This window comes from Lathyrus oleraceus, chromosome 2, assembly GCF_024323335.1.
Source record: "Lathyrus oleraceus cultivar Zhongwan6 chromosome 2, CAAS_Psat_ZW6_1.0, whole genome shotgun sequence".
NCBI lineage: Eukaryota > Viridiplantae > Streptophyta > Magnoliopsida > Fabales > Fabaceae > Lathyrus > Lathyrus oleraceus.
This window is the reverse complement of record NC_066580.1, coordinates 56113916-56186004: the sequence shown is the minus strand read 5'-3', so window position 1 is coordinate 56186004 and position 72089 is coordinate 56113916. Positions and strand designations below refer to the sequence as shown.

Here is a 72089-nt window from a genome sequence, read left to right as displayed (position 1 = left end):
GGTTTGAAAATCAAAGGCTTAAGGCCTAGGTTTCTAATTTGAAAAGAAATGAAGATGTTTGCACAATAGTTTTCAGGTTTTAGGTTAACATGCATATGGAGGTTTCAGGAACAAAAGGTGGGAGGGTGAGGAAGTAAAACTTCTTAGGTGTTCACCTCTTGAAATCATATGTAGATGATCCAAGTGATTCCTTTGGAATAAGCAACAAGCAAATAACAGATAAACAAAGATGGATACCGGATGCCAACAAATGGAGTTACACCAATCTCACAAAGCAAAGAAACAAAGATACCAGATGCCAATCAATGGACTTATACCAAAATCCTAAAAAAAAACAAACATGGATGTCAGATGCCAATCAATGGACTTACACTAATCTCCAAGAAATGGTCATAGGAAACAACTGCCAATAAATGGACTTATGTTTGACTCCTCACATATAACAAGCAAAACAAATGCAATAAGCAAGAGGAAACAAGTTGCCAATAAATGGTCTTACACTCGACTCCAAGGAAATAGGATGCCAATCAATGGTCTTAATCCCAACTCCTTCCAGATCATAGGAAACAACTGCCAATAAATGGACTTACAATTGACTCCTCAATGGACAAACAAAGATGTCACAAAGATATGAGTAATGATTATGCAATGATACACAATTAATGATGATAAATGCACAAAGGCACACAATTAATGACTTTTCCTGCTTGGCACAAAGATAAACAATCACAAGCATTGCCTCTTAAGGAGGACTTCAGACAGGTGCCTACCAATAACAGTAGGTCTTCCAGACTACATGAAGAAGAGAAATTATACCTAAGTGGTTAAGCAACCAAGCAAAGCAAAGTTCAAACTGAACTTAAAGCAACTTATGTACCTGTGGAAACATCAAACAAATTAGTACAATACTCAGACAACCAAACAACATTCAATAAGCAACAAACAATCCCAATGTACATAAGGTGTAAGCCAAAGGTCAAACTCAAATGAGTTAACATCAACCTACAAAACACACAAATGTTAGTAATCAAAGGCAAACATCAATGCTCAAATGATGAAGCATCATTAACTATGGAACTTGAATGCTCAACCTGAAAACAAAGGTCAAATGTAAACCACAAACCACTAGGTCAAAGCCTAGGGTCAAAGATGGAGAAAAAATTCAAAACAAAAGCTGAAATTTAACATGAATCAACTTCAAACACATCTTGAAACCTTCCAAAAGGTCTCATTTCAATATCATTTACCAAATCCATTTCATGATCAATTGAAGTTGAAGGAAATTTTAAAGCTCAAATGTGATCAACCAGAATGAAAAATCTCAATTAAATCAGAAATGATTCAAATAATTCCAACAAAATTCATGAGCAATCACAACATTCATAACATGCATCATACAAAAAATCAGAACAATTGGAGATCATTTGGCATGGCAAACACATCATTCAAGTTGAACAAGCAAAGGTGTGACAAAAATTGTCACGCCAACTTAACATGATCATAAACCAGAAATGATAAATGATAAAAATACTAAATCAACACCAAAATGTCAAGCAATGTGTCTAGTTTCATCATGCAAATTTTCAGAATCATTGGATCAAAGACTAGCATTTCACAAATGTATAAGCATGGCAAGGTCAAGTAAGCATACATGTTCAAACATTCTAGCACCAAAAAAAATTCAGCCAAGCACAACTTGTAAAATCATGAAAAAAGAAATAGACAGAAAAAGAAACACAATGCAAAAAACCTGGTAATTTTTGGATCAATTTTCAATTAGATATGAACTTTTTAAGATGAGAAAAAATTAAAAACACATATGAAGCCATGGCATGGAATAATGGAGGGAAAGGAGAAAACATGTGAAAAGCATTTGAATAATGTTGGCAGGGAGGATCGAAGCCAGATACAATTTGAATATGCTGGCGCGATAAGGCTGAAACGATGCGTTTCATTAATTGACCTGGCCGGTCAATGCTTGTGTGGCGCGGTCAAACAAACGTGAGCGAATCATTAAGCCCAGCAAGCAAAACGTGGCAATGAAATGGACCAATCACATGCAAACCCTAGGACACGCAGGCATGGCAACAGAAAAGCGTGCTGAAACACTAGAAAGCGTGGCCTAAAGGAATTCGCAGCAAACATATTGAACATCATAGCAAAATCCGCAGGAAGTCTGGAAAAACTGAAGAACACATGAAGGTTGAAGATGAAGATCATGAAGATCTTCATCTGGATTTTCCAGAAAAATTAAACATGTCCAGCAATCATCCAAAAGCATACCAATCGATTCATCATGCAATATACATCAAAGATTCATGATCAATTCACACAAAAACATCAAAACAAGCATGTATCGAAGAAAAGAAAAATCATCAACAAAACTTTAATCACTCACATCTAACTCAAAACAGCACCAAAATTCATGGTTCAAAGCTCAGAATGATCAGCATAAAGAGATCTACAATAACATCATAACAGATTTCAAAATTAGGAGATTCGATTTGTAACCTCTTGAAGAGCAGGTCTGGATTTGGCTTGATTCAAGGCTTGTGATAGCTTCAATATTCCTCTATGATGCTTGTATAGATGATTGGAGGAAAGAGTGAAGCTCAATTGTGCACGAATCCACCAAAATTTGGAATCACCATGGATGCTTCAAGCTTTGTGTATGCTTCAATATGGCATGGATTACTTCAGTTCCACGTGTAAATCTTCTCAATAACACCTCAGGAGCAAGAATCAAGCAAGAAAAAGTGCTTGGATGTGAAGAATTTGGAAGAAATTTTTGAGAGAAAAATTGATGAATTTGGATCTAGATCTGAAAAAATGGTTGCTAATGCTGAAAACAGTTAGGTTTTAGTTTATATATGCAATGCTAATCATGCTCTAATCAGGTTTAGATCAAATGCAAATGAAATTAGCAAGTTATGGAGTGTAAGTTCAAATTGGTTTTTCACCTCTATGCATGAAATGCATGTTTGAACAGTGCATGAATTTTCTTTCATTTTCACTTAAAATCTGATTTTGGAGCCAATGGTGATGGCAAAATGTTCAAACAATGCACCAAATTTAAATTTTAAAATTTCCCTCCAAAAAACCAATGAATTACCAAATGATCATGTGAATATAATTTGTGCAATGCAATGCATGATTTGGAAACTAGAAGTCAAAAGGATAATAATGCAAAAAGAGCCATCCATTTTGGAGCTTTGGTTGAGAAGTTATGCTCATTTGAAGTTCCATGCATACTTTGCCATGATTTGATCATATCTCCTTATCCACACATGAGAAATTCTTGATCTTGGAATTTTTGGAAATGGGAGAGAGATATCTACAACTTTCATGTTCAACAAAATTTCATTTGAAGCTTTCTTGATGATGTAATTTGAAGTTGAAGTTGGTCTAAAACCTTTCCATTTTTGGCAAATTCAAATTATAGGTCACTTTCTATTTTTGGCAATTTTTTACTGGACCTCAAATTCTTCAATGTGAGTGTTTGAAATGTCAAATGAGACTTGTTTGAACATGAATGAAGTATTTCTAATCAATTCCCACCTCCAAATCCACAGTTGACTTGGCAGTTGACTTTCTAGGTCTTTAGATGACCTGAGGATGTTCTGATGAAATTCAAGCCTCTACCACTTGGGATTTTGCATCAAAATGACATCATAGCTCATATGAACTCTTGTGAATGATTGTGGGGTCCAAATATCTCAAGAATGACCACCATCTATGGCTCAATGACTGCCTTTGACTGCCTTGACCTGTGATTGCTTCATCTGCAAGACAAAGGTTAGATGACATATTTTTGTACTTTTGGTTAGTGATTAAAAGAAATGAAATGACATACAAATGCAAAGAATGCTTGGTGATCAAGAAACACTCTCAAAAAGATGATCCTCTCCACAGGGAAGGAAGCAAGGTGTCCAATGATCCTTGAGGCAATGCAATGATACGATATGATGCGATGAGGGGTCTTAGGGACAAAATTGGGGTCTTACAGATCCCGTAGAGTACTACGGATGCGTAGGGGTGCTAATACCTTCCCTTCGCATAACCGACTCCCGAACCCAAGATTTGGTTGCGAGACCAAGTCTTTTCCTTTCCTTTTTCCAGGTTTACTTCGAGCGTTTCCTTTCCCTCCTTTGGAATAAATAACGCACGGTGGCGACTCTTCGGTCATTTCTTTTTCGCTGGTTGTTTTTTTTCGCACTGATTGATTTTTCAGGTTGCGACAGCTGGCGACTCTGCTGGGGAAGGCAATTTCCCTAAGCGAGTCCCTTCTAGCTTTTGTAAGTTGTTTGTTTATGGGGTGTTCATTCTTTTGTACAATTATTTATTTATCTACTTTATCTTATTGCATTGTGTACATATCATTGGTGGATCTGTTGTTTGTTTGTTGGGATGGGACGTGCTATGAGAGATAAGCCCATTACCCAGGCTTGAGCGTACACACAGGTTTTAGAGTGGATGGTCATGAGGCTTGTGTGGCATGTTGCTACGTTAAGTCATTCATGAAGAACCACACCCATACGAGGTTTCTTTTGGATATATTATGTCCCATGGGTGTTCCATAACGACAGATGTTCCTCTAGAAATCGTCGACTCTGGTGACCATTTCCCGAGAACTCAGTCAAGGCCTCTCCTGCGAGACGCGTTTATGTTAGCTCTAGTGGGCGCATTCTCGTTGCTCAATCCGAGGACCCCGAGACTGGGAACTTGCTTTAGGATATCCTGTTGAGGGGAGTCGACGGAGGACCTTTTATCCCGTAATAATGCCAAACCTTCAGTGGTAAACGTATTATTCTCCACTGAAGGGCTGAAGCTGACGAACTTCTGTTCTTAGAACCTACCAGTTAGGGGCGGGTTAAATTTAGGAAACCTTAACCTTCAACCAACCCGGTTTTATGGAGCAGAGCTTTGATCTTTATATATTCCTCAGTGGGTTTCTCTTCAGACAGTGCGACCTGATAGTTGTTCAAGCAGATACAGCAATCTTGATTTCTATGTCACTGCATTGCATCACATCATTTTGCATCATAGCATGTTCATTTTAAAAAAAATAATGCATAAAAAAGGGTTAACTAGCATATGAATCATACGCATCATACACATATCATTCTTGCATCATTATAGGTGGAGAAGGTGGCTTTTGTTGAACAAAAGAAACCAGGTACCTCGATTGCTTCCTATAAACAAGCTATGGAGGTCATTCATTCAGGTAATGCGGAAGGCTGGGGCAAGGTGATTGATGTGCCCGTAAAAGAAGACATGTTTGGCGTTGGTTATCAGCCTTTTCAATCATCAGAGCAGAGTGTCCAGAATCAGAAAGGGCAGTGTACTTTCACTAGTGTTTGATTGATGAATCATGGGGATGTCTTTGCAACGGACAATGAAGATGGTGACAGTGATTGTGATATGGATAATTGGATGCGCCCGTGTGCTCCAGGGGAGAAGATTAACAACTGGACTGCCGAAGAAATAGTCTAAGTTACTCTTTAGACAGAGTAATTTTCTTTTGTTTTTCATTTTGCATGAAATCCCTACGCTCTGCCCAAGGCGTAGTGGTTCATTGTAGGGCCACATCATGTTTTAAAGTTTCAATGATTATCATCAAATAAAGGACGTTTTGCATTCAAATTTGTGTTCCCTGTCTTTCTGTTTTTTACTTTCATTTTCAAAACAATAAAAATGGCAATGTTTTTTCGTTTTTCGTGACTTTCTTGAACTCTTTTCTAAAATAAAGCATGGAACATCGTCGTGCAGAATTGATCTTGCGGATTCCATTGAAAACAGTTTTATTATGGCTCAGTATGATTTCGATAATCCCATTTACCAAGCCGAAGAGGAGAGTGAAGAAGATTGTGAACTCCCCAAAGAATTGGCCAGATTATTGAAACATGAGGAACGGGTCATCCAACCTCATCAAGAAGAGTTTGAAGTCATTAACCTTGGTACTGAGGACGCAAAGAAAGAGATCAAAATAGGGGCTGCTTTAGAGGAAAAGGTCAAGAGAGGGCTGATTGAAATGCTGCAAGAATATGTGGACATATTCGCATGGTCGTATCAAGATATGCCTGGTTTGGATATAGATATTGTGGTGCACAGGCTACCTCTCAGAGAAGATTGTCCTTCGGTAAAGCAGAAGCTTCGCAGAACTAGTCCTGATATGGCTGTCATCGTACCCGTCCCGAAGAAGGATGGTAAAGTCAGGATGTGTGTCGATTACCGAGATTTAAACAGAGCCAGCCCGAAAGATGACTTCCCATTACCTCACATTGATGTATTGGTTGATAACACTGCTCAGTCCTCGGTTTTCTCTTTCATGGATGGATTTTCTGGTTATAATCAGATCAAGATAGCGCCAGAAGACATGGGGAAGACGACATTCATTACACCTTGGGGCATGTTCTGTTATAAGGTAATGCCATTTGGGTTGAAGAACGTCGGTGTTACCTACCAAAGAGCTATGACGACTCTCTTTCCTGACATGATGCACAAAGAAATTTAAGTGTACGTGGATGATATGATTGCGAAGTCTCAGACAAAAGAGGAGCACTTGGTAAATTTGCCAAAGTTGTTTGAAAGATTGAGAAAGTTCAAACTGAGGCTGAATCCAAACAAGTGTACATTTGGAGTGAGATCTGGAAAGTTGTTAGGTTTCATTGTCAGTGAGAAAGGGATTGAGGTTGATCCAGCGAAAGTAAAAGCTATTCAAGAAATGCCTGAACCAAGAACGGAAAAGCAGGTTCGTGGGTTTTTAGGGAGGTTGAACTACATTGCGCAGTTCATATCTCACCTAACGGCTACGTGCGAAAGATATTTAAATTGCTAAGAAAAGATCAAGCAATCAGGTGGAACAATGATTGTCGAAAAGCTTTTGATAAGATAAAAGAGTATTTGCAGAAACCTCCAATTCTTATACCTCTAGTTCCTGGGAGGCCTCTAATAATGTACCTTTCAGTAACAGAGAATTCGATGGGGTGTGTATTGGGACAACATGACGAGTCTGGTCGAAAAGAGCATGCAATATACTACCTTAGCAAAAAATTTATCGACTGTGAAACAAGGTATTCACTGCTCGAGAAAATTTGCTGCACATTGGCATGGGCTGCTCGCCGACTAAGACAATATATGTTGAACCATACTACCTTGTTTATTTCTAAGATGGACCCAGTAAAGTATATCTTTGAAAAGCCGGCTCTTACCGGACGAGTGGCTCGTTGGCAGATGATTTTGACAGAGTATGATATCCAGTACACGTCGCAAAAGGCCATCAAGGGTAGTATTTTGTCTGATTACCTTGCCGAGCAACCAATTGATGACTATCAGCCAAAGATGTTTGAATTCCCCAATGAAGATATCATGTACTTAAAGATGAAAGATTGTGAAGAGCCTCTTGTCGAGGAAGGACCGGATCCCGATGACAAGTGGACACTGATGTTTGATGGGGCGGTAAATGTGAATGGAAATGGTGTCAGGGCCGTACTCATTAATCCTAAAGGTGCACACATACCTTTTTCTTCCAGATTGACTTTTGAAGTAACCAACAACAAAGCTGAGTACGAGGCTTGTATCATGGGGATTGAGGAAGCCATCGATCTAACGATCAAAACTATAGACATTTATGGAGATTCTGCTCTAGTGATTAACCAAGTCAATGGAGGCTGGAATACTCATCAGCCGCATTTGACTCCTTATAGAGATTACACCAGAAGGATCCTGACTTTCTTCAAGACAGTAAAGTTGTATCATGTACCCCGAGATGAAAATCAAATGGCTGATGCCTTAGCCACATTGTCTTCCATGATTAAAGTTCATTGGCAGAATCCTGTGCCACACGTTGCTGTGAATCGACTCGAGAGGCATGTGTATGTGTTTGCAGCCGAGTCTGTTATTGATGAGAAGCCGTGGTTTTATGATATTAAGAATTTCCTCAAAAGCCAAGAGTATCCTGAAGGAACGTCAAAGAATGACAAGAAGACACTGAGAAGGCTAGCTGGAAGCTTTTACTTGAACAAGGATAATGTGTTGTACAAGAGGAACTTTGACATGGTTCTACTTAGATGCATGGTTAGACACGAAGCAGACATGTTAATGCAGGAAGTACACGAGGGATCTTTCGATACCCATGCTGGTGGTCATGCAATGGCCAAGAACTTGTTAAGAGCCGGTTATTACTGGATAACCATGGAATCTGATTGTTTCAAATACGCTCGGAAGTGCCACAAATGTCAGATCTATGCAGATAAAGTGCATGTACCACCAAACCCTCTGAATATTATGAATTCTCCTTGGCCATTCGCGATGTGGGGCATCGATATGATTGGAAAGATTGAACCTACTGATTCTAATGGACATCGCTTCATCCTAGTCGTGATTGATTACTTTACCAAGTGGGTGGAAGCAGCTTCCTATGCCAATGTTACCAGACAAGTCGTTGCTCGATTCATTAAGAAAAAAATTATCTGTCGTTATGGGGTTCCTAAGAGAATCATCACTGATAATTGTTCAAATCTCAATAACTAGATGATGAAAGAGCTTTGCAAAGATTTTAAGATCGAACACCACAATTCTTCTCCTTACAGACCAAAGATGAATGGTGTTGTAGAGGCGGCAAACAAGAACATTAAGAAGATTGTGCAGAAGATGGTTGTGACGTACAAGGATTGGCATGAGATGTTGCCTTTCGCTTTGCATGGGTATCGTACCTCAGTGAGTACGTCAACCGGGGCAACTCCGTTTTCACTTGTGTATGGCATGGAGGATGTAAAACTTAACGAGGCTGAGTGGGTTCAAGCCCTTCTCTGAGGGTGATGATGGATGTAAAACTTAACGAGGCTGAGTGGGTTCAAGCCAGGTTCGATGAGTTAAATTTAATTGAGGAAAAGCGATTAGGATCTGTGTGCCATGGACAACTATATCAGAGAAGGATGAAGAAAGCCTTTGATCAGAAAGTGCGTCCTCGAAGCTATCAGATAGGTGACTTAGTTTTGAAGAGGATCCTGCCTCCCGGTACAGATAACAGGGGCAAGTGGACTCCGAATTATGGAGGTCCATATGTTGTTAAAAGGTCTTTTTTGGTGGAGCCTTGATGCTTACAACTATGGATGGTGAAGATTTTCCGTCTCCTGTGAACTCAGATGTAGTCAAAAAATACTTCCCATAAACTGACCCGTTGGACAAAAAAAAGAAAGTCCAGGCAAAAAAAGGGCATCCCGGCGAACCAAAAGAAAAAAAGAAAAAGGTTCGGGAAAAAGTTAGGGATAAAGAATAAAAATAATATGTACACCCGGTAAGTCAAAAACCTGCAAAGGCGGCTTAGGCAAAAATGGGTGTCCCGGTGGATTGAAAACCTGAAAAGGCGGTCCAGGCAAAAGAGGGATTAAAAGAGAAGACTATAGTCTGAGTTATCTGTACTTCGTCGTGTTTCAGTGTCTACCATCTAGAAGGATATGATTGGTCCAATCACTCTTCTCAGAAAGCCAAGAATTTGGGGGAATTTGAAGATCTATGAGTCATAACAGAATTGGGAAATAGTGGAATGCCGTGTTCACATTGCCCATAGGATAGTTTATTTTCTCTTTTGGCGCAATTACCTCTTCCTAGGAATTGCTTCCAGATGTATTTGCCTTTATAGGCCATTTTCAATCTATAAAAGTCGTTATTCAGTCGAATTGCTCTCTTGTTTTTTATTTCTACTATTTTGTTTGCAAAAACTTCCGAATTTTTGATAAACATTGCATCTAAAAAACATGAAGGCTAGACAATGATGTGTGAAAAGATAAAACATCTGAAAATCATTTTGAATGTTGAGTACACTTGAGTATATTTTATCCATACGATCCCCTGGGGCATGTATGTCTTGCCGTTTTGCAGGTTACTATCTTTGATTGATGGCTAAAGCAGATGAGCCAAAGTTTGTTCGAAGGGAGACCCTGTTGTTTCATCACTGCCCAGTCGTGTGAGAAGTTGGGTCTCCTGAGTCGAGTTCAGAATTTGTTTCCCCAGCATGGTCGAGAGGTTGGTGTTTTCCCAACAAGTGACTCCCCAGTTGAGTTGGTTTCTCTACCGTTCCAAGAATGTCAGATCAGTAAGTATCCTCAGCAGAATTTTTGTATGTCCCCACAGAGTTGGAAGATCGAATCAGAAATTGTGTGCTCAGTAAAGTGATCGTTTGCCTTCCATGCAGGAGTTTTCCTCTCTTTGCATCTTGGATGTAGTAATCATCATTTGCATTCGCATTCTCAAATCGCGTAGCATTTCCATTTAGTATGGAGCATTACGCCATAAAAAACTCAAACATATGCATACATGTATCAAACCAGATTGGATCATACCCCCAGAAGAGACGGATCATCTTTCAACATTAGTGTAGCACATCTGCAGCAGTTGCTCTTGGCAACATTCCGAATCGATAATCCCAGTGAGATTTATTTTCTCACCAGTCCGTGAGAGGAAAGCTTGATTCTCTCCCCAGTTTAGTCCCCGGCAAATGTCTGGCCTTATTTTGACATATGTAAATATCATCCTTGCGATACCGATAAGTGTTGTGTTGATCCCCGTAAGTGTCTGTGCTTGTCTTTGGTGTCGGCGAACATCACCTTTCGATGTCGGTAAACGTCGATTTCCAACTGTTGGCCATCAGTAAATGGCATGTCTCTCTTGATGTCTACAACAAAAAAAAATCGTTCTGTCAACACCCGTGTGTGTCCTTTCCCTTTTTGGTGTCGATAAACATCATTATTCGATGTCAGTAAATATCAGCCCCTTGTTAACCATCGGTAAATGGTTTTGTCGTTTAAGATTCCCCAGCAGATTCGCTATCCGTAAATATCGAGTATTTCATTTTCACCATCGGTAAATGGTTTCGTTTCCTAAGTATATTCTTTCCCCAGTGAAATAACCATCTTCGTTCGGTGTCGGTAAACATCGAGTTCCTTCCTAGTCATCGGTAAATGTCTGGTCTTGTAGTGCTTTCTTTGATATTAGTAAATATCAATTCCCCAGTGGAGTCATCGGTAAATGTCTGGTCTTGTTTCCTCCCTAAAACAGATCCATCTTTCCCCAGCGAAGCCGCCATCGGTAAATGGCCTTGCTTTCTTTGATATTGGTAAATATCAATTCCCCGGTGGAGTTATCGGTAAATGTCCGGTCTTGTTTCACTTATAAACATCTTTGTTCGATGTCGGTAAACATCGAGTTCCTTCCCAGTCATCGGTAAATGCTTGGTCTTATCTTTGTTCGATGTCGGTAAACATCAAGTTTCTCCCCAGTGAAGCCGCCATCGATAAATGGCCTCGGTTTCCTTGATATCGGTAAATATCGAATTTTGTTTTGAAGCCGCCATCGGTAAATGGCCTCGCTTTCCTTGATATCGGTAAATATCGAATTTTGTTTGAAGCCGCCATCGGTAAATGGCCTCGCTTTCCTTAATATCGGTAAATATCGAATTTTGTTTGAAGCCGCCATCGGTAAATGGCCTCGCTTTCCTTGATATCGGTAAATATCGAATTTTGTTTGAAGTCGCCATCGGTAAATGGCCCCGCTTTCCTTGATATCGGTAAATATCAAATCTGTTTTGAAGCCGCCATCGGTAAATGGCCCCGCTTTCCTTAATTCATCATCTACAGAGTGAACATTCTTCGTTTCTTTTGGTATTCAATCCCTGTTTACCTTGACAGTCTGATAGCCACTGCTTTCATCCGTTCAGGTTCACAGTTGATTGAATAGGGGCAGCTGTAGCACCTCAAATTTGCCCTCCTCATTCATGCATTCATTTTAGGTCATTTAACATTTCATATTGCATTTCAACATGTTCAGATGGGGTCTATTCATAATTCAAAGCACTAAACTTGAAGGAGCAAAAGTCTGCTCATGAGCTGTCATGCTCGCTAGGCGAGCAGAATGGTTCGCCTAGCGAACCTGAACTATCATGCTCGCTAGGCGAGCAAATCCTTCTCTAAGCGAAGCCCGCGCATTTTGAAAAAATATAACAGAAAGTCACAGACTTGGGCCTCTCTCATTTGAGCCCATAAAGCCACGAAAATCAGGCTATAATTTCTAAAGATTCATTGGAAAGGGGCCAGAATTAAGAAGAAGGAGAATTTGTGAAAACTGAAAACACTCTGAGATTTCCTTGGAACAAACCCTAGAGAAGAGCTAATAGAATTCAGAGCAGCCTTCAGACCCTGAAAAATTTACTCTGACTCACACACTTTTTCACTTCCACCTCGCGCAAACCCTAAGATTGTTCTGCAAACCCAACGGTGCAATTCAATTTCAACCGATCTCTCTAGTCAGGTTTTCCCTATTCCCATTACTTTACGCCTTCAATTTGAAATTCCTTAATGTATGAGGCATTTGAGTTTAGATGTGCATGAATATGTAAAATAATGCCTTGAATGTCTAATCACTTCGTTTCTGAGATGGATACCATAGGGTTTGGGATTATGGAAATCGGACTGTTATCAAGGAAGAATCCAAAACCCGCAGGTACTCGCTAGCACCTCGCTAGGCGAGCATGTAGCGAAGCTTCGCTAGCACCTCGCTAAGCGAAGCAGTAGCGAGCGTGACAATAATTGATTTTTTTTTCGCTTGCTTTTCCAATCTGTTTTGTGTTTACGTCATGTATTGATGTGTGGATCCTTGCCCCCTGGCCTTGGGTTTTGACGTCGTTTTGATGCATTTGTGGGACAAGAGGGTTAGGCCTCCCACCCTTGGTTGCTTTTTGTGAGCTTTCCTTTTTGTGAACTTTAATGGCATGATTCAGGCAGTTGCATTTTGATCCTGGTTTGGTGCAACTCTTGATAACCATATCTTGTTTCTCTAACCTGTTTGTTGAGTTTTTGTGAGGGATCACATGACTCTTGCAGAGATGGCTTGCTTGGTATTCCACTTTATTTGTGGGATACCATTTGGAGGTTTATTCCGATTACCTGTACTGACTCGCTTTCTTTGATGATGCTAGACTGAGAGATCTCCGGGTTTCTTATTTCTTTAATTGTTGTTACTTTGGATCTTTATCCGTACGGTAGACCCCTTGATCCCTTTATTTTTTCCGCATTTTACCACTTTCCTAGCTGGAAGACCTCGATAGGAGGCAATGTTTTTGTGTGTTTATTTTTGTGCCTAAAGACCTCCAAGCAGAGGCACCAGTGCTAAAGACCTCCACGAAGAGGCAATTGACGGATAAAAGGGATTAGTAGTCAATCCACCGTTACTCAATGCGTCGTTCTTTAAGATCACACTACGTGTCGATACTTCAGAACAAAAGCCCAAGATCTTTTGTCCGGTCAGTCAGTGGAGAGGGTTCCACCTTCCTGAACCCCCACGCCTTATCATGAGCTCACCCTGTCCAGGGTTAAGAGCTATGAGGTCTTATCCTCATTACCCTTTTGATCTGCTCATCCTGACGTTCAATGTCAGTGGTTAAGAGCCCGTTTGATTAACCTTCCATGGCTTGTTTGTCGAGGTTGATATGACCCCTTTTGACTAAAGCCCTATGTAGCACCTCAAATTTGCACCTCCTATTTGTACATACATTTCATTTCTAGGTCATTAACATTGCATTGTCATTGCATCTCATGTTACATCTCATCAGTCAAGACTGGTCAGGAGATTCAACTGTGCAAGAGAGAAAGAGTATTTTCTATGAGATGAAAGCCCTATGGTTATTCTAATGAGCTTACATGACCCAAAGATCATTTTGAAGCAGTTTGGCCAAGTGTTGAAGGCTCAGAAGTCCACAGTGCATGATCAAGTCATCTGAGGCTCATAAAAGTCAACTGCAAGGTCAACTGTGGATTTGGAGGTGGGAAGTGATTAGAGATACTTCATTCATGTTCAAATAAATCTCATTTGACATTTCAAACACTCACATTGAAGAATTTGAAGTCAGGTCAAGAATTTCCCAAAATAGAAAGTGACCTACAATTTGAAATTTCCAAAAATGGAAAGGTTTTGTACCAACTTCAACTCAATTTTACATCATCAATAAAGCTTCAAATGAAATTTTGTCCATCATGAAAGTTGAAGATATGTCTCTCCCATTTCCAAAAAGTCCAAGATCATGGATTTATGATGTGTGGTTGAGGAGATATGGTCCAATCATGGCAAAGTGTGCTTAAAGATTCAAATGGACATAACTTTTGAACCAAGGCTCCAATTTTGGTGGTTCTTTTTGCATTTTGTTCCTCATAACATGTGGTTTCCAAAACATCCATTACATGGCATGAATTTCACTTGCATGATCATGTGCTCATTCATGAAGTTTTTGAAGGAAATTTCATAAAATCAATTTGGATGATTATATGCATGAGATACCAATTCCAAAGTGTGCATGGACTTTTTTTAAGTGGTTTTGGGCCTTATTTTGGTACTGTTCACGCATGCACCTCATGCATGAGGTGAAAATCCAATTTGGTGCATACACCTTACAACTTGTTAATTTCAATTAGCTTTGGCTTAAACATGTTTTCAGCATCATTAGCAAGTGATATATAATGTTAATCATAACTGCATTTGCCATTAACAACAGTTTTCAGATCTAGATCTCAAAATTAACCAAATTTTTCTCTCATCAAGAACTTGCAATTTTCTCACATCAAAGCCATTTCTCTTGTTGGAATCATGATCATGAAGTATTTCTGAGCAAGATTGGACGTGGAATTGGAGCAATTCGTGCCATATTTGACCATACATGAAGCTTGAAGGTTCCATGGAATTTGCATGTTGAGCTGGATTCAGGCGTGCTAGAGCATCCAAGTCTTCACTAATCATCATAACAAGGATTGTAGAAGAGATTTGAGCCATTACAAGCCTTGGATAGTGCAGTTCAAAGGTTCTGTTCTTCAAAGAGGTCAGGTTTCGATTTCAATTATTCTTGAATTCATCATGATATTTGTGTAAATCTTTCATTGGTGATCATTCTGATATAAAATTTGAGTGAAATGGCGCATTATTCATGAAGATACATGTATTTGAAAGTTTGATGTCCAATTTTATTTTCTTCGATCTGAGCTTGTTATGATGAATTTGGACTAAATGATTGTTGATCTTTGATCTACATGGAAAATGCTTTGCAATGGTGTAATTGTTTGTGATTTCTGGAATGTTTTGGGATTTTCTGGAAATTCGTTCATGAAGTTCATCGTCTTCATGAGGAAGAAGATGAAGATCATGTCATTTTCCAGATTAGCTACGAACTTGCTATGAGTTTGCTACGAAATTCTGGATTAGCTACGAAATTCTGGAAATCATTTGCCAGGCTTAGGGTTAGACCAAAACGGTGTCGTTTTGGTGGAGCGCGCAAATTCAAATTTGGACCTGGTTCGATACTGAGCGAGCGCATTCTTTCAATTGCCTTGCATTTTTTTCACATATTCTCTCCATTTGGCCATGCTAGTTCATGTTTGATTTCACAATTTTTTCCAAACTTCATAAAATCATAACAAATTGAAAACTCATCCAATTTCATCCCAATTTTTTGCAAAATGCTCCTTATTCTGTCTAGTTTATTATGATCATTAATTGGAAAATTGTGCATGGCTGGATTTTATTTGGTGCTAGGTTATGTGAGCATGTATCCATTTGTGACCTTGCCTTGCTTATCTTGTTGTGAAATGCTTGTTTCTTATCCAATGAGCTTGAAATTTTACATGTGGATTCTAGACATATTGATGGACATTTTGGTGTTGGTTTGACATTTTTCCCATGCTCCATTTCTGTTTTATGCTCATGCTAACATGGTGTGACAATTTGTGTCATACCTTTTGATGCTCTTACTTGTGCAATGTGATTTCCATGCCAAATGATCTCCAATGTTTCTGATCTTTTGTGTGATGGATTTTGTGGATGTCTTGATTGCTCATGAATTTTTCCAGAATTATTTGAATCATTTCTGATTTGATTGAGAATTTTCATTCATGTTGATCATTTGGATGCTTTGAATTGGTCATTAACTTTACTTGCTTGCTACATGCTCTTGATGATTGATTTTGCTTTGGTCCTTTTTAGGACTTGTTCTTGATTGGTTAAACATGATTCATGTTGAGTTTGGAGTTCTGTTTTGGATTTTTGATCCTCTTTTGACCCTAGGCTTTGACCTAGTGGTTTGGACTTACCATTTGGTTTGTGAATTTCAGGTTCAAGTGTACATTTCCATGTTTGGAGTGACTTCTTCATTTAAGCTTGGTTATGCATTGTCATTTGCTAACCTTTGTGTGTTTTGTAGGCTTTGAGGACAATTCATTGGTGTTTTCCTTATGCTTATGGCTTGCTCATTGTTGTCTAATGATGCTTTGTCTGTCTATTTGGTATTGACTGTTGTTTGGTTGTTTGAACAGTTGAACTGATTGGTTTAGATGTTTTCACAGGTACATAAGTTGCTTTGAGTTCATTTGAACTTGCTTTGCTAGCTTGTGGTTTGCATACCACTGAGGTATAATCTCTTGATCTTCATGTAGTCTAGAAGACCTACTGTTATTGGTAGGCACTTGTCTAAAGCCCTCCTTAAGAGGCAATGCTTGTGTTTGCTTAATGTTGTGCCCTGTACATTCAAAGACCTCCTAAGTGAAGAGGCATTGGCAGATACAAGGGATGTGCAATCCATCCCCTGCTATTCAGTTGTGTCATTCATCCTGCTCACACCATTGTGTTGATGCACTTTGAATAAGAACCCAAGATCTTGTTGTGTCAGTCATTTGTGGAGAAGAGTTCCTACATTCTGAACTTTCACACTTTCTATTTTGAGTCAAGCTCTCCCAGACCAGGGATAAGAACTGTGAGGTCTTACCCTCACTTCCCATTTCATCTGCTTCACCCTAACTCTCAATGTTAGGGTTAAGAGCTAAAAACACCCCATTCCAGTTAGCTTGTTTCTAAATCCTAGCCTTGTATGAGCCAATTGTTTGCATATAGTGTGTGTGCTTGCTTTATTGTGCTTGTATTTGTTTGATTGTCTTGTTTAGGCTAGCTTGCTTCCTGTGCAAGTTAGGATAGAAACCTCAACATAGGGATTGTATGCATGACAACTTCTAGGCTCGAGTCGTAGTCTCCCCAGTAGCTGGTTATCTCCCTTTGTCTCTGGTTAGGTTAGAAGTTCTTTCCCTGCTAAGGGGAACTACGTCGCCCTGATCCTCATACCAGATGAGGTACGTAGGCAGGAGATGAGCTGATCTCTCCGGGCAACCTTTTTGTTTTGTTTGTGTGAGTTGTTTGTCCCTTTCTGGTAGGAGTCTAATGTAAGGCCAGCGATTGGCATTCGGTCTCCTGTGTGTGTATGTTTGGAGTCTGACATAAGTCCAGCGATTGGCAGTCGGTTTCCTGTTTTGCTTTATGTGTCTGGAGTTGGATATAAGCCCATTGATTGGCATTCCGTTTCCAGTTGTGTGTCTCGTTTGACGTCTCAGCGTCTCTGTTTAGTGTCTTTGTTTGGCGTGCGTTAGCCGAGCTACGAGTGCTTTGATTCTTTATCTGGTTAGAGAAGATACGTATGCATAGGATGCAACATCCTAGCGAGCACGTTCCACTTCCCCCCTGAACTATGTCGACTCTGATGTTTGTGTCTGACAAACAACGTAGGACGAGGATGTGATATCCTGTCGAGTTACCTTCTTCCGTCTTTCTGTGTTTCCCTCCAGCCTTGTGCAGTGTTTGAGCAGTTTTTAGCAACCTTTCTTCTATTCTTTTGTGCGGGGATCCCGTCGAGTACGACGGATGCGTAGGGGTGCTAATACCTTCCCTTCGCATAACCGACTCCCGATCCCATCTTTCTCTGGTCGCGAGACCATGTCTTTTCCAGGTTTACTTCGAGCGTTTCCTTTCCCTCTTTTGGGATAAATAACGCACGGTGGCGGCTCTGTTGTTTCGTTTTCCCGCCGGTTTTTCGCGTAATGCGACAGCTGGCGAATCTGCTAGGGAATCTATAGAAGTTCACCTCTTGCTGGTCCATCTTCCCTAAGCGAGTCACTCCTAGCGCTCTCTAGGATAGGGTTTGGTTGCTTTACTGTTTTATTTGTGTATGTTTGCATTTATGTTTGCATGCATCATATTTTCATCTGTGCTGGCTGTGTGTTTGTCTCTCTGTGGGGTGGGAGTTACAAGAGGTAAAAGGCCCAATACCCAGGCTATGAGTGAACTCTAGGACACCTAGGAATATAGTGATTCTTGGGAAGCGGGTGGTATTGCGCCACTTAGCGGAACTTGATATCACGAGCAGTTCAGATCCTGATGGGGTATTATCGGTACATACATCTGGTGTGTACATGATGATATTCTATGAAAGGGTTGTTTATCCTACGTTTCTCTTGACCTTACCCTGGCCTAGATGACACCCGTGAGTGGGGAGGGAATGAATCATTATTACAGGTACAGTTGGTGACTATTGATCAGTTGGTGACTATTGATCAGTTGGTGACTATTGATTAGTTGGTGACTATTGATCTGCTGGTGACCCTTGGCTCCTGTTGGTGACTTGGTTCAGAGATATATGGGTTCCAGATGACTTTGGGTCTCAGATGACTTTGTGGTTCCAAATTCAAGCCGAAGCTTTGAACCCGTGCTCCGAGATACACAGCCAACCAGTCGTGTTTGCATCATTTGCATCATAGCATGTTTATTTTCAAAAAATAATGCAATAAAAAAAAACTAATATCCTCATGCATATCATTTCTCAGGTTCATTCAGGAGTCTGTTCACTGTGAGAGATGGCAGCCGTCCCAGAGTTGAAGAGAAAGACTTGCAGCTACAGTTTTCACCGTGAGCCATTGACATCTTTGATAGAGTTGAGCAACATTGTGATTGGCGGTAATCAGAAGGTGTTCGTTGATCAGTATGGGGATTTGTTGACAGTGTTGAGGATGGTGGTAGATCCAGTATCGTTGCAGACTCTTCTACAGTTCTATGATCCAGAGCTCCGTTGTTTCACCTTCCAGGATTATCAGTTAGCTCCCACTCTGGAAGAGTATTCTATCTTCATGAGTGTCGCGATCAGATATCAGGTTCCTTTCTTGGATGTTCCAAAGGAGGTTGATTTCAGAGTCATTTCCAGAGCTTTTCATTTGAGTATCAAGGAAGTGAGTGACAATTGGAAGTCAAGTGGTGATGTTATGGGCTTGCCTTTGAAGTTCCTGGTGAGGATGGCTAAAGAAGAAGCAAAGAAGAGAAATTGGGAAGCTTTTAATGCTCAGTTGGCTATTATGATCTATGGAGTTGTGTTGTTCCCGAGTATGCCTAATTTTGTGGATCTTGCTGCTATCACTATTTTCCTTGGAAGAAACCCGGTTCCTACTTTGTTAGCTGACACTTACTATGCTATACACAACAGGCATGGTAAGGGTGGAGCTATCAAATGCTGTCTCCCTTTATTGCTCAGATGGTTCTTGTCTCTTCTGCCAACTAGTGGACCTTTTGTGGATGCTCAGAGCACTCATAAGTGGACTCAGAGGATTATGTCTCTTACCTCCTATGATATCAGGTGGCAATCTTACCGGATGGATATGCGTAATGTCATCATGAGTTGTGGAGAGTTTCGTAATGTGCCACTCATAGGGACTAAGGGTTGCATCAATTACAACCCGGTTCTTTCTCTTCGCCAGTTGGGGTTTGTGATGAATGGAAGACCACTAGATGCTGAGATAGCTGAGAGTGTGTACTTTGAGAAGCGGAGTGACCCTGCTAGATTGGAGCAAGTAGGAAGAGCTTGGAAGACCATTGGTGTCAAGGATGGAGCTGTGTTAGGGAAGAAGTTTGCAGTTGCTATGCCTGATTACATTGATTGGGTCAAGAGTATAGTTGAGACTTTGTTGTTACCCTATGATAGGAGGGAGTCATTGCAAGAGCAACCACCTTTGATCCTTGCTGAGAATGTGCCTGCTGAGTAGTACAAGCCAGCGTTGATGGAGAATCGTCGGTTGAAAGAGAAGGAACAAGATACCCAGATGGAGCTTTACAAAGCCAAAGCTGATAAGTTGAACTTGGCTCATCAACTCAAAAGCATGCAGGGTGAAGATGCTAGCAGATTGAAGAGCAAGAAGAGGTCCTATGAGGAGATGGAGACCTTGTTGAATGAAGAACACCGTGAGTGCTTGAGGTTGCAGAAAGCTTAGGCTAATTACCAGAAGAAGATACGACACCTGGAAAAGCAGATTAGAGAAAAAGACATCCAATTGAAGAAGGAGGTAGACTTGAGACATGCATCAGAGAGTCAACTTGGAGGAGAAGTTGTGGAGCTCAGAAGACAACTGAAGGAGAAACTCACTCCTCTGCCAGGGTGTTCAGAATGTGACCTGTTGATTGACCAGTGCCAGTATCTGAAGACTCTCATTCTTGGAGGACACCGTTCTTAGCTTGTATTTGTTGTTTATATTGAGAATCACCTCTAGGATTGTTGGATGGGATTCATTGTTGTACTCTGATCATTTGGATCTTTGTCTGAATTATGTGGTATGATCCTTGTTGCTCATGTCTATAGATGAGGTTGTTGATGTTTCACCTTGTGTTCATTATTCTGTGTAGGATGCTTCTTTGCTGTTTGTATTGCAGGTTGCCATTTCTTGAAATATGAACTAGGCTCTTGAATGCCTGAGAAATGAACATATCATGTGCATCATACGCATCATAACATCATACACATATCATTTTGCATTACAGGTGTTCTTGATCGAGACTTCTCACTCTGGTTCCTGTTTTAGGCAGGATTGTTGATCAACGTCCGCACCGCTACGCTACGAGGTTGAATCAATAGAGGAATATGGACCAAGTGCAAGCTGAGTTGGCTGAGATGAGGGCTAACATGGCCCAATTCATGACCATGATGCAAGGGGTCGTTCAAGGGCAAGAGGAGCTGCGTGCCTTAGCCCAGAGACAGGAAGCCGTGATTCCACCTGCTAGTCGTGCTTCACCAGTGGGTGCCCCTGTTAATGATAATGTTGTTGCTGCTGCTCCCGTCAATGATTATGTTGTGGGTGATGAGTTGAGGGGAATCAGAATTAATGGACAGCCTCTTGCTGCAAAGACTGTTAATGCCAGAATGACCCGTGCTCCGGTTCGCCATCCTGCTCCGTTGATTGACAGGCAGGAGGATATGTTTACCTTGCTCAGTGACGAAGATGATGTTGGAAGAATGGAAGAGAGGGACAGAAAAGTTGATGCCCTAGCTGAGAAGATCAGAGCCATGGAGTGTCAGAACTCTTTGGGGTTTGATGTGACGAACATGGGTCTGGTTGATGGACTGCGAATTCCTTATAAGTTCAAGGCGCCATCTTTTGACAAATACAACGGTACCTCTTGTCCTCGCACCCATGTGCAGGCTTATTACAGGAAGATCTCTGCCTATACAGACGATGAAAAGATGTGGATGTACTTTTTCCAGGATAGCTTGTCTGGAGCTTCCTTGGACTGGTACATGAGTTGAAAAGAGAATCCATTCGAAGTTGGAGAGATCTGGGTGAAGCCTTCTTAAGGCAATACAAGCACAATATGGACATGGCTCCAAGCCGGACTCAGTTACAGAGCCTATGTCAGAAATCAGGGGAGAGTTGCAAAGAGTATGCCCAGAGATGGCTGGAATTAGCTGCAAGGGTGCAACCTCCTATGCTGGAGAGGGAGTTGACCGATATGTTTATCGGAACCTTGCAAGGAGTGTTTATGGACCGGATGGGGAGTTGCCCATTCGATAGCTTTTCTGACGTCGTGATTTGTGGGGAGAGGACATAAAGCCTCATTAAAGCTGGAAAGATTCAGGATGCTGGTTCTTCATCCTCAAATAAGCCATTTGCTGGGGCACCTCGCAGGAGAGAGGGTGAGACTAATGCTGTGCAACACAGGAGAAATATGAACAGAGGTCAGTATCGCCAGGTTGCTGCTGTGACCATCCCAGCACCTCAACGTCAACCTCAGCAACAACAAAGAGTTCAACAACCACCACCACCACAACAACAACAACAGCAACGTCCGTTTCAGCCAAGACAGAGAATGCCGGATCTTCGTTTCGACCCGTTGCCTATGACATATGCTGAATTGCTACCCGAACTGCTCAGGTTGGGGTTTGTTGAATTGCGTACGATGGCTCCGTTGACGAAGATACCACCTGGGTACGATGCCAACGTTCGTTGTGACTTTCACTCCGGTGCTCCGGGGCCCCACATAGAAAACTGCCGGGCTTTTCATCGTAAGGTCCAGGATATAATTGACGCTAAAGCAATCAATTTTGCTCCTGTTCCGAATGTTGTGAACAACCCTATGCCTCAGCATGGTGCGTATAGAGTGAACAATGTGGAAGGTGAGGAGGCCTTGGATTTGGTAGTCAATGTTGAAGATGTTCAGACGTCGCTGTATGTTGTGAAAGAGCATCTGTTGAATGGGGGAGTGTACCCGGGTTGTGATAAGGGCTGCTTAGACTATGCTGACTCAGAGAATGGTTGCGACAAGTTGAGGGTTGGTATCCAGGGTCTGATTGACGAGGGTTGTCTGCAGTTTAGTCGGGCCGTGAAAGATCGTGGGGTGGTGTCAACTGTCACCATTTATTTCAAATCGTTCGAGGGACGTTGCCAGAGAACTCTTAATGCACCTACCACTGTGGGTACTTCTGTTACCATATCCGCTCCAGTAACTGTCAGTGCTCCCGCTACTATTGCTGTTTCTGGTAGAAGACCGGTTGAAAATAGTAGAGCAGTGTCGTGGAAGTATGAAAATGCTTATCGCAGCAACCGGAGGGCAGAAAGTCAGGCAAGGCCAGTTAATCAAGCTCCTGTAACCACTGGTGTGCCAATCAAAACTCCAGTGACTGTTGGCCTAGTTGTGGACAACGTGGGAGGTCCAGGAGGTTTCACGAGGAGTGGTCGTCTATTCGCACCGCAGCCTTTGAGGGACAACAATGCTGAGGCTCTCGCCAAAGCAAAGGGTAAGCAGGCTGTGGTTGAAGAAGAACCTGTACAGAAGGAGGCGCCGGAGGGGTCATTTGAGAAGGACGTGGAGGAGTTCATGAAGATTATTAAGAAGAGTGACTACAAGATTGTAGATCAGCTGAATCAGACTCCGTCCAAGATTTCTATTCTTTCTCTGCTGTTGTGCTCTGAGGCACACCGTAATGCCTTGTTGAAGATGTTGAATCTGGCTTACGTTCCTCATGAGATCTCTGTCAACCAGTTGGAGGGTGTGATTGCCAATGTCAGTACCAGGCACGGTTTGGGGTTTACAGATTTGGATCTGACGCCTGAAGGTCGCAACCATAACAAGGCCCTGCATATCACTATGGAGTGTAAGGGTGCAGTGTTGTCACATGTGCTGGTGGACACTGGCTCGTCATTGAACGTGTTGCCCAAGAAGATTCTGAGTAAGATAGATGTTGAAGGGGTTGTCCTCACTCCAAGCGATCTAATTGTTCGTGCTTTTGATGGATCCAAACGGTCTGTTTTTGGTGAAGTCACGTTTCTAGTGAAGATTGGCTCGGAAGTGTTTGATATTATCTTCTATGTGATGGACATCCAGCCAGCATATAGTTGTTTATTGGGGCGTCCCTGGATACATGGGGCTGGGGCAGTTTCGTCAACTCTCCATCAGAAGCTGAAGTATGTTTGGAACGGTCAGATTGTGACTGTGTGCGGCGAGGAGGATATTCTGGTGAGTCATTTATCCTCTTTCAAGTATGTGGAGGTGGATGGTGAGATCCATGAAACTCTATGCCAGGCGTTTGAGACCGTTGCTCTTGAGAGGGTGGCTTTTGCTGAGTAGAAGAAGCCAAGTGCTTCAATTGCATCCTACAAGCAGGCTATGGAGGTTGTCAACTCGGGCAATGCAGAAGGTTGGGGTAAGATGGTGGACCTGCCCGTTAAAGAAGACAAGTTCGGTATTGGTTATCAACCTCTACAGGCAGAGCAGGGTGAGCAGAAAGGGCCGAGTACCTTCACCAGCGCTGGGCTGATGAATCATGGTGACGTCTTTGCAGCCGGTAGTGAAGACGGGGATAGTGACTGTGATCTAGACAACTGGTTGCGCCCGTGTGCTCCAGGGGAGTCAATCAACAACTGGACGGCTGAAGAAATGGTCCAAGTTACTCTTCAAACAGAGTAATTTTCTTTTGTTTTTTCATTTTGCACAAAACCCTACGTTCTGCCCAAGGCGTAGTGGTTCATTGTAGGGCCTCATCATGTTTTACAATGTTATCATTAATAAAGGACGTTTTGTAAACAATTTTGTGATCCCTGTGTTTCTGTTTTTGTTTTTCATTTTCTCAAACAATAAAATGGCAATGTTTTTGTTTTTGTGACTTTCTTGAACTCTTTTTTCTAAAATAAAGCATTAAACATGCATAAGTGATCTTACGGACTCCACTATAAACAGTTCTGTTATGGCTCAGTATGATTTCAATAATCCCATCTACCAAGCTGAAGAGGAGGGTGAGGAAGACTGTGAACTCCTTAAAGAACTAGTCAGATTATTGAAGCAGGAGGAAAGGGTCATCCAACCTCATCAGGAGGAATTGGATATTATTAACCTGGGTACTGAGGATGCCAGAAGAGAGATCAAGATCGGGGCTGCTTTGAAGGAAGATGTCAAGAGAAGGTTGATTGAGATGCTGAGAGAATATGTGGAGATATTCGCCTGGTCGTACCAAGATATGCCTGGGTTGGATACCGATATTGTGGTGAATAGACTACCTCTCAGAGAAGATTGTCCTTCAGTCAAGCAGAAGCTTCGCAGAACTAGTCCTGATATGGCTGTTAAGATCAAGGAAGAGGTTCAGAAGCAGTTGGACGCGGGTTTTCTGTCAGTGACTACTTATCCCCCGTGGGTGGCCAACATCGTTCCCGTGCCGAAGAAGGATGGCAAAGTCAGGATGTGTGTCGATTACCGGGATTTAAATAGAGCGAGTCCGAAAGATGATTTCCCATTACCTCACATTGATGTATTGGTTGATAATACTGCTCAATCCTCGGTTTTCTCTTTCATGGATGGTTTCTCTAGCTATAATCAGATCAAGATGGCGCCAGAGGACATGGAAAAGACGACATTCATTACACCTTGGGGCACGTTCTGCTATAAGGTGATGCCATTTGGGCTGAAGAATGTCGGTGCTACCTATCAGAGGGCTATGACGACTCTCTTTCATGACATGATGCACAAAGAGATTGAAGTGTACGTGGATGATATGATTGCGAAGTCGCAGACAAAAGAGGAGCATCAGGTAATCTTGCAGAAGCTGTTTGAAAGGCTGAGAAAGTTCGGACTGAGGCTGAACCCAAACAAGTGTACGTTTGGGGTGAGATCCGGGAAGCTGTTAGGCTTCATTGTCAGTGAGAAAGGGATTGAGGTTGATCGAGCAAAAGGCAAAGCTATACAAGAAATGCCTGAACCGAAAACTGAAAAGCAGGTTCATGGGTTTTTAGGGAGATTGAACTACATTGCACGGTTTGTATCTCACCTAACTGCCACGTGTGAACCAATATTCAAATTGCTAAGGAAGAATCAAGCAATCAGGTGGAATGATGATTGTCAGAAAGCTTTTGACAAGATGAAAGAGTATTTACAGAAACCTCCAATCCTTATACCTCCAGTTCCTGGGAGACCTCTGATAATGTACCTGTCAGTCACTGAGAACTCGATGGGGTGTGTATTGGGACAGCATGACGAGTCTGGTCGAAAAGAGCATGCCATATACTACCTTAGCAAAAAGTTTACCGACTGTGAAACAAAATATTCGCAGCTCGAGAAAACTTGTTGTGCTTTGGCCTGGGCTGCTCGCCGACTGAGGCAGTATATGTTGAACCATACTACTTTATTGATTTCTAAGATGGATCCAGTGAAATACATCTTTGAGAAGCCGGCTCTCACCGGACGTGTTGCCCGTTGGCAGATGATTCTAACTGAATATGATATCCAGTACACGTCGCAGAAGGCCATCAAAGGTAGTATTCTGTCAGACTATCTTGCCGAGCAATCGATTGATGATTATCAGCCGATGATGTTTGAATTCCCTGATGAAGACATCATGTATCTAAAGATGAAAGATTGTGAAGAGCCTCTTGTCGAGGAAGGACCGGATCCTGATGACAAGTGGACATTGATGTTTGATGGGGCTGTGAATGTGAATGGCAATGGTGTTAGGGTTGTGCTTATTAATCCCAAAGGTGCTCATATACCTTTTTCTGCCAGACTGACTTTTGACGTAACCAACAACGAAGCTGAGTATGAGGCTTGTATCATGGGGATAGAAGAAGCCATTGATCTGAGGATCAAAACTCTGCACATATATGGAGATTCCGCTCTAGTGATTAATCAGGTCAATGGATATTGGAATACCAATCAACCGCATTTGATTCCTTACAGAGATTACACCAGAAGGATACTGACTTTCTTCAAGAAGGTGAAGCTATATCATGTTCCCCGAGATACAATTCAAATGGCTGATGCCTTGGCTACTTTGTCTTCTATGATCAAGGTTCATTGGTGGAATCATGTGCCACATGTTGCGGTGGATCGACTCGAGAGGCTTGCGTATGTGTTTGCAGCCGAGTCTGTTGTGGATGAGAAACCGTGGTACTATGATATCAAGAACTTCCTCAAGAGCCAGGAGTATCCTGAAGGAGCGTCGAAGAATGACAAGAAAACCCTGAGAAGACTGGCTGGAAGCTTTTATTTGAATCAGGACAATGTGTTGTTGTCGCATTACGCGAAAAACCGGCGGGAAAATGAAACAACAGAGCCGCCACCGTGCGTTATTTATCCCAAAAGAGGGAAAGGAAACGCTCGAAGTAAACCTGGAAAAGACATGGTCTCGCGACCAAAGAGAGATGGGATCGGGAGTCGGTTATGCGAAGGGAAGGTATTAGCACCCCTACGCATCCGTCGTACTCGACGGGATCCACACTCAAAAGAAAGGATAAAGGTTGCTAAACACTGCTCAAACAAACACACTGGCTGAAAGAGACACAGGAAAGACAGAAGAAACTAACTCGGCAGGATATCGCATCCTGGGCCTACGTAGTCTGTCAGGCACAGACATCAGAGTCGACGTAGTTCGGGACAGGGGGGAAACGTGCTCGCTAGGATGTCGCATCCCATGCATACGTATCTTCTCTGACAGGAGAAGAATCAGAGCACTCGTAGCTCGGCTAACGCACGCCACACAAAACTACACAAGAAACCAACTGCCAATCGCTGGACTTATGTCAGACTCCACACAAACTGGCAAACCTGGAAACCGAATGCCAATCGCTGGACATACATCAGACTCCGAACCAACAAACACACACAGGAAACCAACTGCCAATCGCTGGACTTACGTCAGACTCCAAGCACACGACAAACAAACACACAGGAAACCGACTGCCAATCGCTGGACTTATGTCAGACTCCAACTCAACACAAAGGGGTTATAAAAGAAAAAGGGCGCCCGGAGAGATCAGCTCATCTCCTGCCTACGTACCTCATCTGGTATGAGGATCAGGGCGACGTAGTTCCCCTACGCAGGGAAAAAGGACTAGCCTAACCAGATACAAAGGGAGACACAAACTACTAGGGAGACTACGACTCGAGCCTAAAAGTTGTCATGCATACGATCCCTATGTTAAGGTTGCTATCTAACTTGCACAGGAAGCAAGCTATCCTAAACAGCACAGGCAAAGCAAACATACACACAATTAGCACACACTATATACAAACAAAGTGGGCTCACACAAGGTTAGGCTGTGAAACACAAGCCAACTGGAATCGGGTGTAGTTAGCTCTTAACCCTAACATTGAGAGTTAGGGTGAAGCAGATGAAATGGGAAATGAGGGTAAGACCTCACAGCTCTTATCCCTGGTGTAAGACCCCAATTTTGTCCCTAAGATCCCTCATCATATCATATCATAGCATATCATTGCCTCAAGGATCATTGTGCACCTTTGCTTCCTTCCTTGTGGGTGGGTTATCTTGTGAGTGTGATTCTTGATCACCAAGCATGTATTGCATTTGTATATCATTGCTTTTCATTTGTTTACTAACCAAAAGTACAAAAATATGTCATCTAACCTTCTTACTTGCAGATGAAGCAATACTAGGTCAAAACAGTCAAAGTCAGCCATTGAGCAATGGATGGTGGCCATTCTTGCAGAATTTGGGCACCATGATCATTCATCAAGAGTTCATATGAGTTGAGATATCATTTGGAATCAAAATCTCAAGTGGTAGAGGCTTGAAATTCATCAGAACATGGCTCAGTCAACCAAAACCTTAGCAAAGTCAACTGTGGTCAACTGTGCATTTAATCAGGGATTTGATGGTGGGAGATGGTTGGAAAGGTCTCATTCATGTCCATAAAAGCCTCATTTAACATTTCAAAGATCATCATTGAAGAATTTGAGGTCAGACAAAAAGTTTCCAAAAATAGTAAGTGACCTGTAATTTCAAACTGCCAAAAATGGAAAGGTCTTCTCCTCAAATTTACATCATCAAGAAAGCTTCAAATCAAATTTTGTCCAACATGAAAGTTGAATATCTTGCTCTCACCTTTCCAAAAAGTCCCAGAACATCCATTTCTCATTTGTGGTTGGCAAGTTATGATCAAATCATTGTCCATGGATTTTGAACTTCAACAAGGCATAACTTTTGCATCAAATGGCCAATTCATGTGGTTCTTTTTGGAGCAATTTTCTCTTGATCCCTACTATCATAATCATGCATCACATTTCATTAAAACTCATCACAAAAAAAGTGCATTTTTCACTTGACTTCATTTTGAATTTTGGTGGGAAAAGGTGAATTTGAAAAGAATGCATTATTTTCATTTTAAACCAATGCGATTTGCCTTAAAACAGATTTTTAGACTTGCTTCAAAGGGAATTTGCACTGTTCCATTGGTCACATATGCATAAGGGTGTTTTGGCCAATTTACATCAACATGATCATTTCACTAATCTTTGGGCATTTTTGCTAATCATGATTAAGGAGCTTCATTAACAGGTGGTATAAAGTGCTAAACATAACAAAATTCAGTAAGAACACATTCATAATTTCAGATCCAAAATTCTTCATCTCAAATTCTCTCAACTTTTTCATCAATTTTTGTGGTAGCTTTTGCTTTGTTCTTGGCTTATTCATCTTCTACAGGCATAGTTGAAGATCTGTTGAAGCAAATCGTGGAGAATTCTTGAAGAATTGCAACTGTTGAACTTTGCACATTCCCATGGCAGTTGGAGATTTCATTGAATTCAAGCATTGTTGAGCTGTTGTACAACATTCATTCATCTTCCTCATCATCATAGATCATCTGTTTCACACTTCCAAGCTTTGATTCACACAAATTCAGTTCTGCATCTCCATAGAGGTTAGATTTCGATTGCTCTAATTCTTGCAATTAAGATATGCATCTTGTAGATCCTTTGTTGCTGGTTATAATGAACTTTAGATCTAATGATTTCATGCAAAATTGAGGAAGTTATCTTGATTTGAAGCTTGGATGTTAGAACTTATTCTGCTCGATTCTTTTCATGTGGTTAGAATTAAGAGAAATTGATGCTGGATTGTTAATGTATGATGAATGATGGTTCAAATGATGTATGTTTCATGGATTTCTGGAATGATTTGTTCTTGCTGAGTATGAACATGATGAACATGTATGAGTTTCTAGGTTTTCATTTCCCAGCGCTGCTTTGATCCATTTGCCCGTGTGTTTGTATGCGTTTTCGTGTTTGTGCACATGTACTGGACCATTTGGCTGCTTCTGATTGGCCAGCGTTTCAATTAAATGAAACGCTGCGTTTCACCTGGAGCCACATTTGAAATGCTCAGGGGTTCGATTCCCTGCTCCATCAAAATCCAACAGCCTTGTGTATTTTCTCATATATGTTACACATGTTCATATACTTGTTTCATTCATAATTTTTTTATTTTCTTCCATATTAAAAAAATCATAACCCCTAAGATAATAATCCAAATCACCAGAAATTTTTTGTGAAATGTTCATCATCATGTCTACTTTTTTATGGATATTTTTTCAAGATTTGTGCACGGTTGGATTTGAAAATTTCCTAGGGTTTGTTCTTGTATGTCATTTCTTGCACAATGTTTGCCATTTCATTTATGAAATCATGATGCTTGATCCAATGGAGATGAAATTTTACATGCATAATCTAGACACTTTGATGAATCGTTTGGTATAGATTTTGTGATTTTTTCCTTTCTGGATGTTGAGATATGATGTGATTATTGGAGGTGTGACAATGTGTGTCACACCATTTCTTGTCTATCTTGTTGATTTTATTTGCCATGCCATTCATTTGCCAATTGCTCTGAATTTTTTCATGATGATACTTATGGAAGTTAAGTTTGCTTGTGATTTTTTGTGGAATTTTAGAATAGATTTTCAATTTGGTTGAGAATTTCTTCCCTGTTTGACCAATTGTGAACTTTTTGTGAGTCATGATATCATATGATTTGTGAAATTCTTGGTGTTTATTGGACGGACTTGAAATTTTGCATGTGCATTATAGACATCTTGAAGGTTGCCATGGCTTTGGTTTCATTCATTTATCATGTTTGGTTTCTGTTTTATGCTTGTGTGAAGTTGGTGTACCATTTGTGGCCTTGTTTGAGCTTGTTTTTGCATACCATGACTTGTTGATTTTCTTTGCCATGTTCTACTTATCCAAATGGCATGAAATTTGGTGTGTTGATCATTGAATGTGTTCTGTTTAAGCATGATTTTGCTTGGAATTTATTGAGCCATTCTTGATTAGGTTTGAATTGATTCATTCTGTTTACATCATTGTGATTCCAACTTGCATAGTTTGACATGTTTTGCTTATGAAATGAATTTGGTGCATAGTTTTGATATGAGACCAATTGGATGTTGTTCTTGATTGATTAATCTTGATTTTGATCAACTTTCATGTTCTGTTTTGGTTTATTTCTCCTCCTTTGACCCTAGGCCTTGTCCTAGTGGTCTACTTCTCATGTTTGAGTTTGATTTTCAGGTTGAAGAAGCAATTGCTTTAAGGAGATTAATTCAAGTGGATTGAGTTTGGTTTATTTGATTGTTATGGACTAACTTGGTTTATTTTGTAGGATGCCTCTAGCTAATTTGATTTGAGCTTGTGCTTTGCACATGTGATTGATTGTGTTGACTGTTGGCTCTTATCTTGTCTGTTTTGACTTTATGATTGGTATACTGATTATATTTGATTGATTTCAGGTACATTAGTTGCTATAGTTCCTTTGTGAACTTGCTTTTGCTTGGTTGCTTAACCAATTAGGTATACTTTCTCTTCTTCATGTAGTCTGGAAGACCTGGCTTGTTACTTGGCCAGGCACCTGTCTGAAGTCCTCCTTAAGAGGCAATGCTTGTGATTGTTTATCTTTGTCCCCAAGCAGGAAAAGTCCTTTGATAAGGCAATTGGTAGATAAAAGAGATGTGTAGTCCATCTCCTACTATTCTATGTGTCATCCCTTTGCTCACATTACATGTTGAAGCATTGTGGATCTTAACCCAAGATCTATAGAGTCATTAACTTGTGGAGAGAGTTCCAACTTTTTGAACTCCCACATCTTCTATCATTTGAAGCTCTCCTTGACCAGGGATAAGAGCATGAGGCACACCCCTCATATCCTTTCATCTGCTTCACCTTAACTCTCAATGTTAAGGTTAAGAGCACCATTACCCTATTCCAGTTGACTTTAAAAGTCTAACCTTTGCTTGAGCCTGATTGCTTGTGTATAGTGTGTGCTATTTGACTTTGTTTGATTGATGGCTTGATCCATTTGTACATGTTTGCTTGTGAGCCTTTGTGCATTTATCATCATTAATTATTCATTATTGCATGATCATCATATCTTTGTGACATCTTTGTTATCCATTGAGGAATCACTTGTAAGTCCAATGATTGGCCATTGTTCCTATGATTTGGAAGGATTGAGTATAAGACCATGTTGCTGGCAACTTGTATCCTATTTGATTTTGTTTGTTGTATGTGAGGATTCAATTGTAAGTCCATGTTGTTGGCATTTGTATTCCTATGATCATTCTGTGGAGATTGGAATAAGTCCAGATAGATTGGCATCTGATATCCATGTTTTGGTTTGCTTTTGGGAGATTGGAGTAAGACCATTTATTGGCATCTGGTATCCTTATTTGTTTTGTTTCTTTGGAGATTGGTATAAGTCCATTGATTGACATCCGGTATCCACCCCTTTTGTTTTGTTAGGGTTCTTAGGAGATTAGTATAAGTCCATTGATTGGCATCTGATATCCATGTTTGTTTTGGGAGATTGGTGTAAATCCATTGATTGGTATCCGGTATCCATCTTTGATTTGTGAGATTGGTGTAAGTCCATTGATTGGCATCCAGTATCCATTTGCTTGTTATTTGTTATTGCTCATTTGCTTATTCCAAAGGACACTTAAATCATCTTCTATATGATCTCAAGAGGTGAACCCTTCTAAGAAGTTTTACATTCCTCCATCCATACCTTTTGGTTCCAAAACTCCTTTTCACATGTTGATTTAAAACTTGAAATAAATGTTGTGCAAACATCCTCATGCCTTTTCAAATTAGAAACCTGGACCTTAAGTCCTTGATTTTCAAACTTCACTTTTGTTAATACTTCTTTCTGAATTGAATCTTAATCATACTTTGACCATATTTTGTGAATACTCATAATCAATTAACTTCACCCATTCAATTGTTTGTGGCTTTGTCCATTCTTGTTAAGTTTTCATACATTAGCCATAGGTTTGATTTATCCTAGTTGGTTGATGTTAATCTCACCTATTCGTCCTTAGTGATTGAATTGTAAGTCTTCCTTGCTTATTATAGGGTTAACCCCTCACTAGCAAGTTGAAGCTTTTCTCACATGGTGGACTTGTTGTTTGTATAAGGTTGAGTTTTCTCCCGTGGATAACGTAAGACCTTAGGGCTTGTGTTTAAAATTGAATTCACCTATTTTTGGAAATCTTTTAGCCGAACTACGGCGTTTTGATCCTTTACCTTTTTATGGAAAGGTACGTAGGCAACGGGTTCATCCGTTCAAACACAAAAATAATAACTTGTATATTCTCTTCTCATCATCCCAATCATGTTTGTACAATATGTCATATATAAACTTTTTCTTACAACAAGTGTGAAAAGGGCTCCCTAGGAGTGCCTAGGACGTTTTGGGTGCCTAACACCTTCCCATTGCGTAATTTACCCCTTACCCCGATCTCTGATCTTTTCATTGGTTTTCTATGTGTAAAACTTCTTAGGCTTTTGTTCGCTTTTTAGCCATTCCTTTGGATAAATAAAAGTGTGGTGGCGACTCGATTTCTTTGTATGCTTTGCTTATGGTTTAATCAATAAATCATATAGTGACGAATACACCGCTACAGAAAAGTGGCGACTCTGCTGGGGAATAGATTTTCCTTGGTAGTATTGCCTACTTTTCACCCTTGTTGTATGATATATTGTTATGTGTTATTTGACATATTTTTGTACAATTTGGGATAACTGTATTGATTGTAATGTTTGAATTGCTTGATATACAATTGCTGTTTGCTTTGGTGATCTCTGTGAGATGAGTTCTATACCCTAACTCGAGTGCACTTTAGGATAGGAGAATGGCATAGTCTTGTTGACTGGTGTGGAGTATTCCTTAGCCAGTTGACTTGCGAGTCCATTCACTTGGTGGAGGTCATGTTGGATTAATAATGTCACACAAGTTATTTGTGGTTAGACATTATTCTTTCAATCATGTGCCTTAGAAGCCAAGGACCTTAGTTTACCAAGCCCATCTTGGCCTATTTTTAGGACGTAGTGCGGAGGTCGTTCAGATGTCAGATCTGATGCGATTGTTACGCAATACTACACTCATAAGAGTTTCTCTTGAGAATATTGTTGGAATACGAGTATTCGTTCCTCCGATAATATCCGAAAGATGGGACGATGATTATGGGAACCTCTGGTAGAACATGTCTGGCAGGTTTAAACCCTAGTACACTCCCTTTGGGTGGTTCTTAACCGAGACTCCATGCTTGTGACTCTCAGCAAACCCGTGATTCATGGTTGAGTCGTTCAGACAACCTTAATATCAATGGAACCTGGGTGTTGATCAGGTGTAAAACCTAAATCCACCAAAACGGATGGTTGATATTAAGGATGTTCGAGCCGGTTCATGTACCGTTAATATCAATGGAACTTGGGTGTTGATAAGGTATAAAGCCTAAATCCACCAAAATGGATGATTGATATTAAGGATACAATGAGCTTTCCCATGACCTTTGTTTGGTGTGTCTTGATTGATCCTTGAGTGTGATTGTTGCATTCATGCATTCATGCATTCATCTCCATTTCATGTCATTAGAAAAAGAAAAATTTCAAGGAACTTAAAAGGGTTTATTTGCAAAATTTTCAGACATGGAAAGACCAAAAAGGCATACAAAGAAGTACAGCTTTAGACAACCCGATGTAAAAGAGTTAAGGAACCTGACATCTTATGTATTAGATCCCTTGGGTTTCAAAGCTCGTTATGGGAAGCTTCTGCCTCTGTTGACTACTCAGGTTGATGAGGGATTGATGAGTACTCTGGCTCAGTTTTATGATCCTCTGTATCATTGCTTCTCCTTCCCGGACTTCTAGTTGTTGCCTACTTTGGAGGATTATTCTCATCTTATTGGGATTCCGATTCTGGATCAGGTGCCGTTCAGTGGCTTGGAGAGTATTCTGACTGCTCGAGAGATTGGAAGTTTGTTGCACATAGATGAAGACTTGATTAAAGCTAATCTGACTACCAAAGGCGGAATTCAGGGTTTTCCTTCCGAGTTCCTCATTGCTCAAGCTACCTTGTATGGGAAGGCCAAGAGTGAGGATGCCTTTGAGGCTTTATTTGTATTGCTCATCTATGGTTTGGTGTTGTTTCCCAACTTCGACAAATTCGTGGATATGAACGCCATTAGGATCTTTTCAGTTCTTAATCCTGTTCCTACTTTGTTGGGTGATGCCTATGTCTCTTTGCATCTGAGGAATGCAAAGGGTGGATGAGTTATTGTCTGCTGTCTACTCCTGCTGTATAAGTGGTTTATTTCGCACTTACCGCAGACAGTTGCTTTCAAGGAGAACAAAGGATGTCTACGGTGGTCTCAGAGACTTATGTCTCTCACTAATGATGATATCTCTTGGTACGATCGTGTGTATGATACTGTTCAGATCATTGACTATTGTGGTGAATTCCTTGTCGCACCTCAAAAATGAGATATTGCAATCCCTCGCGATAGGGCGCGGAAAAAATGTTGTTCGAAACAGAGTCGCCACCGAACTTTATTTATTCCAATGAAGGAATAAGAAAATATCGAGAAAACCTTTTAAAAAATAGAATAATGGTCATCGCAACCATATTCGGGTTCGGGAGTCGATTACGTAAGGGGAAGGTATTAGCACCCCTCACGTCCGTTGTACTCAACGGGAACCTTTTAGTCTGATTTTGCTATTTGACTGTTAATTGACTGTTTATCTGCTTGCTTCGAGTGATTAGAATTGATGGTAGATATGGATGAAGACCTCAGGAGGGGGAAATGGGAGGTTTTTTTATTAGTGTGCTCGCGAAGATACAACAATCTCCTGCCTACGTATCCTTATAGTGCAATAAGGAAATCAGAGCATTCGTAGTTCGGGCTACTACGGATATTTGGTGTGTTTTGTTTTGATGAACGACTGTTTAGGTCAGCGTTCTAACGGCTAAATGCTGGCTTGTCTACTCTCGGTGGAGGCTCTAGCACTGGTTTGTTGTGCGCATTAGAAAGGATTAACAGTGTTCTTTTGAAAGGGTTTTGGTCACGCGGGGGTGACGAGTTGAATTGATGTGTTTGGGTGTTTTTGGCTTGGTTTCGATCGCTCGGGGGCGAGAAGTTTGATTTGATTTGTTTGAGATGTTTTTGGAGAACGACGAAAGGTTGAGCAATGTGGTGTTCACCAATCGTCCAATTCTTTCGAGGAGTAATAAGGCGTCCGCCTTCTACTCCTTTTTCATTCGAATTATTTCGAAAGTTTGTTTGTGGATGTTGAATATGCACGGTAGTGAGGCGTACGCCCCCTACTTGCTTATTCAAGGAATAATGAGGCGTACGCCACCTATTCCCTTATTCAAGTTTATTTAGCGTGTTTTAGTCGGAAGTCGATAATTTGTGCAATATGGCGTTCGCCAATTATTCAAATAGTCGAAAGATGGCGAGGCGTACGCCTCTCATCTTTTATCATCCGAAGTTTAAATTGTAAAAAGAAATATTTTAGATGTTGCATTCGATTTGCGAAAATAATTTGAACTTTGGATTGGTAGGTTAGGATTTATTCGATTGTGGTTTTGATTTGATGACGAAGATTCGAGCAATATGGCGTACGCCAATTATTCGAATAATCGAGAGATAATGAAGCGGATGCTCACTATTCTCCTTTTCATCTGAAATATGGAATTAAAAGGATTTGGAATTTGTAGAAATGATTTGAAATTGTATGATTATGGTTTTATCGGGTGACAAGAACTCGCGCAATATGGCGTACGCCAATTATTCGAGTGCTTGAGAAATAGTGAAGCGTACGCTTCCTATCTCCTTTTCATCCCAAGTTTATGTTTAAAAGAGAACATTCTTTTGAAATAGAGTTGGTTTGGAAAAATGTTCGAATTCATGTTATTATATTTGATTTTGAAAAGTGATTTGAAATTGTATGATTATTAGGGTTTTATTTGAATGACGAAAATCCGAGCAATATGGCGTACGCCAATTATTCGAATAATCGAGAGATAATGAAGCGGATGCTCACTATTCTCCTTTTCATTCAAAGATTAATTATTACAAGGTTTTGAGGAGTGTATTGATTGAAAGGGTTTGATTTGAATGACGAAAATCCGAGCAATATGGCGTACGCCAATTATTCGAATAGTCGAGAGATAGTGAAGCGGAAGCTTACTATTCTCCTTTTCATCCCAATGTTTATGTTTAAAAGAGAAAATCTTTTGAAATTGAATGGTTTGAAAAGTGGTTTGAACTTGTGTTTATGAAATGAATTTTTTTTAGTGTATTATTTCATCTACTCGATTAATCAATAACCAAGTAGGTTTCATTGTAAGGAAGCCCAAGAGTAAGCTATGTGAGGTTGATGGTGATGCGAAGTTGGGTCTAAGTGGAGAGCATGAAGGAGATCCGGTGGTTTGGTGAAGGTTGTACAGGTTTGAGTTCGCGGTGGTGGAAATGGAGGAGGCGGATGTAGGAGGGTTATGGTTGAAGTGGGATTTCGGCAGGGTAACGGTATATTTCTTCCCCCCTTTTCAGTGATTAGCATGCTCCTTATATAGGACGAAAAAATGGTTGCTCCAAATCATGAGCTAGCCAGGATTCTCTAAATCAGTCGGTTAGAATGAAATCTTTTTTCAAATCTAGTGTGGTCCCCAACTGAATGCAGGTGGCAAGACGAATCTGCTTTGTTAGTAGGATCTCCATCAAAAATGCGTGACTGTTTTTTCACTGAGTCTTTTATTGGGATCTTACTGCTGTAACTCTTATATTTGCCGTGGTAAGAAACCTAATTTCACTTGCTTGTGTTTCAGTAGGTACGACCTTTGGACATCTTTAAGCAGTGCTTCAAGTGAACTTCGTCTTGCAGCTGATACTTTGATTAATGCACCTTGTAAAGTTGGAAAGGAGGAAGATAGTCTGAGTTTGCGGGAAGATACGAAAACTGAGAAGAAGAAAATGTGTCAAGCATTGTTGCATATAATTTTTGTGTTTGATGGGTTATGCAAAACTGGTAATATTGATAAACCACACTAGCTCTTCAATCCGATGAATGAGGAATAAGTACAGCCAAATGTGGTCACCTTCCATACACTGGATGATGGTAAGCAACACATGGAGATCCTATGACAGGTGATAGGAATCATTGCTCTGTAATGTCATACTTTATGCATCAAACCTGTTTTCTTGAGGTAGCATGTACACCAGGTATATTTTCTAGACTTGAATCTTTTTAGACACAATAATCTCCTTTGGTTCCTCATGCTGGAAAATTCAATTGGATTTTGGATTGTGGACGTAGCTCTGTTTTCATGCTGTCCTGTTATTTGGATCTTGACTTTAGAATGCAACTTATGACTGTACCTTTCTTGTAATGTCATTGGATTTTATGATTGTTTAACGGTTGGTGGCTCATAGTTTTGCTAAGCCATGCGCCATAAATCTTGTGTTGCTACTTTCCTGATACGGGTGCAAATTGACTATTGCAGCCTGAATTCGATGATAATGTATTTTACTTGCATTTAACTTGCCTCTGTTGTGTCTGATGGATAAAAAATGCCTTCGGGATGTGGTTTATGGAGATTGATGAGTGCTTACTCAGAAGCCAAAACTTGATTAAAGGAGAGTGTGTACCAACACAAGTGTGGCTGATTGGTGTTAGCCATATAGCTGGATTTTGAGGCCTTGCTAATTTTGCATCTCTCATTATGCTTCTGTTGTCACTTTGGTTCTTTTTTTAACATGTTTTCTTTTGTGGAATGCAGGTGTGATATTATTCCGTACGCATTGTTGTTAGCAATGACACTACAACTGGGAGAACTTAACGCTTGTTACAACCGATTATGGCGATACTCGCCGTACATAAGGTCTCGCAGTAATCCTCTTTGGTCTTGAAATGTGGATTGCTATGGTTCATTTTAAGTTGGAAGTAGTAACCCCTTTTGGACTCAAGAAATCAAAGGAAAGGCACTTCCTTGATCTGTATTTGAAAAGGAGATTACTTTAATTTGTTGTTAATCTGCCAACAATCCTAGTTGGGAACATGTCATTACCTTCCACTCCAGAAGTATCATATCCATCACCGGCTGATCAGTGAAGACAGGAATCCTCTCACTGTTGCTGAATCACCTACTGAAAGACCCCCGAGCCATCTTGTTGATTCGCCTTGTTTTTCAGGGAAGATGTAGCAATGTCGCTTGAACCTTGTAGAACTTGAGTCGCGTTTCAGTACAGGCTGCAAATTTTCTGAGTTTCTCTTGTTTTTGCAGTAGCCTTTTTTGCATTCGGTGGTCAAAATGTCACGGTTCGTGACTTCGAGGTGTGATTCCATTATTTGTAGAAACTTTATTTGAAGCAAAGGCATTGTATTGTAACGAGTTTGCGCAGGTTTCCATCTTGTTTCAACCATATGTTTAATTTTTACATGCTTTAATCATGTTGACCTTATTGCTTGGCTTAGCCTCTTTTCTTTTATTCAGAAATCCATACTCGAAAGAGCAATTTTTACAAATGAGAGAAATCTCAGTAAATGCTTTGACCATTGCAAAAAAATAAGAAACATTATTATCCTTACAAAGAGCAGTAACACTTATTTTCTAAAAAAAATGGAGCACTATTGTTTGAACAGTCATGCAAAATGCAAAGTCATGAAGGCTATGGTAATGATGATCGACCAAGGACATGCTACTAAGTAATCAAAACTTGCACTGTAATAATCATGGAAAACTCAAAGACCAATAATGAAAAGTCAACCATATGATTAGGATTAGTGTTGGGATCCTTAAAAGAATAACCTGAACTTCAATAAATTAAAAGAGAATCAAAATAACATTGAAATTATCTTGAAAAAAGGTTAATGATTATGAGCAAGTGAATGCTTAAATCCATCAGTGCAAATGAAAACAAACCATGAATGCTGAAGGTTTTAAGGTTGTGAAGTTGTCCAAAGAAAATTAAACATGATTGGGGATTGTGAAGTCTGGATCCAGTGAGGATACTTAAGCTTTGAGTTTATGCACCATGTCCGAAAGTTTTGAATTGCCCGGACAAAATTGGGGTATGATGTAACACCCCGAAAAAAATAAGATAATTATTTAATTTAAGTTAATATTATATTTATTAATTTAATTAAATAATTGGAATTATTGGATTATTATTATTATTATTATTGGAATAATAATTATTGGAAAATATATATAAGTTGGGAATAAGGAAAAAGGGTTCCACTTTGGTAAACAGAGTTTTCACGTGAAAACAGAGAAGCGGCTGAAAAGAGGAAAAGGGCAAAGAGGCAGAGCAAGAGGAAGAAGGTTGGAGAAGAGAAGAGCTTGAAGCTTAAACATTCGCCGGATTAACTCAGGTAAGGGGGGTTTATCGTCGTTTAATGGGTATTATGGGTTAACATGTAATGGATAGTGATAAACCGTTGAATTGACCCTAATTGGGATGTTGAATGCTGAAAAATTGTGTTGGATAAGTTGTGTTAAAGTTGTAATTGAAATCTGTATTTGTGTGAGTTGTGATTTCCCGAAAGTATAGCTTTTTACGGAATCGGAATCGGAGGTCCGGAAGTCCTCCAACGGCGGAAAATGCGGAGAATTCTGCATTCTGCTTCGTGTTAGCGCAGGAACAGCTTTCTGTCTTGCGTTAACCGGTTAACCCAGGGCGTTAACCGGTTAACACTGTTAGGAATTATGAAGTATTGCTGTTTTGCTTGCGTTAACCGGTTAACCCAGGGCGTTAACCGGTTAACACTGTTGTGATTTCTGAGAAATTGCTGTTCCGTCTGCGTTAACCGGTTAACCCAGGGCGTTAACCGGTTAACACTGTTAAAATTGGCCAGGAAGCGTGTTCTGTCCTGCGTTAACCGGTTAACCCAGGGCGTTAACCGGTTAACACTGTTGGAAATTGGAAAAATTGATATTTTAATGTTGCGAACATAATTGGTGATTGGCCTATATCGGTGTGTGATATAGTAGGGATTATTTCCCGTTGTTTTAAGTAGGATAGGTATTAGTAGAGTGTGCTAATACTGTGATTGAGTTATTTGGCATGGCATGATATAATTATGTGATAAATATGCTGATGATGTGTGAAAATATGCATAATGTTGTGAATGTATATATTATGCATGTGTTGGTAATTGGACTGTTTTATGGCTTAGAGAGTGAGCATATGTCCATTGTGGATTATTGTTGATGATTTTGCATTGCTAGGTGATTTAGCATGCATATTGTGGCCTTTATGGTGGTAGCTAATTCCCATGGTGAGGAATTAGTGATGTTAGTCATTTTAGACTGTTGTTGATTTTTGCATGCTAGGTGATTAGCGTGCATAGCATGGCCCTTGGGGTGGTAGCTAATTCCCATGGTGAGGAATTAGTGATGTGAGTCACTAGGTCTCAAATGAGTGGGACTAGTGAGCTTGGTAGCCGTACCTGGATTTGGTCGGTGAAGTTGAACTATATGTTCACGAATAGTCGGTACCGCATGCATGGAGTCTCATTGCATAATGTATGTATGACGTATAATATGAATGGATGTATTCCAATATTATACGTGTGTTTGTGTTGGCATTGGGTATGAGTATGAATTGTGTTAGTATTGAGTATGCCATTTGAGTTGATGTGCCGTTACCGAATATGTGATATGATTAGGGTGATTAATGAGTTATTTACTTAGCATTACATGATATTTTATAATGCTTATTATATCGATTGAGGAACTCACCCTTACAACTATTTTTCAGGTAACGAGCAGTGATTGAGTAGAAGCTAGTGCTTGGAGTCTAGTGTAGTCTCCTTAGTGGGTCATGCTCTGGTAGATGTAACATCGGGATGGGATGTTTTAAATGTTTATTGTTGGTTGTGAACCAGTTTACATGTAATATGCTACATGTTTTGCATGATTGATTTAATCTCTATCCGCTGCGTATTGTGCAAATGCTTTATATTTTGAATTAATAAAAGAGCATGACAGTTATCATGGTGAATGGTGTGAAGTAATTATGTGACACCCTTAATTGCATATCTACTCTGATTGATATATGTTGTTATTTTAATTAAATATTTGGGGTATTTTAGAAGGGTGTTACATTAGTGGTATCAGAGCATAGGTGTTGTATAACCCTATCAGTACTTATTGTTTTATCTTGTTGGGTTCTCAGAATAGAGATGGCTGGAAGAAGTAGAGATGATGCTGCGATTGCTGAGGCTCTAGGTATGCTAGCTGGAGTACTTGGGGGAAATCCGAACGTTGTGGGAATGGGAGCTGCTCGTCAACTGAGTGAGTTCCAGAAGAACAATCCTCCAATGTTCAAGGGAGCATACGATCCAGATGGTGCTCAGAAGTGGTTGAAGGAGATCGAGAGGATCTTCCGAGTGACTGAGTGTGCCGATAACCAGAAGGTCAGGTTTGGTACGCATATGCTGTCAGAGGAAGCAGATGATTGGTGGGTTGCTACCCGCACTGAGTTGGAAGCTGCCGGGAGTGCTGAGGTCACTTGGGCGGTGTTCAGAGAGAGATTTCTGAGGAAGTACCTTCCAGAGGATGTCAGAGGAAGGAGAGAGATAGAGTTCTTAGAATTGAAGCAAGGCAACCGGTCTGTTACTGAGTATGCTGCTAAGTTCACAGAGCTGTCGAAGTATTACACTCCCTATGATGAGGCTATTGGAGAATTTTCAAAATGCGTGAGGTTTGAGAACAGGTTACGTCCTGAGATCAAGCAGGCTATTGGGTATCAGCGGATTAGAGTGTTTTCTAATTTGGTCGACTGTTGTAGAATGTTTGAACAGGATACCAAGGCCAGAGCGGAAAGCTATCAGCAGAGGGTTGATAGGAAAGGCAAGAATCAGAATGACCATGGAAAACCGTATGCAGTTGGCAAAGGTTTTCAGAGACAGAGTGGGATGAAGAGGCCTAGTGGGGGAGACTCTAGTGCCCCTGCTAAGTGTTACAGATGTGGTCAGGCTGGACATCATGTCCATGAGTGTACCAGTGCTGCGAGGAAGTGTTTCAAATGTGGCAAAGGTGGTCACTTGGCTGCAGAGTGCCGGTTGAAGACTGTGACTTGTTTCAACTGTGGAGAGGTGGGTCATATTAGCCCACAGTGTCCTAAGCCGAAGAAAGAGAACCAGTCGGGAGGCAAGGTCTTTGCTTTATCGGGTTCTAAGACTTCTGCAGATGATCGTTTGATCCGAGGTACGTGTTATATTAATGGCTTTCCTCTTGTAGCTATTATTGACACAGGTGCGACTCATTCCTTTATATCTTTGGATTGTGCTGTGAAACTTAAATTAGAGATATCTGAGATGCATGGAAGTATGGTGATTGATACTCCTGCGAAGGGTTCAGTGACTATTACTTCAGTTTGTTTAAATTGTCCTTTGAGTATTTTTGGTAGAGACTTTGGGATGGACCTAGTGTGTCTTCCACTTGTGCAGATTGATGTTATTCTGGGTATGAACTAGTTGGTGCTTAACCGAGTTTATATCAACTGTTTTGATAAGACTGTGATTTTTCCTGAGATTGAGGGAGGAAAGAGTTTGTTTCTATCAGCAAGGCAGGTGAATGAGGCAGTAGCAGATGGGGCAGAGTTGTTTATGCTGTTAGCGACTTTGGAGGCTAAAGATAAACTGGCGATTTGCGATCTAGCCGTGGTGTGTGATTTTCCTGATGTGTTTCCTGAAGAAGTGAATGAATTACCGCCAGAGCGTGAAGTTGAGTTCTCGATTGATTTGGTACCTGGTACTAGGCCGATATCGATGGCTCCGTACCGTATGTCTGCTGTTGAGTTAGCTGAATTGGAGAGTCAGTTGGAAGATCTGTTGGATAAGAAATTTATTCATCCGAGTGTGTCACCGTGGGGTGCACCAGTGTTATTGGTTAAGAAGAAAGAAGGTACTATGAGGTTGTGTGTGGACTACAGGCAACTGAATAAAGTGACGATCAAGAATCGGTATCCTTTGCCGAGGATTGATGACTTGATGGATCAGTTGGTTGGTGCGAGTGTGTTCAGCAAAATAGATTTGAGATCGGGGTATCATCAGATAGTGAAAATTGAGGATATTCAGAAGACTGCTTTCAGAACAATGGAGAAGGTTAACTACTGCTCCTATTCTGATATTACCAAGTCCGTCGGAACCATTTGAGGTTTACTGTGATGCTTCATTGTTGGGTTTGGGTGGTGTTTTGATGCAGAATAAGCAGGTTGTAGCTTATGCTTCGAGACAACTGAAGGTTCATGAGAGGAACTACTTGACGCACGATTTAGAGTTGGCAGCTGTGGTATTTGTTCTGAAGTTATGGAGGCATTACTTGTACGGGTCAAGATTTGAGGTTTTCAGTGACCATAAAAGTTTAAAGTATTTGTTTGATCAGAGAGAGCTGAATATGAGACAGAGGAGATGGTTAGAGTTTCTGAAGGATTATGACTTTGGTTTGAATTACTATCCGGGTAAAGCAAACGTAGTGGCTGATGCATTGAGTCGGAAATCATTGCATATGTCTATGTTAATGGTTATAGAATTGGATTTAATTGAGCAGTTTAGAGACTTGAGTTTGGTGTGTGAGAGTACTCACAATAGTGTTAAATTGGGAATGTTGAAGTTAACGAGTAGTATTCTGGATGAGATCAGAGAGGGTCAGAAATCCGATGTGCTTTTGGTTGATAAGTTGACTCTAGTGAATCAAGGTCGAGGTGGTGAATTCAGAGTTGATGAGAATGGTGTTTTGAGATTTGGTAATCGGGTGTGTATTCCGGATGTTATCGAACTTAAGAAGAGTATTCTTGAGGAAGGACATCGTAGTGGCCTGAGTATTCATCCTGGGGCTACGAAGATGTACCATGATTTGAAAAAGTTATTTTGGTGGCTGGGAATGAAAAGAGAAATTGCGAGTTTTGTTTATTCTTGTTTGACTTGTCAGAAGTCAAAGATTGAGCATCAGAAGCCGTCTGGGCTAATGCAACCGTTGGCTGTTCCAGAGTGGAAGTGGGATAGTATCAGTATGGATTTTGTTCTGGTTTACCGAGGACAATTAGGAATTTTGAAGCTATTTGGGTGATTGTTGACAGATTGACAAAATCGGCTCATTTCATTCCGATCAGAATGGATTATCCGTTAGAGAGATTAGCCGAGTTGTATATTGAGAGGATTGTAAGTTTGCATGGTATTCCGTCGAGTATTGTTTCGGACAGAGATCCTAGATTTACATCAAAGTTTTGGGAAGGTTTGCAGAAGGCTTTGGGAACTAAGCTGAGATTGAGTTCTGCATATCATCCGCAGACTGATGGTCAGACTGAGAGGACGATTCAGTTATTAGAGGATCTTTTGAGGGCTTGTGTTTTGGAAAAGGGAGGTGCTTGGGATTGTTATTTACCTTTGATTGAGTTTACCTACAACAATAGTTTTCATTCGAGCATTGGTATGGCACCGTTTGAAGCTTTGTATGGTAGGAGATGTCGGACGCCTTTATGTTGGTATGAGTCCGGTGAGAGTGCTGTGGTTGGACCGGAGATTGTTCAACAAACTACGGAAAAGATTAAGATGATTCAGGAGAAGATGAGGATTGCTCAGAGTCGTCAGAAGAGTTATCACGACAAGAGGAGGAAGTCACTTGAGTTTCAAGAGGGTGATCATGTGTTTCTTCGTGTTACTCCGATAACTGGGGTTGGTCGAGCTTTGAAGTCGAAGAAGTTGACACTTCGATTTATTGGTCCTTATCAGATTTTGGAGAGGATAGGGAAGGTAGCCTATCGTATCGCTTTACCGCCGTCACTTGCGAATTTGCATGAGGTTTTTCATGTGTCTCAGTTGAGGAGGTACATTCCTGATCCGTCGCATGTAGTCCAAATAGATGATGTACAGGTGAGAGATAACCTGACTGTTGAAACATCACCTATGAGGATCGAGGATCGAGAGTTGAAGCAGTTGCGGGGTAAAGAGATTGCTTTGGTAAAGGTAGCTTGGGGAGGACCAGCAGGTGGCAATGTGACTTGGGAACTTGAGAGTCAGATGAAGGAGTCCTATCCAGAGTTATTCGCTTGAGGTATGATTTCGAGGACGAAAACTCTTTTAGTGGGGGAGAGTTGTAACACCCCGAAAAAAATAAGATAATTATTTAATTTAAGTTAATATTATATTTATTAATTTAATTAAATAATTGGAATTATTGGATTATTATTATTATTATTATTGGAATAATAATTATTGGAAAATATATATAAGTTGGGAATAAGGAAAAAGGGTTCCATTTTGGTAAACAGAGTTTTCACGTGAAAACAGAGAAGCGGCTGAAAAGAGGAAAAGGGCAAAGAGGCAGAGCAAGAGGAAGAAGGTTGGAGAAGAGAAGAGCTTGAAGCTTAAAGATTCGCCGGATTAACTCAGGTAAGGGGGGTTTATCGTTGTTTAATGGGTATTATGGGTTAACATGTAATGGATAGTGATAAACCGTTGAATTGACCCTAATTGGGATGTTGAATGCTGAAAAATTGTGTTGGATAAGTTGTGTTAAAGTTGTAATTGAAATATGTATTTGTGTGAGTTGTGATTTCCCGAAAGTATAGCTTTTTACGGAATCGGAATCGGAGGTCCGGAAGTCCTCCAACGGCGGAAAATGCGGAGAATTCTGCATTCTGCTTCGTGTTAGCGCAGGAACAGCTTTCTGTCTTGCGTTAACCGGTTAACCCAGGGCGTTAACCGGTTAACACTGTTAGGAATTATGAAGTATTGCTGTTTTGCTTGCGTTAACCGGTTAACCCAGGGCGTTAACCGGTTAACATTGTTGTGATTTCTGAGAAATTGCTGTTCTGTCTGCGTTAACCGGTTAACCCAAGGCGTTAACCGGTTAACACTGTTAAAATTGGCCAGGAAGCGTGTTCTGTCCTGCGTTAACCGGTTAACCCAGGACGTTAACCGGTTAACACTGTTGGAAATTGGAAAAATTGATATTTTAATGTTGCGAACATAATTGGTGATTGGCCTATATCGGTGTGTGATATAGTTGGGATTATTTCCCGTTGTTTTAAGTAGGATAGGTATTAGTAGAGTGTGCTAATACTGTGATTGAATTATTTGGCATCGCATGATATAATTATGTGATAAATATGCTGATGATGTGTGAAAATATGCATAATGTTGTGAATGTATATATTATGCATGTGTTGGTAAATGGACTGTTTTATGGCTTAGAGAGTGAGCATATGTCCATTGTGGATTATTGTTGATGATTTTGCATTGCTAGGTGATTTAGCATGCATATTGTGGCCTTTATGGTGGTAGCTAATTCCCATGGTGAGGAATTAGTGATGTTAGTCATTTTAGACTGTTGTTGATGTTTGCATGCTAGGTGATTAGCGTGCATAGCATGGCCCTTGGGGTGGTAGCTAATTCCCATGGTGAGGAATTAGTGATGTGAGTCACTAGGTCTCAAATGAGTGGGACTAGTGAGCTTGGTAGCCGTACCTGGATTTGGTCGGTGAAGTTGAACTATATGTTCACGAATAGTCGGTACCGCATGCATGGAGTCTCATTGCATAATGTATGTATGACGTATAATATGAATGGATGTATTCCAATATTATACGTGTGTTTGTGTTGGCATTGGGTATGAGTATGAATTGTGTTAATATTGAGTATGCCATTTGAGTTGATGTGCCGTTACCGAATGTGTGATATGATTAGTGTGATTAATGAGTTATTTACTTAGCATTACATGATATTTTATAATGCTTATTATATCGATTGAGGAACTCACCCTTACAACTATTTTTCAGGTAACGAGCAGTGATTGAGTAGAAGCTAGTGCTTGGAGTCTAGTGTAGTCTCCTTAGTGGGTCATGCTCTGGTAGATGTAACATCGGGATGGGATGTTTTAAATGTTTATTGTTGGTTGTGAACCAGTTTACATGTAATATGCTACATGTTTTGCATGATTGATTTAATCTCTATCCGCTGCGTATTGTGCAAATGCTTTATATTTTGAATTAATAAAAGAGCATGACAGTTATCATGGTGAATGGTGTGAAGTAATTGTGTGACACCCTTAATTGCATATCTACTCTGATTGATATATGTTGTTATTTTAATTAAATATTTGGGGTATTTTAGAAGGGTATTACATATGACAGCTGCCCCTATTTAATTAACTTGAACCAGAAGGTAAGAATGACAATGGTCTTCATACATTCGTGGTGGAAGGTAATTAAATACGAAAAAGACCCAAACTTTGTCCTTTGAAATGCAATGGAGAAATGCAGAAAGAAAATGCAATGGATTCTAACAGCACCAAGGTAATAGGGGTAGGATGTCCTATCAATGCCAACCCTCGAGTCGACATTCAAGTCTTGCACAGGTTGTGTCGCACCCCAAAATTTGACTTTGGCTTTGTTGACCACATCTTGATTAATCTCGTTGTCTCGTATTCATCTTAATTTCTTAAACTTCGCGTGACAACTGGTTTGATTAGGTTTTGTGTGTTTTCGTTGCTTACCGTGTTGTATTTCGTTGTTTTAGCAAAACCTGGCCGATATCGTTGCCTCGTATGTATCTCGCTTATCTCTTTTGTACGTGGCATCGCTTCGATTAGGTTTTGTGCGTTTTTATCTATTTAATTGTTTGTTTGTCGGTATTTTGACTGTATTTCGAATATATTAGAGTTTTCTTATTGTCCGATTATTTGTGGTTGTGTTTGTCAGCGTTTTCGTGATGTCGTGTTGATTTTATTATTGCCTAGGGTTGTTTATTTAATTACGTGTTGTGCCGTGTGATTTAATCGAGTCTGTTTGAGTCGTGTTGTTGATTTTACTGGTTTACCGGTTTACTGGTTTATTGGTTTTATCAATTTGTCTATTTTGTTGTGCAAATTGTCATCGTTTTTATCGCGTTCGTGTCGCTCGATTTTATCGTATTTTAATCGTGTGCCGTTTAATATTATTTGTGCTTAATATTAATTGTGTTTAGTTGTTAATTAGTTTATTTAATTAGGATTAATATTATATTAGTTTATTATTATTATTATTATATAATATATAAATTATATTATTAATTTATGTTAGATATTTTTTTAGGTTTCCTATTGCTTAAGTAATCTAAATATATATTATTAATTTATGTTAGATATTTTTTAGGTTTCCTATTGTTTAAGTAATCTAAATATATATTATTAATTTATGTTAGATATTTTTTAGGTTTCCTATTGTTAAAGTAATCTAAATATATATATATATAGATGTTGTTAGTAAGAAAAGAAGAGGGTGGATCAGAAAGGAAAAAACGTGTGGTGAGAGAAACAGGGAATTGAAAAGAAATATTTTTCCAAAAGCATTACCGTATTTCACTTGTTCTTCATTTTCGGTAACCCAAAATCGTCCCGATTATTCCCCGAAACACAAAACTGATTTCATATCTTTGAAGTTCGTTGAGTCCAGGTCACAAATATCCAAGGTTCATTTCATTCCGGCGTCGTTTCACCGATCAAAAACGACGTTGAAGTCAGGTACTCACGAAGGCAGCCAGCACTGCGTCGGTGACGGTTTCCAGCTTTCGGTCGATCATTTGGACGATCAGAAGTTCATCCTCTTCACACAAGGTAATATTCTTCACTTATCTCTGAAATCGGCAAAGTTCCGGCTTGCCGACATGTGTTTTAATATATTATTTATCTAAATATATATATATATAAATATATATATATATATATATATATATATATATATATATATATTATTTTTGTCTATTATATATCTAAATAAATATAAATATAAATATATATATATATATATATATATATATATATATATATATATATATATTATCTTTGTCTATTATATATTATTTGTATATATATATATATATATATATATATATATATATATATATATATATATATATATATATATATATATATATATATATATATATATATATATATTACTTTTGTTTACTAAATATTGTTTATCTTTTATTATTATTTTGCATATATGTTTTATTTAAATGTTAGTTAAATTAATTATTTGTTTAAATGTTTTTTTTAATTAAATGTTTATTTATATCAAATGTTTATTTTGTCTAAAGTAAATGTTTATATTGTTTTTTTATATTTGTTTATGTTGTTACTAACCGTTTCGTTTCAGTTTCAGCTCAATTAACTCCACTAACTATTCGTAATACTAACTATTCATAGCTAACTGTGTTGTAAAATTTACTTTCTCGCATTTTTTTATTTTCTGTATTGTGTGTTTAATCGTATTGTTCACGTTTTATGTTAAAAAATCGAAAAATCCAAAAAGAGAAACCCGATGCGATTCCAACGGTCGCCGTTTAAGAAACCCTTTTCACACACTCATAAGCTTACTCTTGGGCTTTCCTGTAATGAGCCCATTTATTTATTTCTTTAGGGTTTAGGCTCGTTCAAATCTAAAATCAACAAAACAGACTTTCCCCTTTTCTTTAGGGAGAACTACGTGGATTCTGATTTCTCCATTGCGCCTTGGAGATACGTAGGCATGAAGTCTACGACTTTATCGAGTCCAAAAACAATAAAATCAAGTTCTTTTCTCATCTCCCCAATCAAACGATCAAAGCGAAAAAAGCAAAGCATTCACATAAACATAAGCAAAAAGGTTCCTGTGGAGTACCACAGATGTAGAGGGTGTTAATACCTTCCCTTTGCATAACCAACCCCCGAACCCGTAACTCTAAAGGGATTTATCGTTATTTTTCCCTTCCTATTTTTGGATAAAATAAAAGACGGTGGCGACTCTTGCATTTAAAATATTTTTCAAACGGGTTAAGTTCAATCAATACTTAATCTCGTGAAAAATCCCGCCGCGACAGAATGGCGACTCTGCTGGGGAAATATTACATGATTAAACTTATTTGAGGGTTTAGCCTATCTTTGCTTGTTTATATGTTTGCTTTGTGAATATTTGCTAAATTGTATTGTTTGTAATGTTTGTTATTTTGGGTTTTGGGGGATACTTGTGATAAATCCTATACCCGGATTTGGGGCACATTTGAGATAGGATGGATGATAATTCAGGTTGACTTGATAGGAGACAATCCTTACCGAGTTGACTTGAGCCTTTGTCCGCTTGGTGGAGGCCTCTTTGAGGGTGATAGTGCTAAACAAGTCATTTGTGAGGCATTGTTGCTTTCGACGGGCCCGTGAAGCCAAGGACCTTAGTTTACCTTTACCCCATCTTGGCCTTACTTAGGATGTGATGCGATGACCACTTCGGACCAAAAGTCTGGATTGGTTGATACGCGATATCTCACTCAAGCGAGATTCTTTTGAGAATAATATTGGAAAGCGAGCAGTTGCTTAACCCGGTATTATCCGAAGAAGGATCCATAACCTTGGGAACTTTTAGAACCCGTTTGGCAGGTGAACCTTAGAACTTATCTTGGGGCTTTTTCCTAAACTCCATGCTGGTGATGAACTTTGAGCCTTGTATTGTTTGACCATGTTTGTGTTTGTTGCATTCATTCCCATCATTTCAACCTTTTTCCAAGGAACTTAAAGTGAGGATTGCAAATATTGCAAGAAACATGGATTTTGGACGGAGAAGTGTGAAAAAGTATAATCTCATCAATCCAAAGATAGATGAACTAAAGAAACTGGTTTCTTCGATCGCAGATCCTATTGGTTTCAGAGACAGATATGGGGCACTTATATCTTTATTGACACTTAGGATGGAAGAAGGGTTATTGCAGACATTAGTACAGTTCTATGATCCAGTCTATCACTGTTTCACATTCCCAGACTATCAACTCATGCCTACATTGGAAGAGTATGCCCAGTTGCTTCACATCCCAGTTGCTGATACAGTACCTTTCTCTGGTTCAGAAAAGTTACCCGAGCACAGTTCTCTTGCAAAAGTGTTGTACATGAAGAAGTCAGAATTCAAGAATAACTTCACCACCAAAGGAGGACTTCCAGGTTTCACTGCCAAGTTCTTAATGGGGAAGGTTTCTTATTTTGCCAGTCAAGGTTGTGATATTATTGTGGAGCATCTGTTCGCCTTGTTGATCTACGGTTTGTTACTATTTCCTAATATTGAAGGTTTTGTGGATTCATATGCTATACGCATCTTCCTAAGTGGTAATCCTGTTCCAACTTTGCTCGGAGACACCTATCATTCCATCCATTACCGTACTTTGAAAGGAGGAGGAACCATAGTCTGCTGTATACCGTTACTTTATGTCTCTTACCCAGTCAGATATTGCATGGTATAGTAGAGTTTTAGACGATGTGAAGATCATTGATAGTTGCGGGGAGTTCCCCAATGTGCCCCTCATGGGCACAAAGGGAATCATTTCTTATAATCCAGTACTTGCTAGGAGACAACTCGATTACCCTATGAAGGACAAGCCTCCTAACATTCTTTTAGAAGGTATTTTCTTGAGGGATAACGAGGAGGACCCTACCATGAAAGAGAAAGTAGTAAGAGCTTGGCATCGTGTTTGTCGCAAAGGGAGACTTGAATTGGGTAAGAAAGATTGCACCTCCTATGAGCCGTACCTCCAGTGGATCAGAGCCAGAGCTATACGGTTGAAAATGCCATACCCACATCATGATCCTATCAAACCCGCTCCATTGAAGACCCCCTACCTTCCGCTAGATGACAAAGAAGAACTCCAAGCCACCTTGGAGAGGGTCAAGAAAGAGAGAGACGCTTGGAAGGATAAGGCCCAGATGCTCGAAATGGAAAATGAAGAACTTCAGAGACAGTTAAAGGAGCAGAGTGGAGAAGACCGTGCAGGTAAACGTCCAAGGGTGCAAGAGGATTTATTTTCCTCAGGCACAACAGATTACTCCCAGATTCCACAGTCCTCAGGTGCATGGAAAGGTCTTGTAGACAGTTTGGTGAAGGAGAAAGCTTTTATGCAGAAGGCCTATGAAGAAAGAATTGAGAGACTTGAAGGACAACTCCTACTTGTTTATGCTCGTCCTGATGACACATGTCCTTAAATGGTTTTCTTGGTTGTATTTTGGGTTGATAACTTTGTATATTTTGATAAAAATGCTTAAAATGAAAAGTTTTGTTTTGTTATCAAAAATGTTTGCAATTCTATCTTTTCCTTCACTTAGAGTTCCTTGGAAAATCATTCATTTTGCATATCCATGCATCACGTGCATACAGGTTGTCTGTCTTGGTCCAGTCTTCTAACAGTTGCTTCCCGCCAGCAGATCCATTTCAAGCTGACGCATAATTACAACACAAGAGCCAACTACAAAAGAAGAATGGAGATAACAGATAACGAGAACCGAGAATTGAAAGCTCAGGTTGACCGCCTTTCTGCTATGGTCGAGACATTGACAGCAAACCAAGCAGCCCAAGCTGCTCAACTTCAAACAGCACTAGCTCAAGTTGCCGAAGCACAAGATGCACAGATCCAGGCGCAAGCACAGGCAGCAGAGATGCGCAACCAAATGTTAGCCGCCCGTCTACAAGCAGAGGAAGCCCAGGCTAGGGCTCAAGTTCATAATTCAGGACAGACTTCGGCACAGAATCAACCTCAAATTCAGAATCAGACAACAGCAGCACCCGTCACTACAGTTATCGCTTCAGAAATCAACGATGTCCCAGTCACTTCTGTTACCATCACAGCATCCCGTCATTGGGAAATACCCAGGGATCTTAATCAAGATAGATATCAACAAGAGTTCGTTCCACCAAATGCTCCTGTCTTCACTAATGTGCCTCCCGTTGTTCACTATACTCCTCACCTAGGAGAACCTGTCTATCACGGCCCTACCCCAAGTGAGGATCCTGGTCTCAATGATAGAATGGATGAATTCCAGGATCAGTTTTCGGAATTACAAAAAGAGATAAAAGCTCTTCGTGGGAAAGAACTGTTTGGCAGAGATGTAAATGATATGTGTTTGGTTCCAGACGTAAGGATGCCAGCAAAATTTAAACTACCAGAATTTGAAAGTACAAAGGAAGTTCTTGTCCACAGACCCATTTGGTTATGTACGTGCGAAAGATGTCAATGTACACCAACGACCAAAGGATGCTCATTCATTGTTTTCAAGACAGCCTTACCGGTGCAGCTTTACGCTGGTATATGGGATCAAGACTTTCAACGATTTAGGCGAGGCCTTTATCAAACATTACAAATACAACCTTGATAATGTGCCAGACCGAGATCAATTGAGGTCCATGCAACAAAGAGAAAAGGAGACATTCCGTGAATACGCGCAAAGGTGGCGCGAAATTGCAGCACAGGTTGTTCCACCTATGGAAGAAAAGGAGATGACGAAAGTGTTCTTAAAGACTCTTGATACTTTTTATTACGAGAGGATGATTGCAAGCGCTCCTACAGACTTTACTGACATGGTAAACATGGGAGTCCGTTTAGAGGAAGCAGTTCGAGAAGGGCGTCTAGTTAGAGAAGGAAGTTCATCTTCAAGCGGGGCAAAGAGGTACGGCGGTTTTATGAAAAAGAAGGAACAAGAAACTAATGTTGTGTCCTATAATCATCCAAGAAGGATCAATTATCCTTACCATTCCCAACACCAACATATAGCAGCCGTGACTCCAGTAATCACTTCCGCTCCAGTTCAAGTCCAATACCCACAGCAGCGTACCAACCGCTTCCAATAGAATACTCAGTATCAGCAACAACATCAACCTCAACAACATCAACATCAGTTACAACAACGTCCACCACGGCAACAAAGAAGAACCAATTTTGATCCAATTCCGATATCATATGCAGAATTGTATCCAGCTTTGATCGCTAAAAACCTTGTGCAACCACGACCACGACCTCCTGTACCAGAAGTGCTACCTTGGTGGTACAAGCCAGAGGTATCTTGTCCCTTTCATCAGAATGCTCCAGGTCATGACTTAGACAACTGTTTTGCTTTAAAGTTGGAAGTACAGAAGTTGACAAGAGCAGGTATCCTGACCTTCAAGAACATAGGTCCCAATGTGAAGGACAATCCAATGCCAAGTCATGGTCCTTCATCAGTGAACAATATAGAAGTTTGTCTCAATGAACAACGTGTTACGAAGATAGAGGAGATTCGGCAGTCTTTGGTTGAAATTCATTCTGTTTTATGTGCTCATGGTCTATTCCAACATGACCACCAGATATGTGGTACATGTTCAGTCAATTCAAGAGGTTGTAGAAAGATTCAAGATGATTTGCAAGGCGTCCTTGATCAGGGTTTGATTCAGATTTCTAGACAAGTGAGTTCTCCAGAATCACAAGAACAAGAGGTGAATGTCATCATCCCTTGCTTCAACATACCAGAGAAAGTAGAGATAGCTTATCATCCGAAGGAGCCAGTAGTGATTTGCCCTCCAGGCCCAATGCCTTACACTTCAGATAAAGCGGTCCCCTACCGCTATGCAGCAACTATTATTGAGAACGGTAAAGAGGTCGAGATTAAAACCTTAGCCTTAGTTACCAATATCGCAGCAAATAGCCGAATGACGCGCAGTGGCCGCGTGTTCGCTCCGTCGGTTATCCCAAGTAGAAATGTTGAGAAAGATCCAGTAGTCGTGGTACCAGTGACAAGAGAAGCAGAAAGGCAAACAAGCAATTCAACCCTTGACAAAGAAATAGATGAACTACTCAGAATTATCAAGCTCAGTGAGTACAAAGTGGTAGATCAGTTGCTACAGACACCGTCAAAAATCTCGATCCTGTCCTTATTATTGAACTCAGCTGTCCACAGAGAAGCACTACTGAAGGTGCTTGATCAAGCCTTTGTAGAACAGGATATAACAGCAGAGCAGTTCAACAATGTTGTTGGCAGCATCACTATGTGCAATGGCTTAGGCTTTTGTGATGAAGAACTTCCAGAAGAAGGAAAGAATCACAACTTCGCTCTCCATATCTCAGCCAAATGTCAAGGGGATTCTTTGTCTAATATCCTGATTGACACCAGTTCATCTCTGAAAGTCATGCCCAAGTCTACCTTGTTGAAGCTAAAGTACAAAGGGGGGCAAATGCGGCACAGTGGAATTATTGTGAAAGCGTTCGATGGATCAAGAAAAACAGTCATTGGAGAAGTTGATTTGCCTATTGGTATTGGACCACACGTATTCCAGATCACTTTCCAGGTTATGGACATAGTGCCAGCTTATAGCTGTCTGCTCGGACGCCCATGGATTCATTAGGCGGGTGCCATTACATCCACGTTACACCAAAAGTTAAAGTTTATCAAGAATGGGCAAATAATGACGGTTAATGGGGAGCAGGCTATGCTGATTAGCCACCTTTCATCGTTTAGTGTGATAGAAGTAGACGAGACGGCTGTTCAAACTCCATTTCAGGACCTGACCATCGATGATTACAAGAAAAGGGAAGGTTCAATCACATCATTCAAAGACGCCCAGCAGATTGTCAAGACAGGTCCTACAGAAATGTGGGGCAAGGTGATAGAGTTGCCAGAAAACGTTAACCATGCAGGATTAGGCTTTGTTGATGGAAAACAAGTGCAGACTTCAGTGGTGCAACCTTTCAAAGATATCTTTCACAGCGGTGGTATTATCAACATGGTAGCAGTTGAGGAGGATACTTTTGAGGGAAAGACAGAAGACGAAGGCCCCAGATTTGTGACACCAGGAGTAGTTATGAAGAACTGGACCACAGTTGACATCCCATATTGTGTCCACATATCAAAGTAATTAAGCTTTTCAGTTTTCAAAAATCTTCCGCTTTAGCCGAAAGCGCGAAGCATTAATTTTGTAAAATGGGCACTTTTGTCAAAAACGTACTATCCATGAAAAAGATCTTTTGTGTTCCTATACACTTGTGTCCTTTTATCTTTTAAGCTTTTTCGGAAAATGGTAACACAAAAAAAAAACCTTAAAAAGAACACATTTTTGCATGTCATGGTCAGTCCTCTAAAAACAATTGTTTGTACAGGTTACTTAAACCCGTTGAACACAATGACATCATGCCCTCTCCCAACTTTGAACATTCTGTATTCGAAGCTGAAGAGGAAGAGTGGGATGAGATTCCAGAAGAGGTCGCCCGCCAGCTTGAAAATGAAGAAGAGACTATTCAGCCATACAAGGAGCCTTTGGAAACAGTCAACTTGGGTTCGGAAGAAAATGTGAAAGAAGTCAAAATTGGAGCATTGTTATCCCCACAGGTCAAGGAGCAATTGATCAGCCTGTTGAAAGAGTATTGTAGCGGTGTATTCGTCGCTATATGATCTATCGATTAAATCATAAGCTAGGAGATACATTGAAAATTTTCGAGTCGCCACCGCACTTTTATTTATCCAAAGGATTGGCTAAAAAGCGAACAAAAGCCTAAGAAGTTTTACACGTAGAAAACTAATAAAAAGATCAGAGATTCTGGGTAAGGGGTAAATTACGCAATGGGAAGGTGTTAGGCACCCACTACGTCCTAGGTACTCCTAGGGAGCCCTTTTCACACTTGTTATGCAAAATTATTATTTGTTATGACATAAAGATTGTGCAAACATGATTGGGATGATGGGAAAAGAATATACAATTTTTATTATTATTGGGTTATTGGGTTCGAACGGATGAACCCGTTGCCTACGTACCTTCCATCAAAGGTAAGGATCAGAACGCCGTAGTTCGGCTAAAAGATTTCCAAAAGTTGGTGGATTCAGTTTTAAACACAAGCACTGAGGCTTTTCATTATCAATGGGAGAACACTCGACCAAAAAACAACATCCACCATGCGAGGATAGCTTCGACGTACTAGAGGGGTTAGCCCTGTTTGAAGTACGGAAGTCTTACTGTCGACTCACTAAGGATAGGCAAGATTTACATCAACCACAATGATAATTGAAACCTATGGCTAATGTGAAAAGATTAATGGACGAAGCCAAAACAAGTGAATGAGTGAAGTTAATTGATTGTGATTATGAAAGTGAAGTCAGAGTAGGATTAAGATTGATTCAAAGAAGTATTATGAAAATGGAGTTTTGAAAAAAAGTCAAGGACTCGGGGTCCAGGTTTTTAATTAGAAAAACATGAGAATGTTTGCACAACACTTATGTCAAGTTTGAAAGGTATAGTGTGAAAAGTCTAGGACATAATGAATGATGAATGGATGAGGATGGATAGTAAAACTTCTTAGAAGGTTCACTTCTTGAAATCATATAGCAGATGATTCAAGTGTGTCCTTTGGAATAGCAATTAATAATAATAAACAAACAAAGCAAGCAAAAGCGGATATCGGATGCCAATCACTGGTCTTATACCAATCTCCTAAAACAGAACGGGATATCAGATGCCACTCTATGGACTTACACCAATCTCCACAGGCAAAGAAATAAAAGCGGATACCGGATACCAATAAATGGATTTACACCAGTCTCCTAAAATAGAGCAGGATATCAGATGCCACTCAATGGTCTTACACTAATCTCCTCAAAAGAAAACAAAGATGAAATGTGGAAGTCAATTGCCAATCTGTCTGGACTTAGGTTGACTCCACAGTATGGTCCTAGGAAATCCAATGCCACGTTACAGGGACTTACAATGGATCCTCACATACAAGAACAAAAGCAACAATATGATCACAGGAATGCAAATGCCAACTTACAGGGACTTATAATTGCAACCTCTCATACAAACAGATAAAACAAACTATGATCACAGGAAAGCAGATGCCAACTTACAGGGACTTATAACTGCAACCTCACATACAAATCAAACAGATCAAATTATGATCACAGGATAACAGATGCCAGCTTACAGGGACTTATAACTGTATCCTCACATACAAACAGATAAAACAAACTATGATCACAGGAAAGCAGATGCCAACTTACAGGGACTTATAACTGCAACCTCACATACAAATCAAACAGATCAAATTATGATCACAGGATAACAGATGCCAGCTTACAGGGACTTATAACTGTATCCTCACATACAAACAGATAACAGAAGATATAAGTGACCAATGAGGTCTTACACTCTATCCTTCCATATCATAGGAGCAAATGCCAAAGCAATGGACTTACAATTGTCCTCAATGGGCAAACAACAATGATAGCATCACAAAGATAAATGAGATGATCATGCATTAATGGCAATTGATGATGATGATAAATGCATAGCATACAAGCAAGCAAGTGCATATGAAGCAATCAATCAAACAATGAATATCAAACAGCACACTCTATAGCCAAACAATTGGGGGCTCACACAAGAGGGTTTGACTTTGAAAGTCCACTGTAATAGGTAAAGGTCGCTCTTAACCTGGCCATTGAGGGGCTCAGGTGAAGCAAATGAAAAGGAGATGAGGGGTGTGCCTCATTGCTTCTATCTCAAATCAGAGAGAGCATCAAAGAAAGTGTGGGAGTTCAGAAAGTAGGAACTCTCTCCACATTATTGACTCGATTAGATCTTGGGTATTTATCTAATTGCTTCAACCATGTAATGGGAGCAAAGAGAGGACACACTGAATAGTGGGGGATAGATTGCTTATCCCTACCTTCCACCAATTGCCTTACTTGAAGGACTTTTCCTGCTTAGGACAAATATAAACAAACACAGGCATTGCCTCTTAAGGAGGACTTCAGACAGTTTGCCCGGTCAAATAACAGACCGGGTCTCCAGACTACATGAAGAAGAAGTATTTATACCTCAAAGCAAATGCTAAAAAGCAAAGCAAGCAAGCAAGTTCAAAGAACTTAGGCAACTAAAGTACCTGAAAAAGTCAAACCAATTAGTAAACAGTTCAACAATTAATAACAAAGAGAAATGAACCAAAAGTCAACCACAGAGGGACCAATTGTGCAAGGCACAAAGACTCAAGCATATGAGTCACCTACAAAACAAAGGTTAGCACTTTAAACAATCAAACTCAAGCACATTAGAATGATCCTCAAGGCATTGGTGCTTAACCTGAAACAGATGAACTCAACATAAGCTTAGAAGACCACTAGGGCTAGCCTAGGGTCAAAGATGAAAGGAAAAGTCAAGGCAGCCAGAAAAAGTCAACCCAAACCAAGTCTAAGCATTCAAGAAGCATTCTCAATTGGATTCATAATTATATCATGCATCATGGTCATTTCATGTGCAAAAGGATGCAAAGCATAGCAAGAGAAGCATACAAAAGTCAACAGCAAAGACTTCATTCAAAAGTCAACTCAAACATTCTCAAAAATTATGAAATAAATCACACTCAATCCTAACATCCAACATGGTATACATGTCAAATTTCATGGCATTTGGATGAGAGGAAGGCAGTCAAGTAAAATCATGAAGTCAAGCCAAGTTCAAGTAAGCATGGTGAAAGTCAACAAGCATGGGTCAACTTCAAAAAATCATATCAATTTGAAAACAGAAGATAAATGAGTGAGATTAACACCAATGCAAAGCTTGAGATGTCTAGTTATCACATATGAAATTTCATGGACATACAATAAGATTTGAGAATTTCACAAAGGATTTGGCAAGGCATAGCACAAAAAGTCAACAAATGACCACATATGGAAGAAAATTCATAATCAAATGGAAAACAGCATGATTAAATCCAAGAAAATTCATACACAAACTAGACATGTGAGGGATCATTCATGCAAAATTTGAAGTCATTTGGATGTGGGGAAGTGTGTGAACAAAATTTGTGAAAATACATGATCATGGTATGACACCCAATGCAATACACAACTTCAAAAATTCATAACTCTCAATCCACAAATGATAAATGCACAAACTATATATGGAAATGAAGGTCAATGTGTCTAGTTTCACCACAAAAAATTTCAAGGGCATTGGATATAACATGAGTATTTCACAATTGAAATGGTAAGATGTATCATTTTGGCATACATGTCAAGAAAATAATTATCAATTAAAATCCAGCCAATGGAAAATTAATTAAAATTCATAATAAAATTCTAGACACATTCATGAGTATGAGGGAAAAATTTCAGGATTTTTGGATAAAAAATGAATTGAAAATGAATTATGGAAGTTGGATGATAAATTGGTGCAAACATGAACAAAATGGTGTGGCAATTGGTCAACATAAGTCAACGCAGTGGCAAACTAGTAATTTCTGCCAACTTAAATGAAACGACACAGTATTAGGCAAAGGTGATGAAATGTTTTGATTGGCTCTCAGCCAATCAAACAGTAGCTCGGCCAATCCATTGAATTTTCTGAGTTTTTTTCAAAACCTTAAGGTTGAAGCATGGCAAAGGCATAGTAAGGCAACAACAGCAACAACAAAATTCGACCAACAACAACATCAAGCATACAGCATATGCATCAAGTCCATCATGTATCATTAACCAACAACAACCAAACATGACAAACATAATTCAATGGATTTTTCTGGGCATGCTCATGGAGTTTACACATAACAGCAGGACATGTGCAGCATGTCATCATTCAAACATCAATCCACAACAAAGCAAATATTAATCATGAACACAAAACTGGACAGGGCAGGTTGTGGAAACAGCAGCATGGTTTCATGTCTATCATGTCCATCCGACCAAACAAAGCAGAACAAACAACAGCACATAGCAGCATAGCATATTCAACAACAGCAATGGTCGTGGCACTTCAAGCAAGCTCCTCAACATCAAACAAATTTGAACAACATTACACAACAGCACAGCATGGTCCTTTAAGCAATCATCAAGAACAAAACTCGACCAAGTATAGCATAATTATGGACAAAGTGTTTGGTTTAAATAAAAGCAGCATCCATCATTCTTCATCAACAGATCAAACAACACAAGACAATAGCATGGCATTTGTAAATAATCAGCATTCATTTGTAAACAGTCAGCATTCAGGGACATGAACAAAAACATATCCAGCATATGGCAATGAGCATTAACAGCAAAACAACATCATCATAACAGCAGTAGGCACACATTCATAATTAACAACGTTTATCATCACACAGCCAACTTCAAACAGGCACAATCAATCAGCATGGCCAATGGCAATTATTATGCAACATCAAAATAACAACAAGCCAAACACAACAAGTGGAATTTCCTGGACAAAAAATTACAGTTGCAAAATAACAGCAAGCATCATCATCAGTTAGATTTCGAGCAAGACACAAAATGGCAAGGCCTATGTACTTATGTGACATCAAAACATCATTAACCAACAACAAACAAGCATAATCATGAAATTCTCTTGGCAGCTCGAAAACAGCTAAACAGCAGGGATAAACATCATGGTATCACCAACATCAACATAAACTCACTTAACATGGTAAGCAAAAAGGTTCATGCAACTTTTAAGCAAACACACCAAACAAATCAAGTGGGATCTCCAGGCATGGCATAAGTTTGAAAACCACAGCAAAATTTATGTATCAAGTATCTTCATACTTTCATCATGAACAATAACAGGGCATTCATATTCAGTTTCATGATCATCAACCAAGCACACAAAACACTAGCATGGTATTGGTAATGTTCATAAAGCAAACAAACCACAGCATACAATAATGTTTCAAAACTGCAGCATGCCTTCATCAATAATATGCAGATTGAAATTTCAAGATGTCCAGAATCCACAATCAATCATACCAACAGCATCATTAATCATCAAGGAACAATAATATAGCATCACATTTTGAGGAATCAAAGCAAGCAAGGTGAATCGAACAGAAATAAGTTTGGACACACAACATGAAATCCAGATTTCTTGGCCATGACATAACCATTTCAAGCAAGCTATCACTCATTTGAATCAGCATCAAACAAACTATTCAAAGCACATCATGGCATGGTAAAAGGAGGAAGTCGAATTGCTTACTTGTTTTGGAGGAAATCGTGCAACAGTGATGTTCTTGATGATCCTCCTTGAAACAGATAGTGTTTATGCTTGGAGATGTTGGATAGTGAAGTTCTCTCGACTCAAGGAAGCTTGGAAACAAACAAATAACCATCTGCCATTGGAAGGGACTGAGGAAAACAGAGCTTGAGGATGGAGTTCCAGCAGGGTTTTAATGGTTCAAAAAGCCTCTAAATGTTGTCTAAAGCAGGGAGGAACCAAGGGCATTCGAGTTTCTTTTGATGGTTCTGCAGAAATCCTCTTTTGGCCAATGTGCCAGAAAGGGAGAAAGTGTCTTTTTCTGTGATGTAGGCTGCAAAACTAGGGTTACAATTGACAGAATGGAGCTTAAATATGTGCTGTTTATCCTTGCTTAATCATGTTGTAAATTGGTTTAGCTTAATGAAGACCAATTGCATTTTTGCTAAGTGGAAGAATGTGGAATTGGAGGGGTAAGTTAATGGTCGAAATGGGCCTGGACAAGCTGTACAAGACATTTGCAAAGGCTGTTTTTTAATCTGCTGCAGAATGCTGTACTGCTTGTACTCTTATAAAGCCAAATGCACAATTTTGCCAACTTTGAATTTTAGGTTAAAATGATGGTAAAAAAGTGGTATGATAATGGTTTAGGACTTTGAGCAAGTTTCAAATATGGTTTAAAGCATTTCCCAATTGACCAAATAAAGAAAAAGTCAAAAACTCAAAAAGTCAAAGTTTGGTCAAACTTTGAATTTAAATGAAAAAGGTCCAAAAATGCCATTTTGAATGGTGAGGTTTTAGGTCATGAAATTTATATTTCTGGAAAGAGGATGAAAAATGTGGTTTGTAGGAAAAAACCCCACCAAATTTGGCCTTATGGTTTGAGAGATATGGCTTGTTGAAGTTCAAAATTTGGTGAAAATGATTTGATCATATCTTGACAACCACACATGGGATTTTGATGTTCTTGGACTTTTTGAAAATGGGAGAACAAGATCTTCAACTTTCATGTTGGGCAAAAATTCATTTGGAGCTTGTATCATGATGTAAGTTTAAGATCAAGAAGTTTCCATTTTTGGCAGTTGAAATTACAGGTCCACTTTCTATTTCTGAAAAAATTTCTGATTGGCTTGATTTTCTTCCATGATGAGGTTGAGCATGATAGATGAGGCTTATACAAGCATGAATGAACTCCTTCAAATCAATTCTATCCATCAAATCTCTGATTAAATCAACTGTTGACCAAGGTTGACTGTCTGTTGACTTTTCTAGGGTTTTGGATGACTGATGCACTTCTGATGAATTCCAAACCCTAATTCCTTGAGAACTTGATTCCAAATGATGTCTCAAGATGTATGAACTTGTGATTAATGATCATGGTGCCCAAATTCTGCAAGAATGGCCATCATCCATTGCTTTGACTGACTGTTGACCATCTTTGACCTAATTTCTGATGATTGCTTCCACTGCAAGCAACAAGGTTAGACTGACAATATTTTTGTACCTTTTTGAATGATAAACATATGAAAGCAAAGATATACAAATGCAAAGAATGCTTGGTGATCAAGAAACAAACCACAAGGCAATCTACCCACTAGGAGGGGACAAAGGCATGCAATGATCCTTGAGGTCATGATATGATATGATATAGGCCATGAGGGATCTTAGGGCCCAAAATTGGGGTCTTACAGATGCCCCTATTTAAGGTCATTCTAGCCGGAGAAGTGAAGTTTAGAAATCTTCATCTCGACGCGGTAGAATGGACTTAAATAACAGTAATGAGACAAATTTTGGTCCCTAAGAGACCTCATGATGCGAATGTATGCGTGCAAAAGACACAAATTCTGTGGGGAATATGATTCACACAGAAGAAAAGACGATCCATCGGAGTAGTACACTCACCAGGAACAGAGACTCTAACAAGACTCTATGGGGGTAATAAAAGAAAAAGAAATGCGTGAACAATACACGACTCTAAACTGGGGAAAAAACAAAACTGACACAATGTGAACAAAACACGACTCTGATTAAAGAAAACAGAAAAACAGACAGGAGAACTCACTGGGGAGTGAAGGACTCACACTGGGAAGAGAATTCCAAATGGAAAATAAATCCATTGGAGAGACACAAGCTGACTCCTGAGGAGAAGCAACAGAAAACTTCACTGGGGAAGCAACACAGAAACGAGATGTTATCGGTATAAGGGTAACAAAAACAGGAAGGGACACCAAGGATACCGGTTACTGGGTATATAACAGGTGACCGACCAAAGACGTGAATTGGTGTGTGTTCCAAAACACTCATCATTCTGAAGTGAGCGAAAGCAAACTTGTTTAAGGATGGACATTTGATTCTGCAAAGAATACGAATCTTACTCTGAGGGGAAAGCAACGAAGGATTGACCCAAGAGTGAACGAGACATATTATTCATTACCGGCAGACCGTGAATAATATACTCAAAAGGAAAATTATCCTGAACCGGTTACTGGGTTGTTTAAGGATAAGATCCGAGATCGTGAATTGGTTTGTGTTCCAAGACACTCATCATCCGAAAGAAAGCGAAGGCAAACTTGTTTAAAGGATGGCTGAAAAAACGTGAATTGGTGTGTGTTCCAAGACACTCATCATCCGAAAGAAAGCGAAGGCAAACTTGTTTAAAGGATGGACAAAAAAGCGTGAATTGGTGTGTGTTCCAAGACACTCATCATCCAAAACGCAAACTGGTTAAAGGATGGGCAAAAACGTGAATTGGTGTGTGTTCCAAGACACTCATCATCCAAAACGCAAACTGGTTAAAGGATAGGCAAAAACGTGAATTGGTGTGTGTTCCAAAACACTCATCATCCGAAAGAAAGCTAGAACAGCAGACTTGTTTAAAGGATGGACAAAAAGCGTGAATTGGTGTGTGTTCCAAGACACTCATCATCCGAAAGAAAGCTAGAACAGCAGACTTGTTTAAAGGATGGATATTCGATTCTACAAAGAATACGAATCTTGCTCAGCTGGGGAAAATCAACAAAGGATTCCAACTAAAGAGCGCATGAGTCATATTATTCATTACCGGCAGACCGTGAATGATAAGCTCGCATGGAAGATTATCCTGAACCGGTTACTGGGTTGTTTAAGGATAAAAATCCGAAGACGTGAATTGGTTTTCACTTCCAAAACACTCATCATCCAAAACGCAAACTGGTTAAAGGATGGCTATTCGATTCTACAAAGAATACGAATCTTGCTCAGTTGGGGAAAATCAACAAAGGATTCCAACTAAAGAGCGCATGAGATATATTATTCATTACCGGCAGACCGTGAATAATACACTCGAAAGGAAAAGACACCAGAGATACCGGTTACTGGGTATATAATAGGTGACTATCCAAAAAGAGAGACAATCGATACCAAGCATACGGGTAAACGAAAGACAACTCAAAGGGATAAATTGCAAGCATCCGGCAATTATCCAACAACAAGGATATTCGACTCCACAAAGGGAAATAACGAATCTTACTCGACTGGGGAAACACAAAAGGCTTCGACTGAAGAGTGCATGAGATATATTATTCATTACCGGCAGACCGTGAATAATATACTCGCATGGAAGACTATCCACAACCGGTTACTGGGTTAACAAAGGATAAATCGACCGAACAGAAAGGCATCGGGATACCAAATTAGGTATATAATGACAACTAATCAAAAGGAGCAACAGACATTACCAACAAAAGGGTAAATGAAAGGCGAACTGCTGAGGATAAATTGCAAGCATCCGGCAATTATCGACAGAAGACTAGCTGGGGATACACTGGTAAACAACCAATGATCCGGGGAACAAATCACTAGCATACGGTGAAAAGACCCACTGGGGATAAAATTGCTAGCATACGGCAATTATCCACAAAAACTTGCTAGGGATATAAGTGCTGATCTAAGCAACTTACACAAGCAAAGGAAAATCATCATCAAATATTGAATGAAGATAACCACAAAATTAGGGTTTACATCTACCGAATACGGGGTAGAAGACCAACAACTCCGCGTGGGGATAGAACAAATCACAAATCCGCACGGGGAACCAAAATAGGGTTTATAACAAACCACAAACTGCCGGAAAAGCAGGAAAATAGGATTACAACTACCGGTTATGAGGTAGAAAACCAAAAACTCTGGCTGGAGAATAAAGGGTGTATAGCCACAAATTCTGTTAAGAAAGCCAGGAAAAGATAGGACTTACAACTGCTGGTTTGTAGGCAGAGGCCCAAAAACATTCCGCTGGGGAACAACCCACTGGGAAGCACAAGACATTTGACAAATAGTCGATTCGGGAATGATCCGAAAAGACGGACTGAATAAAGACACGTCCTAATGAGGATGTAACTCAAATAGGAAAATCCATCCCAATATATGTGTTGGGAGGAAACGGAAGAAACCGTCATCCACGAGGATATATCTCAGTGGGGAACTGCAGAAGGGAAGACATCATTTTCTGCTTATGGGGTTGACTCTATATGGAGAGATTTTAAACACCCAACATCTGCTTGGGGAGATCTGTAAAGAGATCTATATCACCATAGCAGGAGACACGACAAACAAAAGACATATGGCAAGAAATGCAACATGAATATCTGAATGTTTTATGAATATGCATATGAATATGCGTGATTTATGTTTGATGAATGCTGACAAAACAGACAATTCTAACACAAACAGGTTCAGGAACAACGTCCGGTATTATACTTCCAGGGGAAAAACCAGCTGGAGAGCCAATCTGCGGAGATCTACATGCTGAAAAGCAAAGATCTGCAAGTACTGCTGAAGAAGCAGAAAAATCAGAAATATCAGGAAACAACCCAAAACAGGGTACAGAAAGTCACAACGGGCAAAACAGCCACCAAGACGAATCTGTAGGGGAACAAGAGAAATCCCAAAGTATATCTGCAGGGGATCCCAGTGTCGACTGAGAAACAACAAATGCATAAGCACAAGCACAAATGCTGTAGAAGCAAATCCACACAACTCCACTGGGAGACAACCCACTGAGGGAGAATGATATCATCCAGATAGAATCTAACTGCATAAGCAACTCTACTGGGGAAAACTGTCGGCTACTCTCTTGGGAACAAGCCACTGAGGGAGAACAGACCAAACAAATATATTCTGCGATAAACCACTCCACCTGGGGATAATATACACAGCAAACTGATCACAACAAGTAGATTCTGCAATACAAGCCACTCTACTGAGGATCACAAATAGTCAGGAAATCAATCCGTTCACTGGAGGCAAAAGTCATCATCCGACCATACGGGGATTGAAAGAGTATTCAACAGGCAAAACTGCCACTACCAGCAATCTGCAGACTAAGCTGAGGAAAAGATGGTTGAAAATATACTGGGATATCAACCCAAATCAAAACTGCTCAGGAAAATAAATCCTGCTCTGCTGAAGAGAATAATTCTGGTGGAGAGATAGCAACAATTCCACAGACGACTTCGCCGGGGAGAGGTAAAGTACCGGGTATCAAACCACTGACTTACCGAGTCTTCAAAAGAAAACAAACGTGCTGAGGAAACAGACAGCTCCGCTGGCACACTGCATGGGGAAAAGCGGTAACAACTCCACTTGCAACCCTGGTGGGGATATCAATAACAGCTCTACTCGCGACTCCGAGGGGAGTATCAATCAATCAATTATACTCCTGACTGTGCTGAGGAGACAAATAAAGTCTGGGGATCTGACCCACTGGAGAAAGTGACGGGGCACCAAGGTGACAAACCATCAACCACCGAAACTTCTATAAGGAAAAACACCCATGCTAGGGGAACTGCTGCTGGAGAGAACGAAGTCTTCAACAACACTCACTTGCAACTGTACTGGGGAACAGCCCCAACAATAACTTTGTTTGAGGAACAACCTCAACAAATATCTGAAGAAAGAAGATACCACCAAGCCAGGAATATGAACCAATGTCTTACCTGTTGGGAATCAGGCCACCCTCGGGAGAGCACTGAGATATTCTTGAGTATCCTTTCAATCTTGTGAATGTTCACTTTGTTTAAAACAAAATTTTGAAAAATTTGATTTGTTTAAAACAATGACATTTTATCAATTTAAAGCATGCAAAACATTTGTTGAATTGAAACAAATAAGAGTGCAAATAATTGGATAAAAAGCTCAAATTGATTTGATGGAATGGTAGTCTGCAAATGGCAAGACTCCATAGATCTGTACAAATTTGAAATCAGTGATATATATTGGAAGAGGGCTACATCGAACATAATGATCCTTTCTCTACCAATTTGAATCTCGATGTATCCGAAGCTTCGGTTGACGACGAATCGAGAATCTTCTGACGAAATGACGACTGATGGACCAGAAAGTCTTGTCAGGATGCAGTTACTTGCCAAATCCCTAATTTTTGCCTAGATTGCCCCAGGGTGAGGTACTCAATCTAGCGGGATGCGAATATATCATTCTTTTTTTTTTTTTTTTAAGTCTCTAATTTTTGCCTGGATTACCCTTGCGGGTTCTCCACCGAGACGCTCATTTTTGCCTAAGCCGCCCTTTCGGGTTTTCAACTTAGCGAGCTATTCTGTTTTTTTCATTCTTTTTTCATTTGCATATACTTTTTTTTTTTTTTTAGGCAAAGTATCTCTTAACTGCATCTGAATTCACAGGACGAGTGGAATCCTCCCCATCCATTGTTGTAAGCATTAAAGCACCGCCTGAAAAGGCTCTCTTAACAACATATGGACCCTCGTAGTTTGGAGTCCACTTGCCCCTGGAATCGGGCGCGAAAGACAAAACTTTCTTGAGCACAAGGTCACCTTCTCGGAACACACGAGGCTTGACCTTCTTGTCGAATGCTTTCTTCATTCTCTGCTGATATAACTGACCATGGCACATGGCAGTTAATCGCTTCTCTTCAATCAAATTCAACTGGTCATAACGACTCTGAATCCATTCAGCATTAGTCAACTAGGGACTTGAGGGTATAATTTTTCTTTTTCCCTTGGAAAAATTTTGAAAAATTTTTCCTGGTTTTCGATTTTTTCATCTTTTTCACCCTCTTTCTTTCTTTTTTTCTCTTTTTTTTTTTTTCTTTGTTTTTTTTTTTTTTTTTTTTTTTTTTTTTTTTTTTTTGATTGCATTTGCAATGCCCCAGTTTAACTGTCTTGCTGATTCTCATGATACAGCTGAATGAGCTTCTCTGGTGCTCAAGAAGGTGGGTAATCTCGTCAGGAATCCCCCTCAACATCATCTTCCTCTGCCTCAGATACAAGGACTTCAAGATTGGGAGATGGCGTTAGATCATTATGTTCAATGGGTTTAGAAATCCCTGCATAATGATTCTGGATAATGAAAAGCTTTTGAATTTTAAACAAGCAAATCAATTATGCAGATGAAAATGCTGTTTTTTTGTTTTTCAGGGTTTTTTGTGATCACTGATTTCATGCAAAAGCAAAAAGTGAAAACAAAGGAAAAACAAATGTTTTGACAATGCAAAAATTGAATGAAAACATCATTGTATATATGCTTTGCCAACAATGTCATCACTTCTCCTTTTGGCATGGGAGAAGGGTTTTAAACAAAATGAACAATTACTCTGATCTATGGATAACTGTAGGAACATCCACAGCGACCCAATTGTGGCAGACACCACCAGGAATAATAAAATTGTTCAAGTCTTCTGCATCTTCTTCTTCAATGATAGCAGCAGTTTCCTCTTCTGCAGGTTGATCAGCATGGATGAATCCTCCACTGGTGAACAGACCTTGCTCGTTGCATGCCCCAGAACCATAGCCAATGCCAGCCCGGGATCGGTTATCTTCAAGTTCAAGCACTTTCCCTAAACCAGCGACTGCACCACATTCAATGGCCAGCTTAGCATCACGGTAGGAAGTGAATGAAGGAGACTTCTTCTCGATTGGTTTATCAATAGATAAAGCTTGGAACTGAGTTCCAACTTCATCCTCTGCATCAATGTACGAGAAAGAAGACAAATTACTGACCAGGAGAGCCTTTTCTCCCCCTACTACAACCAATTTCTTATTTTTGACAAACTTCAGCTTTTGGTGTAGGGTGGATGTCACGGCGCCAGCCTCGTGAATCCATGGTCTGCCCAAGAGACAGCTGTATGATGGGTGGATATCCATTACTTGAAAAGTGATCTGGAAATCACTTGGTCCAATCTTGATTGGGAGGTCAACTTCCCCAATCACGGTCTTACGCGACCCATCAAAAGCTTTTACAACAACCCCACTCTGCCTCATAGGAGGACCTTGATATGACAGACGAGAGAGTGTGGATTTTGGCAACACATTCAGAGACGATCCAGTGTCCACCAACACATTGGACATTGCATCAGATTTGCAATTCATGGATATGTGTAAAGCCATGTTGTGGTCTCTTCCCTCCTCAGGGAGATCAGCGTCACAAAAGCTCAGAGTGTTGCAAGCGGTAATGTTTGCAACAATGCTATCAAATTGTTCAAGGGTGACGTCATGATCGACATATGCCAGGTCCAAGACTTTCTGCAGAGATTCCCGATGGGGTTCTGAATTCAACAATAGAGAAAGAATAGAAATCTTGGAGGGCGTATGTAGAAGCTGGTCTACAATATTGTACTCACTCTTTCTGATGAGCCTCAGCATCTCATCAGATTCTTCGTCAACAATGCCACTTGGGCCAACTGAAGAAACAGGAGTCTTTTGTACAGACGAGGAGGGTTTGGCGACATCAAGTGCCGGGTTCTGAACATTTACAGCATTCCCTACAGGGTGCACAACAGTGTCAGAAGCAACAGCCTTAGCAGGCGCAGAAAACATACGACCGCTTCGGGTCAACCCACTAACATCAGCAATAGTGGTCACAGAAGTTGAAGGCAAAGGAACCTCTACTCCATCTTGGACAGCAACAGGATTGTACCGGAAAGGTACAGCTCGATCAGATGAATAAGGCACAGGGCCAGCTGGTTTGATGATCAAAGCAGGTGATGCCTTAGGCTTGTTGCTATTGTAGCGAATAACAACGGGCTCTGGCAACTTGAACACCGGTGATATGACATTCACTTCGGGTTCAACTGTATTAACATTGCGATTCTGGAGAATCTCAATGGTACCTTCATTCAACATCATCTGAAGCTCTCTGCGGACTTGATCACAACCCAAGCGATTAACAGAGCAGACACGGCACTGGTCATGGTTATGCTTCAAATGGCTGTACTGACACAGCATCTTATGTAATCCAACCAATGACTGCCGGATATGACTGATGTACTTCACCTTGTATTTCCCAAGGTCTTCCTGGATCATATTCACAGATTTCCCATGCGAAGGCAATGGGTTCCTGGTGACATTAGGGTTGGAGTCTTCGAAACTCAGAATTCCGCTTCTCATAAGGTCTTGAACCTTATTTTTCAGCGGGAAACAGTTCTCAACGTTGTGGCCCGGAGCACCGGAATGATAGACACAATGCTGGTCTGGTTTGTACCACCATTGCGGGTTGGCAGGAATAGCAGGAGGATCCCTAGGAGAAACCAACTTCCTCTCCAACAAGGAGGGATAAAGCTCTGTATATGTCGTCGGAATAGGGTCGAAACTGACC

The 72089-nt window shown here is 40.1% G+C and overlaps 1 protein-coding gene across 1 annotated transcript; it reads left to right on the top strand.

Moving 5' to 3' along the window:
- The first annotated feature begins 54695 nt into the window (after nucleotides 1-54695).
- On the top strand, nucleotides 54696-55877 carry LOC127121906 (uncharacterized). The gene has a single exon (XM_051052331.1). It carries the CDS (start codon nucleotides 54696-54698, stop codon nucleotides 55875-55877), a length of 1182 nt encoding a protein of 393 aa, XP_050908288.1.
- Nucleotides 55878-72089: the final 16212 nt, after the last annotated feature.

Bases quoted from the DNA above. Each gene is read 5' to 3' on its own strand.
- LOC127121906 (XM_051052331.1), top strand. From the start codon at position 54,696: ATGCCAAGTCATGGTCCTTCATCAGTGAACAATATAGAAGTTTGTCTC.